This window comes from Lolium perenne, chromosome 6, assembly GCF_019359855.2.
Source record: "Lolium perenne isolate Kyuss_39 chromosome 6, Kyuss_2.0, whole genome shotgun sequence".
Lineage (NCBI taxonomy): Eukaryota > Viridiplantae > Streptophyta > Magnoliopsida > Poales > Poaceae > Lolium > Lolium perenne.
In genome coordinates this window covers 62,125,668-62,197,756 of record NC_067249.2, presented here as the reverse complement: position 1 = coordinate 62,197,756, position 72,089 = coordinate 62,125,668, and the positions used below count along the sequence as shown (strand labels likewise).

Genomic DNA, 72,089 nt, shown 5'->3' with positions numbered 1-72,089 from the left:
ATAATGAGGAGCAAGGGGAGGGGGCTGGCCACTCAAGCCTCCACCTTGGCCGCACCCCTTGAGGCCGGCGCCCAAGCCCCCCTCTCCCCAAACCCTAGCCTCTCCTCCTCCACATACAACTCCCGCATACGCTTAGGCGAAGCCCTGCCGGAGTTCTCCATCGACACCGCCACCACGCCGTCGTGCTGCCGGGATTCTGAGGAGGATCTACTACTTCCGCTGCCCGCTGGAACGGGGAGAAGGACGTCGTCTTCATCAACACCGAACGTGTGACCGAGTACGGAGGTGCTGCCCGATCGTGGCACCGTGATCAAGATCTTCTACGCGCTTTTGCAAGCGGCAAGTGATCGTCTACCGCAGCAATAAGAGCCTACTCTTATAGGCTTTGGAAATCTTCAAGGGTTAGTCTTGATCATCCCCTCGTTGCTCCCGTCTTCTAGATTGCATCTTGGCTTGGATTGCATGTTCGCGGTAGGTATTTTTTTGTTTTCTATGCAACGAATCCCTACAGTGGTATCAGAGCCGTGTCTATGCATAGATGGTTGCACGAGTAGAACACAATGGTTTTGTGGGCATTGATGCTCTTGTTGTCTTTAGTTTGAGTACTTTGCATCTTTGTGGCATAGTGAGATGAAGCGACTCGGACTAACTTTACATGACCGCGTTCATGAGACTTGTTCCTCGTTCGACATGCAACTTGTATTGCATAAGAGGCTTTGCGGGTGTCTGTCTCTCCTACTATAGTGAAGATTCAATTTACTCTTCTATCGACAACATTAGTATCACCGTTGTGGTTCATGTTCGTAGGTAGATTAGATCTTACTCGAAAACCCTAAACCACGTAAAATATGCAAACCAAATTAGAGACGTCTAACTTGTTTTTGCAGGGTTTGGTGATGTGATATGGCCATAATGTGATGGTGAATATGTATGAGATGATCATTATTGTATTGTGGCAACCGGCAGGAGCCTTATGGTTGTCTTTAAATTTCATGTTGAGTAGTATTTCAAAGTAGTTGTAATAGTTGCTACATGAGGTGAACAACCATGAAGACGGCGCCATGAACCTTGACGCTACGCCGACGATGATGGATATCATGCCCGTTGATGATGGAGATCATGTCCGTGCTTTGGAGATGAAGATCAAAGGCGCAAAGACAAAAGGGCCATATCATATCACATATGAATTGCATGTGATGTTAATCCTTTATGCATCTTATTTTGCTTAGAACGCGACGGTAGCATTATAAGATGATCCCTCACATTAATATCAAGATAATAAAGTGTTCTCCCCTCGTATGCACCGTTGTACAGTTAAATGCGTTTGAAGCATCTCGTGATGATCGGATGTGATAGACTCAACGTTCACATACAACGGGTGTAAGCCATGTTGCACACGCGGAATACTTGGGTTTGCTTGACGAGCCTAGCATGTACAGACATGGCCTCGGGACAACGGAAACCGAAAGGTTGAACACGAGTCATATGGATGATATGATCAACATGTTGATGTTCACCATTGAAGCTACATCATCTCACGTGATGATCGGCTTTGGTGTAGTGAATTTGGATCGTGTACCACTTAACAACTATGAGGGATGTTGTATTAAGTGGGAGTTCATTAGTAATTAGATTAAAACATGAACTAATTATCATAAACATAGTCTGAATAGTATTTTGAATTAATTTTGTAGTATTGGCATCCGTTTTCTACCATGCGCTAGTCTTGTTATTGAGATAGAAATACTGTTAAAATCTGACAAGAAACTTTATGGATTGGTACCGTATTGTTAAAGAATCAAGAATTGATTAAGTCCTATTGCAAACTTTTAGTAAACCTCACATTGTTGATTCAAAGAGCTATGGTTTCAATTAGTACCTAAAGTTATCTTGTCTCCGTGAAACTTTAAGTTCAAATCTGTTTGAAAAGTAAGGAGCTGAAAATTTAGTTTTCAGAAATAATCAAGGTATGAGATATATGTGATATCTAAGACCTTATTGCAAGATGATAGAAAATAAATTTGGTGAGACTACATAAACTCATAAGTTTTATGGGAATGTATGAAGGTTGAAGACGCCAGGCGTCACAATCCTCCAACTATTGGGGCACTAATAATATTCGCGTATCCATGAAGTTATCGTCCTTAGTATGCACCGTTGCTAAAACTCGTCGTTTCGAAGCATCACGTGATGATCGGGTGTGATAGATTCTACGTGTGCATACAACGGGTGCAAGCCGGATTTGCACATGCGAATACCAAGGTTAAAACTTTACGAGCCTAGCATGTACAGACATGGTCTCGGAAATTCGTCATGATATGATGGATAAAAATTATGAGTGAAATTGTTCATCATATTACAAAGTTACTAATAGTGAAATCTGAAACACTTGTCAGACGATGATCAAACTTAAAGTAAGAACCTCAAGGTTATTGGTATTTGACCAACAAATCTAGAAGTTAATAATGTTAAAGTGTTTCTCTTAATAATGAGGAAAGCTAAAAGAGAAACTGCAAAAGATATTTTGGCAAAAAGAAAAGAAAAGACTAGAAAGTCTAGCTCAGGTGTATATAAATAATATACATGTTATGGTTGTATTCCTAGTTAAGTCACACTATGAAATTCTTGGGTATTAGTACTATATTGGATGGGATCCAGGACATCACGAGGAGTTCCGGAATGGTCCGGAGAATAAGATTCATATATAGGAAGTCATATTCCAAGTTTGGAAATGATCCGGTGCATTTATGGCAGGTTCTAGAAAAGTCCGGAAGAATGGCACTATGGAAGGTGGAGTCCCGGAGGGACTCCACTAGCATGGCCGGCCAGCCCTAAGGGGAAGGAATCCCAGGTGGATTCCACCCATGGTGGCCGGCCACCCCCCTCAAGGAAGGGGTGGGACTCCCACCTTGAGTAGGAGTCCCACCTTGGGTAGGTTTCCCACCTTATGCCAAGTTTGTGTGTTGGGGTCTTATTCGAAGACTTGGACTACAACTCTTGGGGGTTCCACCTATATAATGAGGAGCAAGGGGAGGGGGCCGGCCACTCAAGCCTCCACCTTGGCCGCACCCCTTGAGGCCGGCGCCCAAGCCCCCCTCTCCCCAAACCCTAGCCTCTCCTCCTCCACATACAACTCCCGCATACGCTTAGGCGAAGCCCTGCCGGAGTTCTCCATCGACACCGCCACCACGCCGTCGTGCTACCGGGATTCCAAGGAGGATCTACTACTTCCGCTGCCCGCTGGAACGGGGAGAAGGACATCGTCTTCATCAACACCGAACGTGTGACCGAGTACGGAGGTGCTGCCCAATCGTGGCACCGTGATCAAGATCTTCTATGCGCTTTTGCAAGCGGCAAGTGATCGTCTACCGCAGCAATAAGAGCCTACTCTTATAGGCTTTGGAAATCTTCAAGGGTTAGTCTTGATCATCCCCTCGTTGCTCCCGTCTTCTAGATTGCATCTTGGCTTGGATTGCGTGTTCGCGGTAGGAAAATTTTTGTTTTCTATGCAACGAATCCCTACATGAATGGCATGCACCCTTTCATAAATCCCTCTTTGGTTCCATTTAAGCAGAAGAAAAGACCATGAAATGGTGGACCTGGATGTGGATTCTCCATAGAAGGTGGATGGATAACTGTTTGCACAATCACCCAACTACCTGGATTTGTATCGATGACTGCTTGTGCTCAATCTCTCAGTCTGAAGTATTGCTCTCTGTGATCACCTAGTACATCATTGAGCGCATGATTTTTAGCCCTGTATGCCATCATCTTTGGAACGTCGACACCATAGTGCAACTTTGCTTTGTTAATCAATGTCTGAATGCCTGTATTAGGATCAGATCTGAACAAACTCTTATACCTTCTGGCAAGCCATTTTGCACTAACCCTAGAACTATCGGTTGTCGTCGCACATGTATGCTCAAGATTCGTCTTCCTAATGACAAAGGTCTTCTCTCCTTTTATCTCTGATGCAGTAATATAGAAATGACATGATGGCTTATTTATGCAATCAGCGATTACTCTAACATCAGAGTTTCGATGATAGTTGAAATTTCTACTTTGTGCTATATGCAAGTTGACCAATGCATCTCTAAACTGCTCCACATTTGTAAAACACCTACATGTGATCTGCTAGTTGCTCATTTGCTTGCAGCCTTCTCCCATCATACCATACCCTAGGTGGCCTTCTCTTTGCTCTACTCTTTCTTCCTTTAGGTAGAATCATCGACAATGACTGAAACCCGTCATCATCATCTTCAGGCAGAAAACCAGAGCATTTGTCCTCATCATCAGATGGTATGAAGTCTCGCACTTGTTCGACGATAACACTTGAATGTGACCTTTCAGTGGGGCCTTTTCTCTTAACAGGTAGCTTCATTTTCTTCAACGGCACCTCAGTACATGGTTCAGCACCTGCTTCATCTGCAGTTACAAGCAAATCTTAAATATATGTATCACCTTGGCAGTGTGACATTGGATCCTATTTTTGCTTTCTCATCTCCTCCAAGATCTCATCACCTTCAGCCTTTTCCTTCATCCTGATTTCAACAGAATCAGCAAAGTCTCCCATGTCAAATGCTGCATCATATGTGCCCACATCTGCATCCTCATCACTATCTGACAGCTCAACATCTTCATCGATGTCATAGAACTGAGGATGATTATCTGAACCCTGCCCAACAGGATTATTACTACCAACTTGGATATTAAACAATTGACCATCTTCATCCACAGCATACACAGGTAGCTCACTAAAATCCAACACAATTGGAGATGAATAAGTAATAATGTTAGAGCAATTATCACCTGATGTGATGCCTTGTTTGGTCTTTTTTAATTTCTTATCAACACCATGTAGTCCCCTCTTAGCAGTCAAGTTTAACACCTTTGTTGAATCATAAATGCAGTAGCAGCTCATATATTTTAGCATTGTTCTCAACCAATTCCATTTCACTTTGAATTCTGCAGTACATAGAATCCCCAAATCCATAGCCACGGGGCTCAAGCATTGAAACTAGATTCATGTAAGTCAGGTCATCACGGCAAATTTGGTTCTCTAGCATATCCTGACCATCCTCAAATTGTATCCTCACATCCCAAATTTCAGTATCTAGGCAAAGCAAATAGAAATGTCCAAATGAGTAAAATTGGACCTACTGGCTTCAGAGGCAGATACATAACAACAGCTACATGGAGTAGAGCAACTTACCCATCTCCTCCACCGGTGTGGCTGCTTGTCCAGGTCGAGGTCGTCGCCGGGTCGTGCTCCCACATCTGGGCCAGGAAATCCTCCAACGAAACTCGGGCCGGCCACAGGTCATCCAACCCGTCGTCGTACACTCCGCCTTCTCCAGCACTCCTCCCGCCTGCGCCGCCAGCAACACCGCCAGCAGCGCCACCGCTCCCGCCGCCATCGCCCTCCTCCATCTCCGACCGGTCAAAAAAAGAAAAGGGGGGAAATACTAACCTGAGCCCTAACGGCCAGAGATGGAGCCAAATCGTGCCCTAACGGCTGGCCGACGGACGGTTGCTCTACAAGTGGACCCACATGCTTAATTCACGTTTAACTCCAGAGTTGCTCAATTTGTTACAACCTGCCCCAGAAGTAGCACTTACTTGATAAAATTATCAAAGTTGGTACCTACTCGCAACCGTTGCCCCAAAACTGGTATGTATATGTAATTTACTCATTAGATCAAGATGAAACCAAGTAAATTTGACCTTTGCAACAACACAATGTAAGATCTAGCTCAAACATGCAGGGTGCACACAACCACCTAACTATAAGGGAAAACAAACACAACGACAGCAGCAACAAGCAGGGACGGAGCCAGAAACTTAGCTCAAGGGGGGCAAGATTAGTCTACCTAGTGTATGAGGGGGGCTAAGATATGCTAAATTACACTAAACAAGGATCTCAAAGGCTAATATACCAAAGAAAATCACGAGCATAGGGGGCGCAGCCCCTGCTCGTCCCCCCTTGTCTCCGTCCCTGGCAACAAGCACAAACGACTACCACCATATCTGAAAACACACCGAATATGAAAAAAAGGTTCTCCTGTTCCAAGAAGGAAACAACACACAAGCGCTCTCACCACCCCACGCTGTGAGAGGTAACCCGTCCTGTTGCCACCTTCCACTGGACTGGGCTCAACTTGTCAGCCTCACTCGGTAGTTCGGAGGAGACATGGAGCAGAGAAGGAGAGGAACAAGAGCATCAGTGGCGACTATGATTCCCATGTGTAGCCCTCTCTTGGTGACATGAGTATTTATATAGTAGTGTGCAATCATATTATGCTTAATTTGGTAGGATCCACAATGTCAAATTGTTTTCGTAATGGTTGCAAAGAATTCAAACACACATTGCAATAAATAAGATAGTGTACATATGCAGACGCGGGTGTATCCCCTTTCAATTGGGCACAACCTATATTTTTGTTATCGTTATTCTAGTTACCATCTTATGCTCTGTATCATATGTCAAGTGCATGATAAGAGATGTTCATGTAGGTAACTCTCAATACTATACCTCAAATTTTCAAACAGATGGTGCAGTGGAATGCATGGCCTTACAATTTTCTTAGGTATTTTGACAACCCAAGAGGCCATGAAAAAGCAAAGTTTTAAATAACCAGCATTAGCCTTTTTGGATACCTACTGCTACGGCTATACGGCTATGTCATTTATAGGCTAAATAAGAAAAAACCGGTAATAGCCGGCATAGCCCTATTTAGCCCCTAATTAGCCGCTAAATCTCCCGTATTTTGAATTCTCTTCTCTTTTCTTTTATAAATTTGCGTTCAATATGATTAGACAAAATTAGTGAGTTAAATAATTGAATACTTGTTTTCCATGAATAATTGAATAAGTTGTATCACGAATCGTGTTTGAGTCATAGTTTTTCTCTTTTTTTTTTTGGTAAGATATAACTAAAATATTCCAATGTTTTGAAAAAATGCTAAATGGAATAGCCCACTATAGTCCGATTATAGCCTTTCATAGCATCCAAAAATGTCGCGGCTAAAAAAATTAGCTGGCTATTTTAAACTATGTGAAGGAGTCTTGTTTTTCAACAAGTACCGCCCAAAACAATCCAACTTAACGAAACATTCACACACACACGCACACACACACAGAGCAAAACATCAAACCTAGAGTTTGATTATCAAAACTGAACAAATAAAATAATAGATGACTTGTCATAAAAAAATTGCCCCTAATTTCTATCGTTTTATCAATAATATATTCTTTTTAAGAAAAGAACTATCAAAGTTGCATCTGGAGACTATGGCATGATTCTTTGAACTACCCAGGAAAGAAACGAATTTTCTTTTTGATAGAAGGAAGAGATTTTAGATATGCAAAGGTGTTTCATGATGATATGTTTCTGTAAGGGTACATTGCCCCTATGTGTGATTTTGGTAATTAATGACAACCCCTATGGACTAATGTTTTCATTGAGTTTATATGAAGGAATATTCCATAGGTACTACTTGCTCTCCATGTGTTGGATTCAAGTATGGATGCCATGAAGATAAAGGTATACCTTGTGTATTGGCATCAAGATCATCGGTATGAAGATATATATGTGATATGATCAAGAAGAAGAAATGAAGATGAAGTTCTTATGTGGAACTCAATATTAGCCATGCTCTATCTTATGTGAGTATGAGAAGATACAAGGTTGAGTTGGGCAAGTTCAAGATGAGTATCTTGAGTGGATCACATGCTAGAAGCTTGTCGTCCATTTGGTGATAATGGACATGTGAAGATGTGCATCAATGGAGCTTTTCCATCATAGTGTATGGGGGAGCATTTGTGAGTCTTCACGAAGCAACATTGGTCAAGTGAGGCATTCCGGCTTGAGTGAAGCTTGAAGAGTTATCATCAAGATCAAGCGGGATGCGCAAGGCAAAGGTATGACCTTGCTAGGTTTTCCTTTTACCGGTCTCAAGGTGGATGTTGGGAGACCGGATTATAGGATAGATAGCCGCACTACTAAGAGGGGCTTTCGGTTGAGTAACTTGATCACATCGTCTTAGAGAGCTGTGGTGACCCGGCATACCACTGCATGGTGTAGTATGCAAGTCTGATACAACACCAATGAAACACCGTTTCACTAGTATTATATCGCTCAGAGTGGTACAACAGAAACATATGCGGGTCCAAGGCATGTCTATAGAATTACAACATTGACTCTGTTACATAAGATCAGCACTACCTCCTACTTTACAATGAGGTAAATCTGCAAATAAACTCCAGAAGAACGACTCGTAATCTAGTCTTATCACGAACTCTATTTGTAGAGTATTTGACTAGCTATAGGGGCTATGAATAGATTCTAGCTAAATAGGAGCTAGGTTTAGGAAGCTAGTTTCCTTCTATGGCTAAACTATGTTTTCTTCTTGTTGGATGTGGTTTTGGACTCCTCTGACAGGTTCCTGTCTCTTGAAGTAGCTGTTGACTCCTCGACCTTCGAGTTGTACTGTAGATCCTCCTTTGATGCCTCCATATCTAAGCAGGGGATTTAAGAGTGGGATGAGTACGAGCGTACTCAACAAGTTCATTATAGGAAAGAGGTGTTTAATGCACTAGCTACAGCATTAGACCAGAAAGTCTAATACCAATGCAGGTTTTCATAATCATTTCTTCAAGAGGTTGCTTTTATTCAGAAGAACTATGTCCGTCAGCCTTCACCGGTTTACTAGAACTTCATGGAGCTCCTTTCCGGCCGTGTTCGCAGTTCCATATCCCGGAACAGGGAGTGACAGGTCACGGTTCTTTACACTCTGCAGAGGTGTGTTGCTTTACCCATAAGAGATCTTAACCTTGGTGCCAACCGGGCATATTCCCCGTCCACACTTCCTATGGTGTGAGGCCCGGTATAAGGTCTAGCCAATCATGTTCCTCCGCTACCTCGCACACCCACCCTTTGTTGCATACCCCGACCCTGGGTCCTCGTCGGTCCTCTTATACCAATTAAGGATGGACCCCGACCACGACAACAGTTTGGGACTCGTTAACCAAACTCCTTCGCCGGTAGCTGCAACCCATCATAGACCACTTACCGTGGGGAATTAGAATGGGATCCCCACCCCACCGCTTGCCCAACCTGGGTCAAGTGTCTACGGTAAGCGCATCCGTTGATGTACGAGAGGTGGAAACACTTTTGACTACTCCGTCCCACTCCGGATCTTATGGTTAACACGGATGTTACGGCACAAGAATCACTGGCGACATTTGTTGTTTAATCCTAGATGGATATAAACCCGTGCAATGGAACCTCCACCATATCAACACAATCCATGGTTCCATTGCCCACCACATAGTCATATTCATAGTTATGAAAGTAGTGGTTTTGATTTTTATGCAATAGTGATAACCATAATACTTTGCAAGTAATTTGATAGAAATACTCAAATGACATGAGCAAGTGATGAACTTGCCTTTCTTGGCTGCAAGATTATGCAGACAAGGTCTTCGATGCGTAATAACTCCAAATTCTGAAATAGCATTATCGTCCGGTAAGGACGATGTTTAAAAGATTGGCAAAGATGCAATAATGCATAAGTATGAGATGCAATCGTTCTAAGCGTGTCCTAACCCCGATGATTTAGGATTAGTGAGTGGTAATGATTAGTTCAGGGTGTGTTGCACTTTTAGAGTGATTCACAAACAAGGTTCTTCTTCAGGTGTGATTACTTGGTATTATAAACAGGTAGATAATGAAGCATAGTAATCAATTGAGCACACAAAGAATAATAATTGGCATAATGTTAACAAGTAAAGAACAGTGGTCAGTTTTAGTACCATATGGCATGGTTAATGATTGGTTATCATGTACTTTAAAAGAATAACTTTTGAAGAACATATTCTTTAATAAAGAATAAGTATGATAGTTAAGGTTGTGGAGATCTATGGTTTATTATGGTTCCAAGTAGTTTCTGGAGTAAGTATGGGATGGATCACAACCTAGTTGGATTCATCAACACCAAGGGCTTGTAAGGTTGAGATGAGCCTAGGTATCCTAAGCAATTTATTATACATGGTTGTTGGCAAGGTTAGTTTAGCTTGCTAGTGATAGCTGGCTAGGGTTTATAGGTCCTTATAAGCAGGGTTGGTGATGATTCTATATTTCCTTCAAAAGAATAACTTTTGAAGAACATACTTCTTAAATAATAAGAAGTATTACAATTAAGGTTGAGGTTGTCTTGTATTAGCCATTGGATCTCTAAGTAGAGAATGGTTGGTTCCTAAATAGGATGGTTCATAAGTATCTCACACTGGTGGAGTTTAGTGGAGTATGGTAGGTAATGCAAGACATTAGGTATGATTGCTATTTAGTATTCATCACAATAATGTGATGTTAAGCATGGATAATTAAGGATGGTGGTCTTGGAAATAGGATCTAGGGTTTACCCTTGGTTAATTCTACTTTGATTATTTAGGTTGGATAAGTACTAGATTTGATTAAGGTGAACACATGGAATACTAATCTACTAGTGATAGAGTTCTACATTTGATGTGGTTATAGCAAATATTTAGTTCCTACTATGGTTATATGACTATTATTGAAGTAATATGATCACATGTGAACTTGGGTTTAGGTTTGGAAGCTATTTAGGGTTCACAAGTAATAATGGAACTAGGGTTCCTAATGATATTACGGTTTTAGGGATCACATGAAATGATGAGGTTATAACTTTATTTATAATGGATCTAGGGTTGTCCTAATTATCCTATAATTCTTGGATTAATAACTTCATTATTAAAGTTGAAGTTATTAATAACTTTGGAATGAAAATAATATTGAATTTGGCATTTTATTATTTTTAAACAATTTATAATTAACGTAATTATTAATTAGGGTTTAAATTTCCACTAATAAAGATTTAACAAAATAACAAATAAAGAAAAATAGCTTTAATGTTTTCTTTATTTTTCTTACTGGTTTTTATTTGTTTTAGAAGGTTTTACTATTTATTGAATTTTAATTAAATTTAGAATTAAAGGAAAGGCTTATTTAATAAGTATTAAATAATGAATTTCTAGTTAAAAATATAATTTTCATTTTATATTTTTATTGGATAGATTTTTCTTTTATAAGAATTTTGGTATCTTATTTGTATTTTTCTGAGCTTTTATGAATTTTCTACATTATTTCAAAGTTTCAGCAATTATAGACTTTGATATAAAACTGAAATGGACTAAACGTACCCAGACAGATACCACCCACAGTCTATGACTGATGGGGTCTGTCCACCTCACCTGCCACGGGGCATTTGACTGGGTCAAAATTGCCACCGTGGCGAGGAGGTTGCTGGCCGGCGGCCAGACGGAATCGTCGCCGGCGAACGCGGTCTCCCGCGGGGTCATGCGCGGGCTCGTTAGAATCAGGGCGACGAGACGAACATGATAGTAGCGGCGCCGCTCCCTAATGGTCGCCGGAACGGCGGCGGCATCTATGTCCGACGGCAGCGCACGATGGCCGACGGTGAGAGCGAGCTACGGCGCGAGCTAGGATGCAATATGGGACTCTCGAGAAGCGCATGCTCACCTAGATGCTCAAGGAAGGCTTGCTGGCGGCGATTGTCGACGGTGGCGACGCCGTGGTCCATTTTTCTGTGGAACACCGGCGGAAGGGAATGGTCGATTGCGCCATATCCCGAGCTCCCCTTGACGCTAAATTCTACCAGAGGAACGAGGACGACGAGGCGCTCCTCCTGAGCTCAACGGCGGCCCCAGGGGTGGCCGGAATCGGTGTGGCGGTGTGGTCTCCGGCGAGCTAGGGTTTGCGAAATTGGGGAAGAAAGGAAGAACACGAGCGATGGAGGCTTCGGCCATGTATTTATAAGGTCCAGGGCGGTCGTCGACGGTCGTGCGGTCCACACGGCGGCCGGGACGTGGCTCAATTCGTCGCCGTGTCGACCTCCCGCGCGTCCAGAGACGGAGACGAAGACGACGACGTCTTCTCGTCTATATCCACACGAAGGGGTATGTGGGCGTGTTGGGCTGCGAAGTGCCGCTGGGCCATGGGCTGCTGCTGGGCTGAGATGTGGGCTTCTCCACGGGCTGCACGGCCAGGTAAGCCTGGTAAGTCTTTTTCTCCTCTTTTCTTTTTCTGTTTGATTTTCTGTTTTGTATTTACTATTTGAATTCGTATTTGAATTCAGTAATGTTTGTTAATAATCGGTAAATATGTTAATTCACCCAAGATTTAGAATACTAACAATTGTTTCACTATTTTATTTGGAATTCATAATAGATATTAAACTACTTGCATATTTGTGAACTTATTCAAAATTAACATTTGGACATAAACTTATATTTTTACTTTAATTCACTTTTTATTATGTAATCAATTCTGTTTAGAATTATGACAGTTGATACTTTCATCTCCAGATATTTCAGAGATGGTTATAATGTATTGGCTTCCCTTTTTAGGATTTAATACTTGCATATTGTTTCATGTGAGCAATATTTTATTAGGGTTTTGCAGGTTGGATGATAACCCATATTCATTAGCATTTGTGTTATGGTCTATTAACACTTTGAATTATCTAGAGTAGATATTACTCTCCTCAAGGTTGGGTCTTAATTTATAGGGATAAGTGGTTGATAACCACCCATGAGTTTAGTTATAGGACTTAGCATTAGGTGGCTCTTTGCTTTATAAATGGAGCATAGGATTTGATTAATGAACCATTAGGGTTCAAATGATTATTACCTAATGACACATGGGTTGAATCTCAATATGGCCTAGGTTGTTAGTTGTGATCACCCAAGTGATGCACAAACTAATATTGGGATATAGGTTAGGGTTTTACTTGTGATCATCAAATAATTCACAAGTTAGTTTGAGACATGGGAATAGATTATATATGGCATTTAATTCCACATTACTTTGGCAGGGTTGCTCTTCCTCACTTCTCATAGGATGATTCAATCCAAGATCATTTGGATTGCTATAGGGTTGAACCATACAAGGTTTGTTGCTATTCAGTTGTTTCTCCAATTAATATATTGGAAATGGTTTTAGAACTTATACTTGTGATCCCCATGGGATGCACAAACTAGGGTTGAGATATAATGCTAGGTTGTAGAGATGAGATGACACCATGTTGTATTAGCTAGGTTTACTTCCCCAGTTCATGATAAAATGGTTACTTGATTATTATTTCATGTGCTCCTTAAGTTACTAAGGATATGAGAATTAGTTTTATCTTATACACATAGATTTCTATTATATCCTTGATCTATTGTTAAAGCAACTAAAGTTGTTTTAGTTCTTTTTATAGTTAACTTTGGTCATGTTAATGGATGGTTTCTCACCATATTAAGTATGGGGTTTTACTCTAAGGTTCTCTTTTGTTTATTAGGTGAAGAATAAATGGAATGTAGATGTGGGGGAATTATACTTATGATCACCAAGTGGTTCACAAGTTAAGGTTGGGATATAAGCCTAGGGTTTATGGTGTACTCACAAGATCTCTTTAGGTATGAAAGATTAAGTCTCTACCTAGAGGGTTTAGTTGAATTAATCTCTACTATACTTCACCTATTCATGGATATAGTCTTGTTCCATTTGATATTAGGTTATCTCACCATTCCCAGAGGAAATGGTTTACAACCTAATACTTTGGTTCAATGGTTGTCCTGGATTCTTAGATAGGTAAAGCTAGGTTTAATATGAATGGTCTCTCTCATTTGGGAAGGCTTGAATAATACTCTAGGTTCCTCTTGAAGATATTGTTGTGATCATATGGATATTTATATCCAAGATTTAGCTCTGAGTTTGTCATTGCTTCTCTAATAAATAAAATAGGACTCTCTCACCTCTCTAGGTTTGATGTATAATAACTTGGAATAGAGAGAAATATCTATTTCTGGATTTGATCTCCTTGTCTTACTTCCAAGAATGAAATAACATGAATACCATGGGTTCAGGGTAGGATCATGGATTTGTTTAAGACATGGAAAAGATAAGTCTAGAATGTTTTCTCCATTTTATTGTTACTTGATTTGCAATTCAATGGATGTTCATATGTTATGTCAAGGAATATCATGGTGTGATCTTTAATAAGATCAAATAGTTGATCATTGATTAATAAGTTCTTTTGTTGATTATTAGTTCCATTTGATCTAACCCCTTAGATCAAATCATCCCTACCCAAAACAAGGTTTTAATAAAGTCACTTTGAGGTTTATAGCGCTTGACTTGATGAGCTACTTCAGTTCCACCAAGGTCAAGTGAAACTTCAGTTACTGTGACTGTTTTACTTTAAAGCGGGAAAATTCCCCAGATTTTCTATGCATGAATGCAATGCACACATCTGTTTCCTCTATTTTTGTAACCCCATTACCTGGGATATTACAAGAGCTCAATCCTTTGCATACTTTGCATATCCTTATTGCTTCTTGGTGTTTCTCTATGTGAGGTTCTTGAGCTTGTTGCTAGCTTTACAACAAGCCCAAGTTCATCGAAAACGGAGTTCGCATGCATCTTCTATGGCGTTTTCGAGGTTGGGTAATTTTACCGGTTATTCATGATATAAGGTTCTACCTTTTATATTCATGATAAAATTCCCTTCTATAGATTCTTGAGTTTGCACTTTTTATAGGATAGAATTTGTCGTTATCTTCCAAACGAAATTAGTTTCATGTCAATCGGAGTTCGGGAGCAATAGTTATTAAAGAAAAAGGAAAAAGAGAAAATATAAAAGAAAAAAAGAAAAAGAGGAGGAGGGGCCGCCGGTTGGCCGCCCGGCCTGCCAGGCCATGCACCGGCCCAGCCGGCCAGGTCCGGGCGCCAACCGGCCCAGGCGCCGACCTAGTCCGGCTCCCTCCCCGGCCCAACCGGGAGCTCCACCGGCCGCCTCTCTGCCGAAGGCCCACGCGGCCTGCGCCCCCGACCGCCCCGCGCGCTGTGTGTGTGCGTCGCCCCGTCCGGTCGGTGGGCCGGCCCGACCGAACGCCTGACCGGCCTCCCCAGCCCAGGCTCCGGTCGGCCGGCCTGCTGGCCGGCTGGGCTGTGTTTTCTGCCCGATTTCCTTGCCTTTTTCTCTGTCTTTTCCCCCAACGGGTATATTTGCTTCCTAGCTATAAATAGACCTTTCTTCCACCTTGAGCACACCACTTCTTCCCTTTCTCTCACCTCCATTGTTGCATTTGAAGAAGTTGCTCTCTCTCTTGTCCCCCCCCCCCAATGATTCTTGCTCATTCTTGAGGGATCTAAGAGAGGAGATCTAGATCTACACTTCCACCAAACCATTTCTTCTCTAAGTGAGGGAATCTCTTGGGATCTAGATCTTGGAGTCTTTGGTTGACTTTCCCCCTTGTTCTTCCTCTCCAATCTTATCCTAGCATTCGTTGCTTTGGTGGGATTTGAGTGTGAAGGACTTGAACACCTCCGGTGTTCTTGCTTTGCATCATTGCATAGTGTTGAGCTCTCCACCACGATTTGCTCGAGTGAGAGACCGTGATCTTGTTACTCTTGGAGGGTGACCTCCTAGTTGGCTTGGTTGGTATCCCGGTGATCTCTTCGTGGAAGATTGTGAAGGGGCCCGGGCTTCTCCTTCGTGGAGCTTGTGAAGTGGTTGTGGAGCTTGCCATCTCCGGAGCAGAGGAAAAGCTAACCATAAGGAAAGGGCCATTATCCTTCGTGGGTGTGGTTCGGAGAATAGGGTGAGCCTTCGTGGCGCGGGGAATCCTTCGTGGGACCTCCACTCCTCCAAACGTGACGTACCTTCTTGCAAAGGAAGGGAACACGGGAATACATCCTCGTCTCCGCGTGCCTCGGTTATTTCTATACCGGAGCACTCTTTCCTTGTGATAGCCATCGTGCTTGAAGTACATATATCTTGCTATCACTTGTGCTACATATATCTTGTGCCTATCTTGCTTAGCTCTAGTTGCTATTGTTACACTTAGTTGAGATTAGCATATTTAGGGTTTGTGCTTGTAAACTAAATGATAGTTTAATTCCGCATTATTACAAGACAAATCCGCAAGAGTTTCTAATTGCCTATTCACCCCCCCCCCCCCCTCTAGGCGACATCTCGATCTTTCAATTGGTATCAGAGCAAGGTCTCTCCTTGTTTAAGGCTTCACTGCCTTGAGAGTAAAGATGTCGGCTAGTATAGTGCACAATGACACACTTGTCTTTAATGGCACAAATTATCTTTTGTGGTGAAATTGCTTGCTTTGTAATCTTCGGACCTTGTGTCCACATATAGAGCAATTTCTAGATGTCGGTTTTTCTCCTCCGATGGATTCTCAAAATCTATCTTTAGAGGATGAGAAAAACTTACATCTTGAAGCTCAAGTATCTAATGAGCTTTTATTCTCCTTGATACCCGATTTTCGTAGATTCTTGATATATATAAAGCGAAAATCGTCTCATGAGATGTGGATCAAGCTTAAGGAAATGTTTGGTGGATCCACTTCTCAATTGGTCGGTGGTGACTCCGAGGAGCTCTCTTCCCCTTCACATCATGAAGAGCTCCAAGTTGCTTTCACCTCCGGTCGTGATGAGTTATCATCTTCTTCCACTTCACCAACGTGTAGCAAGACACGAGGTAATGATATGGTGAGTGGTGAGGAAAATTGCAATGTTGATATTGTGCTCAATAGTGATGATTCTTCATCTCTATCCCATTGTAATGCTTCCTCTTTGGACTTAAACACATCTAGCATTGAAAATAACCTACATGCTTGTGTTGATAGTCCTTGCATATCATGTGTAAATTGCTTACATAGATCTCATGATGATATGCTTACCTTGTCTTGCTCCCATAATCAAAATACTTATATTTCCTCTAGTTGTTTGTTGACTAACAATGTAGAGGAAACCGAACACTCTATGGATCAAGACATGTTTTCAAATGAGGATTCAAGAATATCTTCATCTTCATCCTCCGGTATGCACATGTGCCTTATGGCAAATGGATCAAAGGTATCTCCTACTTTGACTCCTAACACTTCCTCTAATGACGAGAGTGATGATGATGATAATGATGAAGAATGTAATACCTTGGTGCATAATATGGCAACGATATATGCTTCTCTTCATGGTAATAAAGAAGCTCGTGCTAATCTCGAACACTCTATGGATACCTTGAATAAATATAGGGAAACCATAGTGGAGTTGGAGTCCCATGTTGAAAATGGGGAAATGAGATTCACTCTTCTCAAGCATGAGCTAAAAGATGAGAAGCATACTAATTTTATGCTTACACAAAAAATTGAATCCTATGAGTTTGAAAATGAAAAATCTATTGTTGATGCTTGTGCTACTAACTCTAATTCTTGTGAAGCATCTACCTTAGAGGAGAATGTTGAGCTAAGGGCTCAACTTGAGTTGCTAACTAGCAATTATAGAGAATTGTAAGAAAGTCATAAAAAGCTCTCAAGCTCTCATGATGATCTTCTAATTTCCTATGATGGGCTAAAATTAGCTCATGAGGCAAGTATCACTAAGGTAACATCTTGTGAGCCTCATATGGATGTTAGCACAATCTCTACTACAAATGCTATATTGCCATGTGCTAGTCCTTGTAATCCATCTAGTCAAACTAGTGATACACCTTGTGTTGGATTACTCATTTTGCCTTGTTGCTCTAACAATGAAGCTTCTACTTCCTATAGTACTTGTATTTCTACTAACCATGTAGAGGAAATAAAAGAGCTCGAGGCCCAAGTCCTTTCTTTGAAGAAAGACTTGGAAAGGCGTCATGAAGGGAAATCCGCACTTGACAGGATGTTGAGTGTGCAACAATCCCCCAATGACAAGAGTGGACTTGGATTCAACTCCAACAACAAGAACAAGTCCAAGAGAAAGAGCAACAAGAAGAAGGGCCAAGATAAAGTCGATGATCCGGCCAAGTTGGTTTGCTTCAAGTGCAAGGTTGAAGGGCATCATGTTAGATCATGCCCATTGAAGAAGAAGAAGCACTTGAGCGAGAAACAACAAGGGAAACGGCCACAAGGTCAAGGTCATGCTCGACCTCAAGTTGAAGATAGGCCACTTCCCAAGAAGAATCAAGATATTGTTCCCCAAGAGAAGAAATCAATAAAGAAGAGAAAGGGGAACACTTGCTACTTATGTCATGAGAAGGGGCACTTTGCCTCTTCTTGCTTAGATGGTACCTTATCTAACCCTATAATTGTTGATAATGATTATTCTCTAGGGAAGGATAAGGATGGCAATGTGTTTGCCAAGTTTGTTGGAACTGAAAGTGGTTTCAAGAAAAGAACCATTTGGGTTGCCAAGCCTATTGTGACTAACCTCTTAGGACCCAACTTGGTTGGGGACCAACAATCTCAAACTTGATCAATAGGTACAAGTGGAGGGCATTGGAGACTTGGCTACTTCATGAAGAATTAAGGGATCTTCATATATTATATTTTTACCAAGCCAAGTCGTATGGATTATCATCTATATCTTATATCCAATGTTCCTCTTTGCGGTAACTTATACTTCAACTCTTCATGTTTATTGTAAGTTACTTGCCCCTTTGCATGTTTGGTTTTGTACCAAATATGTGTATGTATGTGTTGTGCCTTACTTGCCTATCTTGTGTATTCAAGTATGTTTGTTTGACTCATCATATACTTGTGTATTGTTTTGAGCCTAATGGATCTTGATGATATCTTATTTGGCTCTCTTTGAAGTGATTAATGGAACATCCCATTTTGGGGGAGTGATATGCTTTGTGCATCTCTCTTTCTTTAAAATGTGTGTACATGGGTACCACCACTTAGTATTGATATTGCAAGATTATCTAGTCACTATGTGGTGTGTCATACTCATGAGAAATTCAAATTCTAAATATCCATTAATCATCTCTAGTCGAATTTTAGTTGACTCTTGTTTAGAAGAAATGTTTTATCACATTATGGGGGAGTAATATGTTTTGTACATATCACAAGCCTATAAAATGTGAACATATGAGGTTATGCCACTTAGAGTTGATGCTCTTAATTATCTTGTTCCTAGGTGGCATGTTTGCTCAAACAAGCTCCATTCCTAATAAAAATATTTTATTACTCATCTTGTGGGCTCTCGTTTGAATAAGAAATTCTTGGTGCGGTTTTTCCTCAAATACATATCTCTATATCTTATTTGGGACACCGTTTGCTTCAAGTTATTCTAATCATTGCCGTGCGTGATTTTGTGACTAGTTGAAGTTATCAAGAATCTTCATCCGTGCATAGTGCTTAATTCTATATACTTATTCTATGCCTTTTATTGTGAAGTTGATCCTTACTATCATTGTCAATACTCCACCGGAAATTATTTCCAATATACTCATTGTCTTTGACAATTGATAACCTTGTATGTGGTTGAATTTTTGGATCATCTTCACCTTGGATTGTTTCTTACTTCCTCATTTTATTTCCAAGAAATCTTTGTTGCTCCCATATGTCTTCCTTGTCCCTTTGAAAAATCTTTTGATAAATCCCCTTGATTCATATCAAGTGTTTGTTTTGGAAAATATACCTTTTCCTTATGGTACATTGTTCCATTGTGAAAAGTGTAGTGGGTTTGGTTTATTTGTTCGAACCTTGCTCCTTTGGGAGTTTTGCTATCTCATTCCTTCTTTTATGCGTTATTTGGTAAATGAGATAAATCTTTGAGCATGTTTGTTTTATTTCATCCTTTATGCTCAATGGTTTCTTCTTAGTTCATTTGTTGAACTTTGTTGAACAAATCTTTTGAGATTTGCTTCTTAGATATAATTTGGACAACAAATTTGTTTTGTGGCACCTCTATGCCTTATTTAATTCTTTTGGTGTTTTGTCCAAAGTATATCTTTCTTGGATCTTTAAAAAGTTTTGGTGCATGCTTATATGTAATTTGTTTATACTTGTAGCATGCTTGCTTTCTTGTGATCCATTATGTAGGATATACTCCATCAAATCCTAAATGGCTAAGATGTGCATGAAATTCAAATTTCATCTAAATATGCACATGTTTATATGGAGTGTGTCCTATATATTGTGGTTAGTCTAACCATGTTGGACCCAATAAGTTTGGGGACCAAGATGTACTTGAATGATGTTTTAGGTACATTGGAGATGCAATGGAGGCTTGTCTCATCTATAAGGAAGGTGTTGTCACCATATGAGAATTGGAGTCAAGCTAGGATGATCGATGAACTCTTATCTGCTACATCAAGCCATTGCTATCTCGGTAACAAGTATCTTATTCATGCATTCTCATATAGCATCCAACCTCTTGTAGGTTGTATCTTGGCATGAAATTATTTATTTCAAAATATTGCGGTTCCTGAAAAACCCTTTTAAAAGTAAAACTTCTTATTGAACATTTGAGTAATTTGAGAAGATGCATATGATAGGTTATATATATATATCATATTTTATGATTCACCTATCACAAATATGCCCTCTAGCAATTTATTGCATATCAATTCCTCAAAGAGCTCTTGTGTGCAATATTGATGAATTTGTGAAATAAATCCGTATTTGTGATACTTGTTGCCTTTCTCAAAACACTCCAACTAGCTCTACTTCCCTTATTGTTAGTTGTAATGTTTTTGAGATCTAACTTGGTTGAAGCTCATTCATATACCATAAGTGAAAATTAGAGCCATAGGCTATATATGCTTCCTAAGCAAACATCTTTGGTATATTTTATGACTTCATTTTGGATATCTAGTCTTATTTATTTTGTTAACCTCTTGTGTGTGCATGTTTCTTTATGGATCATTTTGTCCACTTTAGAAACTTATATACATAAGAGCGTTAATCCATCACCTTGATATCCTTGTTCTGTGCCAACTATCTTCTTATCCTTTTGATTTTAGTGTTATTGGTAAAGAAGATTTATGAGTGCTTGGTTTATTTGTTTTTCTTCATGCACTCATATCTCGTAATTGTTGGACTCAAATTGTTCTTGATAAGCATATTCTCTTTATCTTTGTTGTGTTCTAAATGATATATAGGGAGTGAGGATTCCATGTTTGTGCATATTGTATTCAAATGCAAACATTATAAATTGTGCACGAACCTTGGGGAGCTTTCTTATTTTTAGAGCATTATATCTCTCTTATCATGATATCTTTGTTTGTCCAATTGGATCTTTGATTGCTTGCTTTACTTGTTGAAGCTCATTTCACCATGTTATCTTTATGCCTTTGATCCTCAATATAGTTTGACTTCCTTCAAGTATTCATCATTGGATATGTGCACTTGATTCCACTCAAATTATGAGAAGTGCACACTTTGGGGACACATTATATTGGCCTTCTAAATTTTTCACCCATTTTGACAATCGATGCCAATGGGGGAGAAGTTTAGAGGGTTTAAGGGAATGATTTTATACTTAAGCTTGGTTTGTGCTTAAGTGTTTTGCCGCTCATGCATTCCATATTTATATGCCTTGCATGGTTGTATATATATAGTGGAAACTATCCCAAAGGTTAATCTTGACAATATATGCAATGAATTCATGTTCATCACACGTGCATACATTGTGGGGGAGTTTTCTCTATATATATTGGTTCTACTCACATCTCTTGCATTTGTTGTAGTTGTGTGAGTAGAGCCGGTTTTGATATGGGCTAGTAGCTTTGTGTTACTTGACCATATCAAATACAATCTCTTGTATACAACTTATTCTCGGATAAGTTGCGTACTTGTTTCTAATATTCATTATATAAACCTTCTTATTGTGGTTGTCATCAATTACCAAAATGGGGGAGATTGTAAGGGTACATTGCCCCTATGTGTGGTTTTGGTAATTAATGACAACCCCTATGGACTAATGTTTTCATTGAGTTTATATCCATAGGTACTACTTGCTCTCCATGTGTTGGATTCAAGTATGGATGCCATGAAGATAAAGGTATACCTTGTGTATTGGCATCAAGATCATCGGTATGAAGATATATATGTGATATGATCAAGAAGAAAAAATGAAGATGAAGTTCTTATGTGGAACTCAATATTAGCCATGCTCTATATTATGTGAGTATGAGAAGATACAAGGTTGAGTTGGGCAAGTTCAACATGAGTATCTTGAGTGGATCACATGCTTGAAGCTTGTCGTCCATTTGGTGATAATGGACATGTGAAGATGTGCATCAATGGAGATTTCCCATCATAGTGTATGGGGGAGCATTTGTGAGTCTTCACGAAGCAACATTGGTCAAGTGAGGCATTCCGGCTTAGTGAAGCTTGAAGAGTTATCATCAAGATCAAGCGGGATGCGCAAGGCAAAGGTATGGCCTTGCTAGGTTTTCCTTTTACCGGTCTCAAGGTGGATGTTGGGAGACCGGATTATAGGATAGATAGCCGCACTATTAAGAGGGGCTTTCGGTTGAGTAACTTGATCACATCGTCTTAGAGAGCTCAATCCTTTGCATACTTTGCATATCCTTATTTCTTCTTGGTGTTTCTCTATGTGAGGTTCTTGAGCTTGTTGCTAGCTTTACAACAAGCCCAAGTTCATCGAAAACGGAGTTCGCATGCATCTTCTATGGCGTTTTCCAGGTTGGGTAATTTTACCGGTTATTCATGATATAAGGTTCTACCTTTTATATTCATGATAAAATTCCCTTCTACAGATTCTTGAGTTTGCACTTTTTATAGGATAGCATTTGTCGTTATCTTCCAAACGAAATTAGTTTCATGTCAATCGGAGTTCGGGAGCAATAGTTATTAAAGAAAAAGGAAAAAGAGAAAATATAAAAGAAAAAAAAGAAAAAGAGGAGGAGGGGCCGCCGGTTGGCCGCCCGGCCTGCCAGGCCATGCGCCGGCCCAGCCGGCCAGGTCCGGGCGCCAACCGGACCGGGCGCCAACCGGCCCGAGCGCCGGCCTAGTCCGGCTCCCTCCCGGCCCAACCGGAGCTCCACCGGGCCGCCTCTCGCCGAAGGCCCACGCGGCCTGCGCCCCCGACCGCCCCGCGCGCCTGTGTGTGTGCGTCGCCCCGTCCGGTCGGTGGGCCGGCCCGATCGGACGCCTGACCGGCCTCCCCAGCCCAGGCTCCGGTCGGCCGGCCGGCTGGCCGGCTGGGCTGTGTTTTCTGCCCGATTTCCTTGCCTTTTTCTCTGTCTTTTCCCCCAACGGGTATATTTGCTTCCTAGCTATAAATAGACCTTTCTTCCACCTTGAGCACACCACTACTTCCCTTTCTCTCACCTCCATTGTTGCATTTGAAGAAGTTGCCCTCTCTCTTGTTCCCCCCCCCCCCCACATGATTCTTGCTCATTCTTGAGGGATCTAAGAAAGGAGATCTAGATCTACACTTCCACCAAACCATTTCTTCTCTAAGTGAGGGAATCTCTTGGGATCTAGATCTTGGAGTCTTTGGTTGACCTTCCCCCTTGTTCTTCCTCTCCAATCTCATCCTAGCTAGCATTCGTTGCTTTGGTGGGATTTGAGTGTGAAGGACTTGAACACCTCCGGTGTTCTTGCTTTGCATCATTGCATAGTGTTGAGCTCTCCACCACGATTTATTCGAGTGAGAGACCGTGAGCTTGTTACTCTTGGAGGGTGACCTCCTAGTTGGCTTGGTTGGTGTCCCGGTGATCTCTTCGTGGAAGATTGTGAAGGGGCCCGGGCTTCTCCTTCGTGGAGCTTGTGAAGTGGTTGTGGAGCTTGCCATCTCCGGAGCGGAGGAAAAGCTAACCATAAGGAAAGGGCCATTATCCTTCGTGGGTGTGGTTCGGAGAATAGGGTGAGCCTTCGTGGCGCGGGGAATCCTTCGTGGGACCTCCACTCCTCCAAACGTGACGTACCTTCTTGCAAAGGAAGGGAACACGGGAATACATCCTCGTCTCCGCGTGCCTCGGTTATTTCTATACCGGAGCTCTCTTTCCTTGTGATAGCCATCGTGCTCGAAGTACATATATCTTGCTATCACTTGTGCTACATATATCTTGTGCCTATCTTGCTTAGCTCTAGTTGCTATTGTTACACTTAGTTGAGCTTAGCATATTTAGGGTTTGTGCTTGTAAACTAAACGATAGTTTAATTCCGCATTATTACAAGACAAATCCGCAAGAGTTTCTAATTGCCTATTCACCCCCTCTCTAGGCGACATCTCGATCTTTCAGTTTCTTGTGACAATCTGTCCCGAGCAACATAAATCCTTTCACAGGTCATTGGAATAGCCATTTTTGGTTCATACTACTGCTAGATTCTTACAAAGAGTTTTTTTCATGGTGAATCTTCTGTTTTATGGTGACTACCCTTAGAGTCAACCAGCATGCAGTTGCTGCTTATTTCTCATGACTGGTGTTCTCTGTTTCCCGAATGTTTGATTTGCAGATCTGTTCTTACTCCTTTTTTTTCCTTGATCAATGTCTATCCGTCCCTGAATTGCTCTAACCATACAATAAAAATGCACATATATCTGAAACCAAACGATGCAGTCATTTCACATCTATCTTGCTTTTATGCACTCACACTTTTGTTGCAAACAACGAAAGAAAATCATGGCCCAACGCAGTTGTTGGATGAAATTGGACGGCCTGGATACAGAGCAGCCTCTCATGATTCACTAGCAGTGCAGAAACTAATTCCATTTCTGAACTTGTGTTCTTGCCTCAGCTACAGCTGTTTCTTAGTAGAAAGCAAAGAAACACCGCCTCAGTTTCAGTGAATTGTTGCGGTGGAGACAGTTCAGCAACAAAAGGCATACAAATCTCAGTAGCATATCTGCAAAAGGATGCCACAAATTCTTTCAGCATATCTGCAAAAAATGGCTGGGAATGTGCAAACATGGATAGTGGGAGAATCTCGCACTTTACATAAAATTATCGTAATTTACATCGTGGTTGTACAAACAAGACTACACAACATCACAGTTCACTGGGCCGATAGTCTCCTAGAGACTTCAGTTATTTGCCGGGGACGAAGTTAGTGGCGAATGCCCATGCGTTGTTGTTGACCGGGTCAGCAATGTGGTCAGCAAGGTTCTCTAGTGGGCCCTTGCCGGTGACGATGGCTTGAACAAAGAAGCCAAACATCGAGAACATGGCGAGGCGACCGTTCTTGAGTTCCTTGACCTTTAGCTCGGAAAATGCCTCGGGGTCGTCGGCCAAGCCGAGAGGATCAAAGCTGCCACCTGGGTAGAGCGGGTCAATGATCTCACCAAGTGGGCCGCCAGCAACGCGGTATCCCTCAACGGCACCCATGAGTACAACCTGACAGGCCCATATAGCTAGGATGCTTTGTGCATGGACGAGGCTAGGGTTGCCTAGGTAGTCGAGGCCACCCTCACTGAAGATCTGGGAGCCAGCCTTGAACCAAACAGCCTCGCCAAACTTGATGCCATTGCGGGCGAGCAGCTCAGGGAAGACACAACCCAGTGCCCCGAGCATGGCCCAGCGACTGTGGATCACCTCCAACTCCCGGTTCTTCGCGAAAGTCTCGGGGTCGGCAGAAAGTCCAGCGGTGTCCCAGCCATAGTCACCTGGAAACTCACCAGTCAGGTAGCTCGGGGGCTCACCTGAGAGCGGACCAAGGTAGAGCACGCGGTCGGCACCGTACCATGGGCTTCCAGAGGAGACCTGCTTAGCCTTCGCTGAAGTCTTGCGCATCGTAATGCGGGACTCGCCGAAAAGTGTGGAAGATGGTAGATTCTTCACTACCTTTCCAGCATAAGTCGAGGAGGAGAGGGACATGGTGGTGGTCGCCATTGGAGTGGTAAGACCTGTGTCTCCTGTTTGTTCTCGAAGAGAGGTGTAAATGTGGAGATGGATTGAGATGATACGAGGGAGCGGTATTTAAGGGAGCGGAGCCGGTGACAGATGGGATTGATTTGTTGCATATTGTAAGAGCTGAAGATAAACATAGATAGGGAGAAAAATCTTGAGCAACGATGCAATTGGTGCTGGCGATATCTCTTCGTCTGGGAACACTTGGCGCAGTCAGAGCCAGGAATTGAGTTGTGGGCTTTGTGGCTAGGACTGGCTATGAGCCTATGACTAGGATCTGCTTGGAGACGGCTGATTGGATCATGTGGTGACTTATATCTTATAATGCACTGTTGGCGCGCAACAAAATAGTGAACAAATTCTTCTCTACTGGAAGCAGTTCATGCAAGTTTGCTGCCAGAAATTGTCCATGCTCATAAACAATAATACGGTGAAAATGCGGACATAGAAGTGTACTTGCACATCAAGCATGTTTTGTAAGATCAGAACTGAAAATTTTAGCCGTGATAATGCCGCAGTTCATTCTAGAGAAGAGAAGCTAATTAATGCACGTAGATCTGTGGTGAACTCATTCTAGGCTGTCCTTGCTTCAAAGTTGGATATTCTCTACTCTGCATTCACTTCATCCATAGATAAAAATAAAATCACACCTGACGGCTTTGGAAGGCCAAAGCCAATCTTGTATCGATTCGCATGACACGATATGTAATATGAATGGATTATGGATAAATATGCATATATATTTCTACATAATTTACTCTGGGCTCAGTGGCTATATGATGTATCTTTACCATCTCCATTAAATATTTGAAGACTACAATGGAGATAAAGAAGAAGATTCTAGCTTCAAAGTAGCTATATATTTTGCACATGGAAGTTATTCAAAATACTGTAATAGTACTACATAAAAACAAACAGAATACAGTCTTGAGTCATGACCAGCCATGTAATCTGCCTGCTTTTTCAGTCAACACAAAATTTAATGCTTCAGTTAGTCTCATGGGGATATTCTTCCTGACAGCTTCCAGCTTGTGTCGAGGGAGGGAGTCTCTGAATGTCTGAAGACATTTACTTATATCCAAATTTTGTTAGTCAACAACCTAATTTTGACTTGCTTATGTTATTTTGCCTCAGGTTTATTGAAGCAAGCGTGCGATTCAAAATCAAGAGAAGTGTCGACACCAAGTAGGTGGAGCAAGTGCCACATCATGTACGCCTGCTCCGGGCATCTAGGCACACGGGACAAGATGCTTGCCGCTGTAGAGGAAAAGCTCCACTGCCGGTGTTTGGAGTTCCTCAGAAATGGAACGACCCAGGTTCTGGGTGTGAACTGCTATGACACTCTTGGGTTGGTACTTTTGATCCGTCTTCCAACGGCTGAATCAACCTCTCAGGTTTTGATTGCAATGCAAGATGCAAGTGAATACAGAGCAGCCTCTCACGAATCACTAGCAGTGCAGAAACTAATTCCATTTCTGAACTTGTGTTGTTGCCTCAGGAACAGCTGTTTCTTAGTACAAAGCAAAGAAACACCGCCTCAGTTTAAGTGAATTGCTTTGAAGTGGAGAAAGTTCAGCAACAAAAGGCATATAGATCTCAGTAGCATATTTGCAAAAGGATGCCACAAATCTTTCAGTAGCAAATCTGCAAAAAATGGCTGGGAGTGTGCAAAAATGGATGGTGGGAGAATCTCGTGCTTTACATAAAATTCTCGTAATTTACAACGTGATTGTACAAACAAGACAACACAACATCACAGCTCACTGTGCCGATAGTCTCCTACACACACCTCAGTTACTTGCCGGGGACGAAGTTAGTGGCGAATGCCCATGCGTTGTTGTTGACCGGGTCAGCAATGTGGTCAGCAAGGTTCTCTAGTGGGCCCTTGCCGGTGACGATGGCTTGAACAAAGAAGCCAAACATCGAGAACATGGCGAGGCGACCGTTCTTGAGTTCCTTGACCTTTAGCTCGGCAAATGCCTCGGGGTCGTCGGCCAAGCCAAGAGGATCGAAGCTTCCACCTGGGTAGAGCGGGTCAATGATCTCACCAAGTGGGCCACCGGCAACGCGGTACCCCTCAACGGCACCCATGAGCACGACTTGGCATGCCCAAATAGCGAGGATGCTTTGTGCGTGGACGAGGCTAGGGTTGCCGAGGTAGTCGAGGCCACCCTCACTGAAGATCTGGGAGCCGGCCTTGAACCAGACAGCCTCGCCAAACTTGACGCCATTGCGGGCGAGCAGCTCAGGGAAGACACAACCCAGTGCCCCGAGCATGGCCCAGCGACTGTGGATCACCTCCAACTCCCGGTTCTTCGCGAAAGTCTCGGGGTCGGCAGAAAGTCCAGCGGTGTCCCAGCCATAGTCACCTGGGAACTCACCAGTCAGGTAGCTTGGGGGCTCACCTGAGAGTGGACCAAGGTAGAGCACGCGGTCGGCACCGTACCATGGGCTTCCAGAGGAGACCTGCTTAGCCTTCGCTGAAGTCTTGCGCATCGTAATGCGGGACTCGCCGAAAAGTGTGGAAGATGGTAGATTCTTCACTACCTTTCCAGCATAAGTCGAGGAGGAGAGGGACATGGTGGTGGTCGCCATTGGAGTGCTAAGACCTGTGTCTCCTGTTTGTTCTCGAAGAGAGGTGTAAATGTGGAGATGGATTGAGATGATACGAGGGAGCGGTATTTAAGGGAGCGGAGCCGGTGACACATGGGATTGATTTGTTGCATATTGTAAGATCGAGCTGAAGATAAACATAGATAGGGAGAAAAATCTTAAGGTTCGATGCCATTGGTGCTGCAGATATCTCTTCGTCTGGGAACACTTGGCGCAGTGAGAGCCAGGAAATGAGATAGTTGTGGGCTCTGTGGCTGGGAGGGGCCGTTACTAGGATCTGCTCCTGCTCTTGAGACGTCTGATTGGGTCACGTGATGAGTAACTAGGATAATGCTGGATTTAGATGCAACAAAAGAGTGCAAAACTTCTCCGCTGGAATCAGTCGATGCAAATTTGCTTAGAATTTGTCTATGCTTAGACACTTTAATGCGGTGATAATGCAGACACAAAGTACTTGCACATGAAACATGTTTTCTGGTATCAGAACTGAATTTTTTTGGATGTGCACTTTCAATAAATAAATATCTTTAAGTAGTTTTACACAATATTTTTCTAGCTTAGTTGCTACATGCTGAATGTTTATTCCTTCCGTTAAACATTTCAAGGCTATAATGGAGATTTTAAAAAAAAGATTTTAGCTTCAAGGTCACTATATATGTTGCACCAGGAAGTTTTTCAAAATTCTGTACACCTAGATAAAAGCAAACACAATGCAGTCTCAACCAGCCATGTAATCTGCCTGCTTTTTCAACCAAAACAAAAAAAAACTCTTTGTTGTTATGCGTACCCTCTGGTTCAGTTAGTTTCATGGGGATATTCTTGGTGACATCTTCTAGCTTGTGTTGAGAGGGATAGTCTCAGAAGACATTTACTTATCCAGATTTGGTTAACCCACCAACTAATCTCGAGTTGCTTATGTTCTTTTGACAAGGCGCGTGATTCGACATTTGAGTGTGGTGTCGACCAGTCGACATGAGAAGCTCCTTTATGTTGAATAGCCCAGCTACTGTTAGTTTTCTTTCAGTTTCGTCAGGTTGGACAGTTAGTCTATTAGTGTTTTCAGCTAAGCTCCTTAGGATCGACATGGAGCACGCCCCAGTCATGGGATAGCACGATTCAGTCAGAGACATGGCAAAAGCCACAACACGTTTTTGTTTCGATTCTGAAAAAAGAAGAAGGAAAGAACAGAAAATGCAGCTGGTTGAACGCTGCACGAAAGAAAACCTCTCGTGTACTTCAACTCTGGTGGGTCGAGTTCAGGCCTACAATTTACAATATCTGCTGGAGATCGACGCCAGCTAGGCTGCGTGCTCCATGCTGTCAAGCCGCGCGAGGAGGTGGAGCAGGTGACACGGAGTGGCCGGCTGCTCGCCGGCATCCAGGCGCACGGTGCCGAGGTGCGCGCTGCTGTAGTGGACGAGCTCCGACGCGGGTGTTGGAGTTTCACAGAAGTGGAACCACTCAGGTTCTTGGTGCTTTTGATCCGTCAACCAACGGCTCGATCAACCTCTCAGGTTTTGATTACAACGTTAGATGCAAGTATACAGATCAGCCTCTCACGAATCACCCGAAGTGCAGAAACTAATTTCAGTTATGACTTCTGTTGCTGCCTCAGCTTCAGCTGTTTCTTACCGTAGAAAGCAAGAGACACCGCCTCGCTTTCAGTGAGCTTTGAAGTGGAGAAAGTTCAGTAACAAAAGCATTTAAATCGCAAGGATGCCACATATTCTTTCAGTAGCATATATCTGTAAAAAAATGGCTGCAAGTATGCAAGACATGGATGGCGGGAAAATCTCACACTCAACATAAAATTCTAGTAATTTACATCGTGGTGGTACAAACAAGACTACACAACATCACAGTAGTTCAGTGTGAGGATAGTCTTCAAGACACCCGCAGTTACTTGCCGGGGACGAAGTTGGTGGCGAATGCCCATGCATTGTTGTTGACGGGGTCGGCGATGTGGTCAGCAAGATTCTCTAGTGGGCCCTTTCCTGTGACAATGGCTTGAACAAAGAAACCGAACATCGAGAACATGGCAAGGCGGCCGTTCTTGAGTTCCTTCACCTTTAGCTCGGCGAACGCTTCAGGATCATCAGCCAGGCCGAGAGGGTCGAAGCTGCCGCCCGGGTAGAGGGGGTCAATAATCTCACCAAGTGGGCCGCCGGCAACGCGGTACCCCTCGACGGCACCCATGAGCACGACCTGGCATGCCCAAATAGCAAGGATGCTTTGTGCGTGGACAAGGCTTGGGTTGCCGAGGTAGTCAAGGCCACCCTCACTGAAGATTTGGGAGCCGGCCTTGAACCAGATGGCCTCACCGAACTTGATGCCATTGCGAGCAAGCAGCTCGGGGAAGACACAACCGAGTGCCCCGAGCATGGCCCAACGACTGTGGATCACCTCCAACTCTCGGTTTTTCGCAAAAGTCTCGGGGTCTGCGGACAGTCCGGCAGTGTCCCAGCCATAGTCACCGGGGAACTCACCGGTTAGGTAGCTTGGGGGCTCACCAGAGAGTGGACCGAGGTAGAGCACGCGGTCGGCACCGTACCATGGGCTACCGGAGGAGGCCTGCTTAGCCTTCGCTGCAGTCTTACGCATCGTCATGCGGGCCTCGCCAAAAAGTGCCGATGATGGCACATTCTTCACTACCTTTCCTGTGAAGGTCGAAGAGGAGAGAGACATGGTGGTGGCCGCCATTGGAGTGGTAAGACCGGTGTCTCCTGTTTGTGTTCTCAAAGAGAGAAGTGAATGTGGAGATGGTTTGAGAGGATATTAGTGGTGATATTTAAGGGAGAGGAGCCGGTGACACATGGGATTGATTTGTCGTATATTGTAAGAGTTGACAAGATAAAGATAGATAGGGAGTAAAATCTTGAGCTACGATGCCATTGGTGCTGCCGATCTCATCGTCTAGGAACACTTGGCGCAGGCAGATCCAGGAATTGAGGTGTGAGCTTTGTGGCTAGGACTTGCTGTGACTAGGATCTTGGAGACGGCTGATTGGATCACATGATGAGTAAGATTGTAAACAGATCGGATCATATCGAATTTTTCTCATACCATATCCTTTACAACATGTTTTCTGGGATTCGCATCGGAGCGGATGTTGGCCTGTTACGGATATATCGGACTGCGGATCAAATCGAAAGCAGAGCGAACTCGGGCCGGAAACAAAAATAGACGGATAAATACCCTCATGGGCAAACAATTATAGTTCTTGCAAAACTTAAGAGGGATATAAGCTTTCATCCTTTTTTGAGTCACTTAGTTAAAAGAATAGAGAGATAACTTAGGCTAAAACTTAAGCATTGATGAGATGGTATAAATATAAGCTAACTAATTGAACCATCGGTCTACCATGGTAAAAAATTAGAGCTCGACATGTTCGCGAACTGAACTCCGTAACTCAATGACTCTCTGAGATTAACATTGGCTTTTGACTAGATAATTGGTTTATCCGGTTTAAGACGTTTGTATAATCCTAATTAATTTTTGGATAATTCATATCCGCGTGCTATTTGATGTACCATATCCTATACTGTATCCGGGGTGCCATTTCGGAATCGGATATCCTTATTCGCTGGATTATTTAAAATCGGATACGTATACATTGATAAGAATTCAGAGCTGGATCCGGCGCGGAAATTATCCTATCCACTTACCCCCGTATCCCATCCACTTACCCCCAAACGGTTGGCGTGCAACGAAGAAAGAGTGAAAAAATTCTTCTCTGCTGGAAGTAGTCCATGTAAATTTGCTGACAGAAAGTATCCATGGTTACAAACAATAATGCGGTGAAACTGTGGACAGGAAAGTACTTGCACGATGCACATCAAGCATGTTTTCTAAGATCACAACTGCAAATTTTAGCCGTGACAATGCAGCATTTCATTCTAGAGGAGAAAAGCTAAGTGCTGCAAGTAGATCTGTGGCAACTCATTCTAAGCTGACTTCGCTTCAAAGTTGGATTTTATCTACTCTACATTCACTTCATCCACAGATAAAAAAGAATCACACCTGGCGGCTTTGGAAGGCCAATGCCAATCTTGTGCTGATACGCATGGATCGGTCGGTAATATGAATGAATTATGGATAGATACGCATATCTATTTCTACATAATATTTTCTGGGCTCTGTGGCTACATGTTTTATGTTTATTTTCTTGATTAAACATTTGAAGGCTGCAATGGAGATAAAGAAGATTCTAGCTTGAAAGTCGCTATATATTTAGTACATGGAAGTTATTCAATATAATGTACTAGTACTACATAAAAACAAACAGAATACAGTCTTGAGTCATGACCAGCCATGTAATCTGCCTACTTTTTCAGTCAACACGAAATTGAATGCTCTGTCGTTATGCTCATGGGAATATTCTTGCTGAGCTTCCAGCTTGTGTTGAGGGAGGGAGTCTCTGAAAATCTAAAGACATTCACTTATATCCAGAGTTTGTTAGTCTACCAACTAATTTTGACTTACTTATGTTCTTTTGCCACAGGACTACACTGGACCAGGCGTGTGATTCGACATTAATAGTATCAACATCGAGGAGATGGATCTCTCAAAAAAAAAAAAAAAACATCAAGGAGATGGAGCAGGTGCCACGGTGTGGATGGCTGCTCGCCGGCATCCAAGCGCACGGGCCAAGATACACGCTACTGTAGAGGACAAGCTCCAACGCCGGTGCTTGGAGTTCCTCAGAAATGAGAACGACTCAGGTTCTTGGTGTGGACAGTTCTGTCACTCTAGGGTTGGTGTTTTTAATCTGTCAGCGTCAGCCAATGGCTCGATCGACCTCTCAGGTTTTGATTGCGACGCAAGACACATGTGAATAAAGATCAGCCTCTCACAAATCACTATCAGTGCAACAACAAATCCCATTTCTGAACTTCCGTTACTGCCTCAGCTTCAGCTGTTTCTTAGTTGAAAGGAAGAGGCACCACGCCACCACCTCAGTTTCAGCTGTTTCTTAGTTGAAAGGAAGAGGCACCACCTCAGTTTCAGTGAATTACTTTGCGGTGGAGAAAGTTCAGCAAATCAAAGGCATATAAATCGCAGAATGCCACGTTCATTCGGTAGTATATCCGCAACAAATGATTAACTTGATGCAAGGCATCGTAGTGGGAAAATCGCACAATGTGTTTGCACAAACTTCTCGTAATTTACATTGTGGTTGTACAAACAAGACTACCGGGCATCACGGTTAACCGTGAGGATAGTCTCCAAGGCACTTCATTTACTTGCCAGGGACGAAGTTGGTGGCAAAAGCCCATGCGTTGTTGTTGACAGGGTCGGAGATGTGGTCAGCAAGGTTCTCTAATGGGCCCTTGCCGGTGACGATGGCTTGAACAAAGAAACCGAACATTGAGAACATGGCGAGCCGACCGTTCTTGAGTTCCTTCACCTTTAGCTCGGCAAACGCTTCGGGATCATCGGCTAGGCCGAGAGGGTCAAAGCTTCCACCCGGATAGAGCGGGTCAATGATCTCACCAAGTGGGCCGCCAGCAACGCGGTACCCCTCGACAGCACCCATGAGCACGACTTGGCATGCCCAAATAGCGAGGATGCTTTGTGCGTGGACGAGGCTAGGGTTGCCGAGGTAGTCGAGGCCACCCTCACTGAAGATCTGGGAGCCGGCCTTGAACCAGACAGCCTCGCCAAACTTGACGCCATTGCGGGCGAGCAGCTCAGGGAAGACACAACCCAGTGCCCCGAGCATGGCCCAGCGACTGTGGATCACCTCCAACTCCCGGTTCTTCGCGAAAGTCTCGGGGTCAGCGGAAAGTCCGGCGGTGTCCCAACCATAGTCACCGGGAAACTCACCTGTTAGGTAACTTGGGGGCTCACCAGATAGCGGACCGAGGTAGAGCACGCGGTCGGCACCATACCATGGGCTACCAGAGGAGACCTGCTTTGCCTTCGCCGCAGTCTTGCGCATCGTAATGCGGGCCTCGCCGAAAAGTGTGGATGATGGGAGATTCTTGACTACCTTTCCAGAGAAGGTCGAGGAGGAGAGGGACATGGTGGTGGTCGCCATTGGAGTGCTAAGACTTGAGTGCAGGCACTGCTTGCGTCTCCTCTATGCTTTCTCCAAGAGTGGTGTGAATGTGGAGATGCTCTAAGAGGATACGAGGAGGTGATATTTAAAGGAGTGGATTGACACATGGGATCGATTTGTTGCATGAGCAGGGAAGATAATGATAGTTTTTTTTTAAAAAAAAAAAGAGAAGATAAAAATTGTTAGGGAGAAAAATCTTGAGTCTCGATGCCATTGGTTCGTGCTGCAGGCTGCAGATATCTGAACACTTGGCGCAGTCGGAGCCACAAAATGAGATAGTTGTGGGCTTTGTGGCTAGGAATATGGCTATGACTAGGATCTGCTTGGAGTCGACTCATTGGATCACGTGATGAGTGAGATGTTCTGATAATGCACGGTTCGCATGCAAGAAAAGAGTGCAAAATTTCTTCTTTGCTGGATCCATATACAAGTTTGCTGACCAAGTAAAAAAAAAGTATACAAGTTTGATGACAGAAATTGTCCGGGTCTATACAAACATTAATGCGGTGATAATGCTGGCAGAAAAGTACTTGCACTTGCACATCATGCATGTTTTCTGAGATCAGAGTTGAAGAAAATCTAACCGTGACAAATTTCTGGAGTTAAGCAGTGCTGAAAATGTATGTGGTGAACTCATCTTTATCGAGAAAAAAAAAGTGGTGAACTAAGCTAATTAACCTTGCTTTGAAGTGTGATATTCTCTCTTGTACTTTTGAATCCAAAGATGAAAGAACAAACACCTGATGGCTCTGAAAGACCTATGCCAATCTTGTGTTGATTCGCATGGCTACATGTACGTACTATTAATGCATAAATATGCATATCTAATTTTACACAATATTTTTCTGACTCATGGCTACATGTTCTATTTTTATTCTTTTGATTAAACATATTGTAGCTAAAATGGTAAAGAAGTAGATTGTAGTTTCAAAGAAGAAACTCTAAACGGAGGCCGAACTCCAGGTAGCCCTTTATTTTCAAAAAGTTCAAAAACCATATTTTAAATTTTCAAAAAATTCTGAAAAAAGCTTGGATAATCCAGGATGTAAACTTACTCTGTATTTTAGGCTACACAACATTTGCAGAAGTGTCGATTTAAATATACTGAACGGTGCATATTTCAAAACTATAAAACTTGACATGTTTTTAACTTTTCATGCAGCCCTGAATATAAAGAATTTAAAATTGGGATTTTGCATGCTTATAGGATGCGCCATTGACTACAACTAATTATTTTTTGAATTATCTAGGTCTTATAAATATAGCTTTTATATTTTTGAAGATAAAGGATTCCCTGGAGCTATGCCTCCATTTGTCCACTCTTGTTGCAAATTCACTGTATATACACATGGATGTTTTTCAAAATAATGTATTCTTACATAAAATCAAACACAATAATGCAGTCTTGACTAACCATGTAGTTTGCTTGCTTTTTTTACCAACACGAAATTAAAATGTTCTGTCCTCATGTCCTCGTGGGATATTTTTTCACCAGATGCAAGTGAGATCCCATCAAAATCTCTCTTAAAGTTTATTTTGAGATTTATAGTTCAAAATTCGACAGAAATTTTAAACTAGAACTCATAAAAAGAATTATAAGTGAGACTTTGGTGAAACCCACTTGACACCTTAAGCCTGTGTTGTGGGCGGCGGAGCAGGTGCGAGCTGCTGTAGAGGACGCGCTCCACCGCCGGTGTTAGGGGTTCCTCAGAAATGGAACGGCTCCGTTTCGTGGTGTGGAGTACCAGAGTGTGGACAGCTCTGTTACTCTCAGGTTGCTGAACCAACGACTCGATAAACCTCTCTAGTTTTGATTACAGCATAAGACCCAAGTGAATATAGATCAGCCTCTCAGTTACAAGACAGAAACTATTTCCTTTTCTGAATTAGTTCTGTTGCTGACTCTTTCTAAGTACTCTCTCTCTCTCTCTCTCTTTTACTAAATATAAGGCGTTTTTCTTAGTACTCTCTAACAAAGTATAAGACATTTTAACAGTTTAATTTGAACTCCAAAAATATCTTGTATTTAAAGATAGAGGTAATAGAAAGAAAGAGACACCGCCTCAGTTTTAGTGAATTGCTTTGCGGTGGTGAAAGTTCTGCAATAAAAGGCATATAGTTTGCAAGCATACCACATATTTATTCAGTAGCATATCTGCAACAAATGACTAAAGTGATGCAAGGCATGAGTGGCATAGTCAATATGCATATCTAATTCTACACAATATGCTTCTGGGCTTAGTGGCAACATGTTGTATATTTATCATCTTGATTAAACATTTAAAGGCTATACAATGGAGATAAAGAAGAAGATTCTAGGATCAAGTCGCTATAAATGTTGCATGTGGAAGTTTTTCATAATGCTGTAGCCCTACATATAAACCAAAAAAATGCAGTCTTGAGTCTTCACCAGCCATGTGATCTGCCTGACATTTCAACTAACACAAATTTATGCTCTGTTGTTATGTCTGCCCTCTGCTTCAGTTAGTCTCATGGGGATATTCTTGCTGATAGCTTCTAGATTGTATTGAGGGAGGGAGCCTCTGGAAGTCTGAAGACATTTACATACATCCAGAGTTTGTTAGTCTACAACCTAATCTTGACTTGCTTATGTTCTTTTGCCTCAGGTCTACTAAACCAGGCGTGTGATTCAACATCAAGAGTGGTGTCCGACATCGAGGTGGTGGACCAGGTGCCACAGTGTGGGTGACTGCATGCCGGCATCCAGGCGCACAGTGCCTGAGGTGTGCGCTGCTGCAGAAGACGAGCTCTGACGCCGGTGTTTGGAGTTCCTCCGAAGTGAAACTTCTCAAGTTCTTGTTGTGGACTTCTCTGTGCCTCTGTCACTCAGTTTCGGTGAATTACTTGCCGTGGAGAAAGTACAGCAGAAAATGGCATAGAAACGCAAGGATGCCACATATTCTTTCAGCAGCATAACTGCACAAAATGGCTGGATTGATGCTAGACATGGATCGTGGGAAAATCTCACACTTTACATAAAATTCTCTTAATTTACATTGTGGTTGTACAAACAAGACTACACAACATCACAGTTCACTGTGAGGATAGTCTCCAGGACACCTCAGTTACTTGCCTGGGGCGAAGTTGGTGGCGAATGCCCATGCGTTGTTGTTGACGGGGTCAGCGATGTGGTCAGCGAGGTTTTCTAGTGGGCCTTTGCCAGTGATGATGGCTTGAACAAAGAAACCAAACATCGAGAACATGGCGAGGCGACCGTTTTTTAGTTCCTTCACCTTTAGTTCGGCAAATGCCTCAGGGTCGTCAGCCAGACCGAGAGGATCGAAGCTGCCACCTGGGTAGACCGGGTCAATGATCTCACCAAGTGGGCCACCGGCAACACGGTACCCCTCAACAGCACCCATGAGCACGACCTGGCATGCCCATATAGCGAGGATGCTTTGTGCATGGACGAGGCTAGGGTTACCCAGGTAGTCGAGGCCACCCTCACTGAAAATCTGGGAGCCTGCCTTGAACCAGACAGCCTCACCGAACTTGATGCCATTGCGGGCTAGAAGCTCAGGGAAGACACAACCTAGTGCCCCAAGCATAGCCCAGCGACTGTGGATCACCTCCAGCTCCCGGTTCTTTGCGAAAGTCTCGGGGTCAGCGGACAGTCCGGCGGTGTCCCAGCCATAGTCACCGGGGAACTCTCCAGTTAGATAGCTCGGGGGCTCACCGGAGAGCGGGCCGAGGTAGAGCACGCGGTCGGCGCCATACCATGGGCTACCAGAGGAGACCTGCTTAGCCTTTGCTGCAGTCTTGCGCATTGTAATGCGGGCCTCGCCGAAAAGTGTGGACGATGGCAGATTCTTCACTAACTTTCCAGCAAAGGTAGAGGAGGAGAGAGACATGGTAGTTGTCGCCATTGTAGTGGTAAGACCGGTGTCTCCTGTTTGTGTTCTTCAAGAGAGGTGTGAATGTGAAGATGGCTTGAGGGGATACGGGGAAGTAGTATTTAAAAGCGGGGATCAGCGGAATCGGTGACACATAGGATTGATTTGTTGTGACAGCTGACAAGATAAAGATAGATAGGGAGAAAAATCTTGAGGATTGATGCCATTGGTGCTGCAGATATCTCTCCGTCTCGGAACACTTGGCGCAGTCAGGGGCCAGGTAATGAGATACTTGTGGGCTTTGTGGTTAGGATTGGCTGTGACTAGGATCTGCTCCTGCTTGGAGATGTCTGATTGGGTCACGTGATGAGTGACTAGGATATTGCAAGATTGCATGCGACAAAAGAGTGCAAAAGTTTTCTTCTCTGCTGGAAGTAGTCCATGCATGCAAGTTTGCTGACAGAATTTGTCCACGCTTGCAAACATTATTGCGGTAATAATGCCGACAGTAAAGTACTTGCACATCAAGCATGTTTTCTTATATCAGAACTGAAAAATATGGCCATGCATTAATAATGGATAAATCTAGTTTTACACATTATTTGTGTGGGCTCAATGGCTGCATGCTCTTTTTTCAGGAAACGAGGATTACCCGGCCTCTGCATATGTATTATTCATTGTTCAAAATTAACGCGAAAGCAGACATCGACATTGAACAAGTCAGACCCAAATAAAGGAAAAAACCCAAGGCTGTATGCCTCTCGCGACAGTAACTTCACTGGGTTACCACTAACTCTATGGTAAAAGACCGAAACAAACAAAAAGTACACCAGACCTTCACCAAGCCTTTGAGAAGGGACCGCCACACCTGCGCCGATGATGACGAGTCCAACCATAAGTTGGTCAAGGAATTTTCATCCCCAAAGTCAAGCTTCAAAACACCACATTCAACAAGGGCACGACGCAAGCATGGGTCGGCATTGCCTGAATAGTGGAAGTCACTGACATCCCATGCCGTCACGCTTCCAGTTACTGTCGCACCACCTTCGATCGAGCAGCAACAGACATGACATGATGCCTCTGGGGGTACATCGTGCGTAGCACCTGCCTGCAATAGGCATTACTTGGCGCATCCGCATGAGACGCCGTTCTTAGCACCTGCTGGCCAGATATGACTTGGCACGGGGGTCTTGTCCCTATGTTATCCTTACTTCACGGATTGGGGTATGGTTGCACGATAAATACATGAAATACCCCATAATCTCTGTCCCCAGCCGTCGGCAATTATTCTCTAAAACTTCATGTTCCACGATTTTATCTAGAACAGCCTTTGTAATTAGACTCATTGCTCTAAACTACTCGCATGTGATATTATTCCTAGGCTTTCAAAGTAAACATGACCAACGGAAGCAATCAGGCTTATCGGTGTTAGGCATTAGCTAATTGCATGCCATTCAATATTAGCATGGTAATTAACTAGCATGCAGGAAAACAAATAATGAAGCTAATAAATATGTATCATATGTGGCATGTAGGACTATCATGGACAAGGAAACGTGACTTGCCTACTATCCCGCAATCGTTATGGTCTTCCGACCGAGGGTCGTCTTCACCTTGAAACTCCTCCTCGTACACGTGTCCGTAGTTATAGTGTCCTTTCTGCAAAAGGTTCAAACACAAATAATGTCAAGCTCACAAAATGCAAGATAGTAGGAATAAAATTTAAATAAATCTGAAACTTGAACTCAAAAGGAGATGAAAAAGAAGTGAATTCTGGTTTAGGTAGAAGAAAGGGGGAAATAGGGATTTATGCTATTGGGTTGAGATGTGTAAAATGCTTTAGATTTAGTGGTCGGGAATTTGATTGGTGGTCTGGTGTTTAATTGGATTGGGCTAAAAGGAAAAGGAAATGCTAGCTGGGCTAGCAAGGCTCAACACAGATCTTCTCGTTGATCAAGTTCAGACGAACAGTGAGTTTAGTTCAAGTTCAGAAGAAACAGAGCACTTTGGCTGCTACGAATTACGTCGCCGGCGAGACTCGCCAGCGGTAAGCAAGTGTATGAGCGTGATCAGGAAATCATGGGGGGTCCATTTTTCATAACAAAAGCAGGCCATGGCAGGGTCTTGGCTGCTCATTGGGCATTGGTATACCTGTAGCTCATGAAGAAGAAGATGGCTGCTCCTAGAAAGCAACAGGAATCAAAACAGCTGCATTGGGGTGATTATAAACATTAGGGAGAGAGTTCAGATGGAAGAAACTAAGTAAGTGAAACTCTGAAATGTGAATTTATAAGATGGGGGAAGACACGGTTCAGCTAGACGTTAGTCACCTGAGGCGGTTCCAGCGGATGCGAATGAACCTGCCGATGCGAATCTTCCAGCGTAGCATCGTCGTGGCGCCGTCGGGCAACTCGGCAGCATGTGCGCGTGCTTGAGCAGAGATGAGATAGTGCGGCACTGAGTGAGAAGCGAGGCGGTTCGCGCGAGCGTGCGGGGTGGCGCGAGGCTACAGCGACGCGTGGCTCTGCAGTCCTCTTTTGCACGTCGGCGGCGTGGCGTCCGAGAAGTGTGGCGGCGGCGACGGCGGCGACGGCGGCGGAGCTCTGGACTACAGCGGCGGCGACTTGATCGAGGGGTATTCACTGGCTCGTTCATGGGCTGCTGGGCCACGCAAAAAGAAGACATAAAAAAGGAGAACGGCCTAAAGAGAGAAATGGGCTGCAAGAGTGATAAAACAAGGTTCGTTCAAAAAAAAAAGTGATAGAACATGGAAGAAAAACTTTCAATTTGCAAAGGGCATTGCTGAGTGTTCCCGGGGATCAAATGATAAACCCCGATATCCAGGGTCCAGGGTCCACTGAGCAACATGTGTCGCAGTAATCCTTAATTTCGCTTTTGCTATCACTAGTATGAATGCCCGTACGTTGTCGTGGGTACTCAAATTTTATTTCTCAGTGAACATATATAATTTACAACTCACTAACAAATTTAAAACAAATCAGCTACATCATAACGTACATAAATTTCCCTATGGTATGTGAAGTAAAAGATATCTTATTAATCATCATTTCAACACAAAAAGATATCTTATGAAACATCATTTCAATATCAGCACCACTTCGCAAAGTGAAAAAAAAAGACAATACCCCAACATATTATGTAGATATGCACTATATAATAATCAACAATAAAATGTTTTCACGACCTTTATATTTTATATAAATGCCGACCCACGGGTAAAAAATTCTAAAAAAGATACAAAACTTAACCATGGATTCTGAAAAGTGTTTCTTCAGGTTGTGTTGTATGGTTTGGCATGGAGTTGGAAAAGCGGTGGTTGTATTCAAATAGTTAAATGTGCATGCATTGTCACGGGCATCAAAAATTATCTAGAAAAACAATAAAATTATTGCTATATATGGCGATCTCAATGGAACTTGATTTTTAAGTATATCATACTGAACATTTGCTTTTCTTCTTGGCTACGATCACTATCATCCTTCTCTCTTTCTGCATTGTTTCTCTTGATGTCGATATTTTTATGTGGATCAAGTTTCATTTTCTCCCCTCCAAAACAATTACACAAGAATATATGCTAGTTTGATTTCTATAAATAAAATCACGTAGTACATTTTTGAACAGAAAAATACCTATCAGATCACATGCAAGAAGTTAAATATTTGTGCAACAAAACACCAGATCTTGTTCGCATATTTTTTAAAACCTCGTAGGCAAATCGGAACAAGACACATTTGCTTATGTCTTTTCGCAAATTGGTATCTCTAACTATATACAATTGAGCAAGATCAAAAGGCAAAAATCTGTGTCATGCAATTGAGGGTTTTACACTTATGTTATGTGATTGACAAAATTGTGTGTTTTCTTAGTCCAAAATTTGTGTACAAAACACTTTTTGTCACAAGCTCAACTACACAATCGTACAAATACAGTGGATTTTTTTAAGGCAGCCACAACACTTCAAACACCTACTACTTCCTGGAGTAGGCAATGTAAAAGAAATCCAATCTCAAATCTACAAACTGAGGTCCATATATGAAAATCCACATGTATAATTCATAACCCACTATGAAAATTCAAAACAAAATCAAGAATATCATAATGTACTACATCATGATAATACCGGACGCAATAACAATGTATCCCTCGCACAATTACGATGGCAATGGCCACAGACGGCGATGGTAGTCACATCGTCACTTGTTATCCTCATCCTCCAAGAACTCCTCAAAGATCCCAGTAAGACATCACAAAATAGGAGTGTCTTCTATTGCTAAGCACTTTTATTTGTCTTAAACTGCTGCTCTAGAGTCTAGACCGGCTCGTTGTCGATTCCAAGGATGATCCATCAATGGTGTTGAAGTCTGCCATTGTTGGAGAGTATCATCATATCCATACAAAAATAAGCATGCCATTGATAATCACTAACAAACCACTTTGGAAATCTGACCAAAATGAAGTTATTGAATGAAAATGTTATGTACATCATGTGCTATCAAAACCTGATTGATATTCAACGGCAGTAAAACAGAACATTACACTTCGTGCAGAAACACCCAAGTTAACACCAGGAAAGTTTCCTTTACTCAAAGCCCCAGAAATGCTAGCAATTCTTCTGCACCCCCAACACAGAACAACATTATATAACACTTGTCACTGCAATGACAATTTGCCATTCATTAGCTAGCATACGTAGACAAGTAGATTATTAGTGACAAGCTGCGCAATATGATATATAAGCATGATTCAGTTGGCAAGTGGGCAACCACTCAGCAAATATGACATCACTTTCGATCTGCCAAACTAAACTAAAATGAACAATGTAAAGGAGGACATTTGAGCAAACCTACGTCCGTAAGAACATGCAGCGGTATAAGCACACCAAGTTTACACCTCCAACTATTTGTAACAAACATTTTTATGTTGTATACTACTCGATACAAAATACAATAACATATCTTATTGATGCTCCGGTCAGTACTTCTTTTGTCATATTGTAGCGGACCACAAACACATTATTATCTATAAAAAAGGTTCATTTGAATTGTTAAATCAACAATGAGGATTTTCATTTAAATCGGTTTATAGAAGTCATTGGAACGGAAAATATCTTTGTAGGCACAAACACAAACATTTGGTGGTCGGAAATCCTCCTCTTAATTTCTCTAGACTGGAACCCTAACTCTAGGTTCAGATCTGGAAGAGTATATACAGATTGCTAAAAAAGCTACTACTTCTATACGTCATCAAATGGTACCTTTTCTGTTCGATATCTAAGTTGTATATGCGTCAGTACATGCGTTTGTGTATTGTGTTCAGCCAGTGTACAGGCAGGCATTGGTCTAGCATCCGCGACTTGCAGATGTTAAGTTCAGCAATTAGCATGATGCAAACGTAAAAGAACCTATCTTCCAAGCTAATCTATGACAAATAAATTTCCAATGTCGATTCATCAAATTCTACAAGGACGTGAACCCATCCTGTAACACATTTTTCTTGTGGTTCTTTTACTTCAACATTCTTTTGCCATCCAAACCTCTCGTACAAGGCAGCAAATAGGAGAGAACAAATATGCTTAGGCATACCTCTGTTATTCTCGTCTGACACTTCCCTTGTGCTGAAATACTGTCATTAATGGTATGCAAGTATATACCAAAACAATCATGCATCAAATGACCAACGGATGTTTTGGGATTAACGCTAGGGCTGATGGGCTTTGTTTAGCGAACAATGATTGTAACAGGGAATTATTAGGTGTGCCATGTGTCAAGCAACGGACGCGTGCTCACGTATACACCCGGTCACAGAATCCACTCGCATAGTTCATATAATCCATGTGCATCTTTTTTTTAAGTAATATTGATGTATGGTTCAGTAAGCTATATTCACATATCTTTCTTCTTTTCTTTTTACTAGAGCTTCTTACTTTATGGTTCGTGGGAAATGAGAAATTGTCAAGATTTTGGTATCTTTGTGTACGCTCTTAGGCAAATCAGGTGGATTTGGGGATTCAACAGTCCTTTAAGAAAAAACACCTTGAGCCAGAACGGTGAAACCTGATGGTCCATGAATTGTTATGTGTAAATCTAGGCCAAATATATGTATGATTGTGCTATACATAATCGGTGTGTATCAATGCAACAAGTTTTTCCAACTGCATGTGAACTCATTAAGTGATATGGGTTGCGGTGCCCTGAAATATGTTAGTTGCTTGCTCCACTATAGTTTGTTTCGCTCTCTCCATGTACAGTTATCGTTTGAAATAACATTGGCCTTATACAAATTCTAATTCCATAAAACTTTCTTAATAATTTATGGAGTTGGATAAGACTCTTGCATATACTGCGTGCTACATTTCGTGTTCTGATCTCTGCTTGAATGCATGAATACATAATTATTTATGGTATAATAGTAACATCTGAAATATCAAGTAGCCATGTCCATGTATCACTGGCTTGGAAAGTACAGGTTGTTATGTGCATAGCTTTAGATACTAGTGTAGGCTAGATTTGTGATACGTCTCCAACGTATCTATAATTTTTGATGTTTCATGCTTGTTTTATGTATCATTGTCACATGTTTTATATGCATTATATATCATTATTATACATTTTCTGGGACTAACCTATTAACAAGATGCCGCAGTGCCAGTTCCAGTTTTCTGCTGTTTTTGGTTCCAGAAAAGCTGTTCGGGCAATATTCTCGGAATTCGACGAAACAAAAGCCAAACCTCCTATTTTTCCGAGAGACACACGGAGCCAGAAGGGCAAGCCCGGGGGAGGCTGATACGTCTCCGACGTATCGATAATTTCTTATGTTCCATGCCACATTATTGATGATACCTACATGTTTTATGCACATTTTATGTCATATTTATGCATTTTCCGGCACTAACCTATTAACGAGATGCCGAAGAGCCAGTTGTTGTTTTCTGCTGTTTTTGGTTTCAGAAATCCTAGTAAGGAAATATTCTCGGAATTGGACGAAATCAACGCCCAGGGGCCTATTTTCACACGAAGCTTCCAGAAGACCGAAGAGAAGACGAAGTGGGGCCACGAGGCGGTGCCACGCTAGGGCGGCGCGGGCTGGCCGCGCCGACCTAGTGTGTGGGCCCCTCGTGACTCTCCCGACTCTGCCCTTCCGCCTACAAATAGCCTTCATCGCGAAACCCCCAGTACCGAGAGCCACGATACGGAAAACCTTCCAGAGACGCCGCCGCCGCCAATCCCATCTCGGGGGATTCAGGAGATCGCCTCCGGCACCCTGCCGGAGAGGGGAATCATCTCCCGGAGGACTCTTCACCGCCATGGTCGCCTCTGGAGTGATGAGTGAGTAGTTCACCCCTGGACTATGGGTCCATAGCAGTAGCTAGATGGTCGTCTTCTCCTTATGTGCTTCATTGTCGGATCTTGTGAGCTGCCTAACATGATCAAGATCATCTATCTGTAATGCTATATGTTGTGTTTGTTGGGATCCGATGGATAGAGAATACTATGTTATGTTGATTAGCAATTTATATCTATGTGTTGTTTATGATCTTGCATGCTCTCCGTTGTTAGTAGAGGCTCTGGCCAAGTTTTTGCTAGTAACTCCAAGAGGGAGTATTTATGCTCGATAGTGGGTTCATGCCTCCATTAAATCTGGGACAGTGACAGAAAGTTCTAAGGTTGTGGATGTGTTGTTGCCACTAGGGATAAAACATCGATGCTATGTCCGAGGATGTAGTTATTGATTACATTACGCACCATACTTAATGCAATTGTCTGTTGTTTGCAACTTAATACTGGAAGGGGTTCGAATGATAACCTGAAGGTGGAATTTTTAGGCATAGATGCATGCTGGATAGCGGTCTATGTACTTTGTCGTAATGCCCAATTAAATCTCACTATACTCATCATATCATGTATGTGCATGGTCATGCCCTCTCTATTTGTCAATTGCCCAACTGTAATTTGTTCACCCAACATGCTATTTATCTTATGGGAGAGACACCTCTAGTGAACTGTGGACCCCGGTCCATTCTTTTAATCGAATACAATCTACTGCAATACTTGTTTTACTGTTCTCTGCAAACAATCATCATCCACACTATACATCTAATCCTTTGTTACAGCAAGCCGGTGAGATTGACAACCTCACTGTTACGTTGGGACAAAGTACTTTGGTTGTGTTGTGCAGGTTCCACGTTGGCGTCGGAATCCCTGGTGTTGCGCCGCACTAAATCTCGCCGCCATCAACCTTCAACGTGCTTCTTGGCTCCTACTGGTTCGATAAACCTTGGTTTCTTACTGAGGGAAAACTTACTGCTGTACGCATCACACCTTCCTCTTGGGGTTCCCAACGGTCGCGTGCTGTAGCGTATCAAGACTGTTTTCTGGCGCCGTTGCCGGGGAGATCAAGACACGCTACCATCAATCTCTTTACTTTGTTTTTGTCTTGTTTTATTTTATTTACTACTTTGTTTGCTGCATTATATCAAAATACAAAAAAGTTAGTTGCTAGCTTTACTTTATTTACTGTCTTGTTTGCATTCTCCATATTAAAAACACAAAAAAAAATAGTTACTTGCATTTTACTTTTGTTACCATGTCTAGCTCTGCTCCTGTTACTTCTTCACCTGAAGAATTAGTCTTCACTTTTAAACAAGGAGATGAGGAGAGTTTTAAAGATGCTTGGTCCAGAATTTTTACTTCTTATCGTAAAGCTGAATCTCAAATGACTCTAAGTTTGCTCCTTAGTAACTTTTATTTTGGTCTTATGATTCGCTATAGATATGCCTTGGATGCTGTAGTGGGAGGAGATTTCCTTCATTGCAATGGGGATCAAGTTTTTAATGCCATAAAGAAGTTGGTTGCATCACATGATTCAGCTAATAACTTTGATTCAGTCCTTATTAGCATTTATAATAGATTAAACACTCTTGAGACAAGTGCATCTCGCTTGAATGAAAATTATAGATATGTTCGTAACCGTCTTGATCAAGTTTTAGTGAACTCTGAACCTTCATTATGGGACCCTACTATTAAAATTGTTATCGGTGATCAAACTCTTCATGCCAATTGTGATATTATGTCTGAATTTTGCCTTATGCCTAAGAGTATTCATGAATCTTTGAAACTTTGGGGATTCATTGAAGGGGGAGAAGGAATAACTCTTATTGATAACTCTGATATAATTCCCAAGGGAATAGCTGCGGGTGTGCATACAACCATTCTTGGAAGAACAATATCCATTGATTATCTTGTTATTGAATGTGTAGGAACAGGACAAATCACACTCGGAAGATCCCTGCTGAAACTATTGGGAGCAGTCATAGATGTGGGAGAAGGCACCCTAAAATTCACCTCTACACCGGGGGGTGGACATATATTCCCCAAATCAAAGAGTAAGAAAAAGAACAAGAAAGGTAAGGGGAAAGCCCAAGGTAATGCTGATGCATCATCTCTTGATAACACTTGATACACACTTTTCTGCGCCTAGCTGAAAGGCGTTAAAGAAAAGCGCTTATGGGAGACAACCCATGTTTTTACTACAGTACTTTTATTTTATATTTGAGTCTTGGAAGTTGTTACTACTGTAGCAACCTCTCCTTATCTTAGTTTTGTGCTTTGTTGTGCCAAGTAAAGTCGTTGATAGTAAGGTTCATACTAGATTTGGATTACTGCGCAGAAACAGATTTCTTTGCTGTCACGAATCTGGGCCTAATTCTCTGTAGGTACTCAGATAATTATGCCAATTTACGTGAGTGATCCTCAGATATGTACGCAACTTTCATTCAATTTGAGCAAGTCTGGTTCCTCAATAAAATTCGTCTTTACGAACTGTTCTGTTTTGACAGATTCTGCCTTTTATTTCGCATTGCCTGTTTTGATATGCTTGATGGATTTTTCTATTCCATTAACTTTCAGTAGCTTTGTGCAATGTCCAGAAGTGTTAAGAATGATTATGTCACCTCTGAACATGTAAAATTTGATTGTGCACTAACTCTCTAATGAGTTGTTTTGAGTTTGGTGTGGAGGAAGTTTTCAAGGATCAAGAGAGGAGGATGATACAATATGATCAAGGAGAGTGAAAGCTCTAAGCTTGGGGATGCCCCGGTGGTTCACCCCTTCATATTTTAAGAAGACTCAAGCGTCTAAGCTTGGGGATGCCCAAGGCATCCCCTTCTTCATCGACAACATTATCAGGTTCCTCCCCTGAAACTATATTTTTATTCCATCACATCTTATGTGCTTTGCTTGGAGCATCGGTTTGTTTTTGTTTTTGTTTTGTTTGAATAAAATGGATCCTAGCATTCATTGTGTGGGAGAGAGACACGCTCTACTGTTGCATATGGACAAATATGTCCTTAGGCTTTACTCATAGTATTCATGGCGAAGGTTGAATCTTCTTCGTTAAATTGTTATATGGTTGGAAACGGGAAATGCTACATGTAGTAATTGGTAAAATGTCTTGGATAATTTGATACTTGGCAATTGTTGTGCTCATGTTTAAGCTCTTGCATCATATACTTTGCACTTATTAATGAAGAAATACATAGAGCTTGCTAAAATTTGGTTTGGATAATTGGTCTCTCTAAGGTCTAGATAATTTCTAGTAAGGATTGAACAACAAGGAAGACGGTGTAGAGTCTTATAATGTTTACAATACGTCTTTTATGTGAGTTTTGCTGCACCGGTTCATCCTTGTGTTTGTTTCAAATAACTTTGCTAGCCTAAAACCTTGTATCGAGAGGGAATACTTCTCATGCATCCAAAATCCTTGAGCCAACCACTATGCCATTTGTGTCCATCATACCTACCCACTACATGGTATTTCTTCGCCATTCCAAAGTAAATTGCTTGACTGCTACCTTTAAAATTTCTATCCTCTACCTTTACAATATATAGCTCATGGGACAAATAGCCTAAAAACTATTGTGGTATTGAATATGTACTTATGCACTTTATCTCTTATTGAGTTGCTTGTTGTGCGATAACCATGTTCCTGGGGACGCCATCAACTACTCTTTGTTGAATATCATGTGAGTTGCTATGCATGTCCGTCTTGTCTGAAGTAAGGGCGATTTACCACTTATTTAATGGTTAGAGCATGCATACTGTTAGAGAAGAACATTGGGCCGCTAACTAAACCCATGATCCATGGTGGAAGTTTCAGTTTTGGACAAATATCCTCAATCTCATATGAGAACATTAATTGTTGCTACATGCTTATGCATTAAAGAGGAGTCCATTATCGGTTGTCTATGTTGTCCCGGTATGGATGCCTAAGTTAAGAATAATCAAAAGCGAGAAATCCAATGCGAGCTTTCTCCTTAGACCTTTGTACAGGCGGCATAGAGGTACCCCTTTGTGACACTTGGTTAAAACATGTGCATTGCGATGACAATCCCGGTAATCCAAGCTAATTAGGACAAGGTGCGGGCACTATTAGTATACTATGCATGAGACTTGCAACTTGTAAGATATAATTTACATAATACATATGCTTTATTACTACCGTTGACAAAATTGTTTCTTGTTTTTAAAACCAAAGCTCTAGCACAAATATAGCAATCAATGCTTCCCTCTGCGAAGGGCCTTTCTTTTACTTTTATGTTGAGTCAGTTCACCTATTTCTCTCCATCTCAAGAAGCAAACACTTGTGTGAACTGTGCATTGATTCCTACATACTTGCATATTGCACTTGTTATATTACTTTACATTGACAATATCCATGAGATATACATGTTACAAGTTGAAAGCAACCGCTGAAACTTAATCTTCCTTTGTGTTGCTTCAATGCCTTTACTTTGAATTTATTGCTTTATGAGTTAACTTTTATGCAAGACTTATTGATGCTTGTCTTGAAAGTACTATTCATGAAAAGTCTTTGCTTTATGATTCATTTGTTTACTCATGTCATTTACCATTGTTTTGATCGCTGCATTCATTACATATGCTTACAATAGTATGATCGAGGTTATGATGGCACGTCACTCCAGAAATTATCTTTGTTATCGTTTACCTGCTCGGGACGAGCAGAAACTGAGCTTGGGGATGCTGATACGTCTCCGACGTATCGATAATTTCTTATGTTCCATGCCACATTATTGATGATACCTACATGTTTTATGCACACTTTATGTCATATTTATGCATTTTCCGGCACTAACCTATTAACGAGATGCCGAAGAGTCGATTCTTTGTTTCTTGTTTTTGGTTTCAGAAATCCTAGTAAGGAAATATTCTCGGAATTGGACAAAATCAATGCCCAGGGGCCTATTTTCACACGAAGCTTCCAGAAGACCGAAGAGAAGACGAAGTGGGGCCACGAGGCGGCGCCACGCTAGGGCGGCGCGGCCCAGCCCCTGGCCGCGCCGACTTAGTGTGTGGGCCCCTCGTGACTCTCCCGACTCTGCCCTTCCGCCTACAAATAGCCTTCGTCGCGAAACCCCCAGTACCGAGAGCCACGATACGGAAAACCTTCCAGAGACGCCGCCGCCGCCAATCCCATCTCTGGGGATTCAGGAGATCGCCTCCGGCACCCTACCGGAGAGGGGAATCATCTCCCGGAGGACTCTTCACCGCCATGGTCGCCTCCGGAGTGATGAGTGAGTAGTTCACCCCTGGACTATGGGTCCATAGCAGTAGCTAGATGGTCGTCTTCTCCTTATCTGCTTCATTGTCGGATCTTGTGAGCTGCCTAACATGATCAAGATCATCTATCTGTAATGCTATATGCTGTGTTTGTTGGGATCCGATGGATGGAGAATACTATGTTATGTTGATTATCAATTTATATCTATGTGTTGTTTATGATCTTGCATGCTCTCCGTTGTTAGTAGAGGCTCTGGCCAAGTTTTGCTAGTAACTCCAAGAGGGAGTATTTATGCTCGATAGTGGGTTCATGCCTCCATTAAATCTGAGACAGTGACAGAAAGTTCTAAGGTTGTGGATGTGTTGTTGCCACTAGGGATAAAACATCGATGCTATGTCCGAGGATGTAGTTATTGATTACATTACGCACCATACTTAATGCAATTGTCTGTTGTTTGCAACTTAATACTGGAAGGGGTTCGGATGATAACCTGAAGGTGGACTTTTTAGGCATAGATGCATGCTGGATAGCGGTCTATGTACTTTGTCGTAATGCCCAATTAAATCTCACTATACTCATCATATCATGTATGTGCATGGTCATGCCCTCTCTATTTGTCAATTGCCCAACTGTAATTTGTTCACCCAACATGCTATTTATCTTATGGGAGAGACACCTCTAGTGAACTGTGGACCCCGGTTCATTCTTTTAATCGAATACAATCTACTGCAATACTTGTTTTACTGTTCTCTGCAAACAATCATCATCCACACTATACATCTAATCCTTTGTTACAGCAAGCCGGTGAGATTGACAACCTCACTGTTACGTTGGGACAAAGTACGTTGGTTGTGTTGTGCAGGTTCCACGTTGGCGCCGGAATCCCTGGTGTTGCGCCGCACTACATCTCGCCGCTATCAACCTTCAACGTGCTTCTTGGCTCCTACTGGTTCGATAAACCTTGGTTTCTTACTGAGGGAAAACTTACTGCTGTACGCATCACACCTTCCTCTTGGGGTTCCCAACGGTCGCGTGCTGTACGCGTATCAGAGGCCCACGGCCTCCTCACCATAGGGCGGCGCGGCCGGGCCCACAGGCGTGCCGGCGTGTGGGGAGCCCACCTCGGGATTCCACCGACATCGCCTCTTTGCCTATTTATTCCCCCACGACGCAAAAATCCGAGATATATCGATCATACTCCATAAAGACTCCCGGAGCGCCGCCACCATCGCGAAACCTAGTTTCGGGGGTCATAAGTTACTGTTTCGGCACCCTGCCGGGACGGGGATCGACCCCCGGAGCCTTCTCCATCGACGCCACCGCCTCCATCATGCTTCGTGAGTAGTTCCCCCATGGACTACGGGTTCTAGCAGTAGCTAGTTGGTACTCTCTCTCTCATGTACTTCAATACAATGATCTCATGAGCTGCGTTACATGATTGAGATCCATCTGATGTAATCGGTGTTGTGTTTGTTGGGATCCGATGAATTGTTACATTATGATCAGTCTATCTATAAATTTTGTGAAGTTATTGTTGCTGCAATCTTCTTGTGTTTAATGCTTGTCACTAGTGCACGAGTGGCATGATATTAGATTTAAGCTCTATAATTATTTCTTACATTGTATCTACAAGTTGTTTGCACATGTCTATTTTCGGAACCCGAGGCCCTAGAGTGACATCAACTGGGATAACTGGAGGGGATGGCTTAGATGTGAGGATCACATGTTTTCACTGAGTGTTAATGCTTTGCTCCGGTACTCTATTAAAAGGAGTACCTTAATTACCAGTAGTTTCCCTAGAGCCCCGGCTGCCACCGGCTGGTAGGACAAAATATGTTATGCAAGTTTCTCATTGCGAGCACGTATGACTATATATGGAAAACATGCCTACATGATTAATAAACTGGCTGTTATGTCTTAATGCTATAATAATTATGTCAGTTGCCCAACTGTAATTTGTTCACCCAACACTTGTTATTGGAGAGTTACCACTAGTGTAGATAGCTGGGAACCCCGGTCCATCTTTCATCATCAAATACTCACTCGGTCCTATATGCCATTAGAAGTAGTATCAACTATTTTCTGGTGCCATTGCCTCTGTGTTATTCTTTATCACCGCTGTATTCTTGTTACTATTGCTCTCATATTACTGTTACTTTCACATCACCCCTATTACTAGTGATTTTTCAGGTGCAGCTGAATTGACAACTCAGTTGTTAAGGCTTATAAGTATTCTTTGTCTTCCCTTGTGTCGAAACAATAAATATGGGTTTTACTTCCCCCGAAGACTGTTGCGATCCCCTATACTTGTGGGTTATCAAGACTATTTTCTGGCGCCGTTGCCGGGGAGCATAGCTCTACTCATAAGTTCACCTGGGGAGTACACTCTACCTCTCTCTGCTTTTATTTTATTTTGTTTTACTTAGTTTACTTTGTCTAGTTTATTTGTGCTTAGTTTATTTCTGTCTAGTATTATTTTGCTTAGTTTACTTTTGTCTAGTTTGTTTTTGTCTTGTTTTATTTTTCTTATATACCCGAAAATCCATAAAAATTTAAAAAACCGAAAAATTAAAAATTGTTGTTATGGAAGAACCCACAACCTGTATGGAGCTTATAGAATTATATATGAATTATAGAGAATCAAGAAAGGGTAAAGTTATGAGTGCCGTGTGATACGTCTCCAACGTATCGATAATTTCTTATGTTCCATGCTACTTTTATGATGATACACACATGTTTTATACATACTTTATGTCATATTTATGCATTTTCCGGCACTAACCTATTAACGAGATGCCGAAGAGCCGATTCTTTGTTTCTGCTGTTTTTGGTTTCAGAAATCCTAGTAAGGAAATATTCTCGGAATTGGACGAAATTAACGCCCAGGATCTTATTTTTCCATGAAGCTTCCAGAAGTCCGAAAGGGAAACGAAGTGGGGCGACGAGGCGGCCACACAACAGGGCGGCGCGGCCCAGGTGCTGGCCGCGTGACCCTACTGTGTGGGCCCCTCGTGGCGCCCCCTGACCTACCTCTTCGCCTACATAAGCCTTCGTCGAGAATAGTTCGAGAACCGAGAGCCACGATACGAAAAACCTTCCAGAGACGCCGCCGCCGCCAATCCCATCTCGGGGGATTCAGGAGATCGCCTCCAGCACCCTGCCGGAGAGGGGAATCATCTCCCGGAGGACTCTTCGCCGCCATGGTCGCCTCCGGAGTGATGTGTGAGTAGTTCACCCCTGGACTATGGGTCCATAGCAGTAGCTACATGGTTGTCTTCTCCTAATTGTGCTATCATTGTTAGATCTTGTGAGCTGCTTAACATGATCAAGATCATCTATTTGTAATGCTACATGTTGCGTTTGTTGGGATCCGATGAATAATGAATACTATGCTATGTTGATTATCAATCTATTATCTATGTGTTGTTTATGATCTTGCATGCTCTCCGTTATTAGTAGAGGCTCTGGCCAAGTCGTTACTTGTAACTCCAAGAGGGAGTATTTATGCTCGATAGTGGATTCATGCCTCCATTAAATCCGGGACAGTGACAGAAAGTTCTAAGGTTGTGGATGTGATGTTGCCACTAGGGATAAAACATCAATGCTATGTCTAAGGATGTATTTGTTGATTACATTACGCACCATACTTCATGCAATTGTCTGTTGCTTGCAACTTAATACTGGAGGGGGTTCGGATGATAACCTGAAGGTGGACTTTTTTAGCATAGATGCATGCTGGATAGCGGTCTATGTACTTTGTCGTAATGCCCAATTAAATCTCACAATACTCATCATAACATGTATGTGCATGGTCATGCCCTCTTTATTTGTCAATTGCCCAACTGTAATTTGTTCACCCAACATGTTATTTATCTTATGGGAGAGACACCACTAGTGAACTGTGGACCCCGGTCCATTCTTTACATCGAATACAATCTACTGTAATTCTCGTTCTACTGTTTTCTGCAAACATCATCATCCACACTATACATCTAATCCTTTGTTACAGCAAGCCGGTGAGATTGACAACCTCACTGTCACGTTGGGGCAAAGTAATTTGGTTGTGTTGTGCAGGTTCCACGTTGGCGCCGGAATCCCTGGTGTTGCTCCGCACTACACTCCGCCGCCATCAACCTTCAACGTGCTTCTTGGCTCCTACTAGTTCGATAAACCTTGGTTTCTTACTGAGGGAAAACTTGCCGCTGTACGCATCACACCTTCCTCTTGGGGTTCCCAACGGACGCGTGCTGTACGCGTATCACCGTGTTAGAAAAATTGAATACAATTGCTAAAATCTTGCTTAAACGTCATGATATAAACTGTTGCTCTAAACAGGATACTAAACATCTTAAATTCCAATATGGCTTTAGTGAGGAAGTTTTCATTGTGAACTATCGTTGGAATAACTATATTCATCTTGGGTTCGAAGAAGTAGAACAATTCGTTTTATTTATGGGAGCCTCTGAGATAGAATCCTTCATGGCTAAAAATTATGAAAATTGTATTACTTGTAAGGACCTTAAAGATTATGTCTCTTCTATCCTTGATTATTGCATAGAACATTACAACAATAATCCTTATATCATTGATTATAAAGAGAGACTCATTCATGCACAAGAATGCAGTCACAATTTGCAGGAACCTGTGAAAGAAAAAATTGATGAACCTGAAAGCTCATTGGATGAAAAAGAGGAGGAGAGTGATGAACAAAAGGAGGAAGAATGGATTAGCTACCCATGCCAACCTTCTAATGAGAGTAACTCTTTATCTCTTACACTATTTAATTATCCTCCATGCTTACCAAAGGAGGATGAATGTTATGTTCCTGTGGATTCTCTTGAAATATTTTCTATGAGTAAAATTTGTGAGAATAATTATGCTACTGTTATCTATGATAATACATGCTATTTTGATAAATCTTATGATAATGCTTTGTTTGTGCCTGATATCGAAATGCATGGTACTAAAGAGTTTTGCTTAGCAAATGTTTATGATAAAGCTCTAGATGATGGTCCTATGTTACTTGATAATATTAATTGTACTACTAATGAAAATGGGATTGGAGAGGTCTTGACTTTATCTAGGAGTCCCATATCTCTTGAGAATGATCAATCATCGTGTTGTAGATTTTTAAAAAGTGGGTTTGAAAGTTTTGATCCCATTATTTTTGAGCTTGATAAAAATTATGTGTTTGTAGATCATGAAAAGCATGCTGTATGTGATAGTTATATTGTTGAGTTTGTTCATGATGATACTGGAAATTATTATGAGAGAGGAAAATATGGTTATAGAAATTTTCATGGTACTAAAATACCTCTCTACATGTTGAAAATTTTGAAGTTACTCGTGTTTTATTTTCCTATGCTTGTCACTTTGTTCTTCATGAATTTATTTGTGTACAAGATTCCTATGCATAAGAAGTGGGTTAGACTTAAATATGTTTCGAATTTGCTTCTTGATGCTCATTTTGCTTCATTTTTCTATTTTCATGTGAGCATCATTAAAATCTTCTGCGCCTAGCTGAAAGGCGTTAAAAAAAGCGCTTATGGGAGACAACCCATTGTTTTATTTCTGTAATTTTTCTTTTATTTGATTCAAGGAGCTTGCTTACTTCTGTAACTACTCCTTTGTATCTTTATTTTATTGCATTGTTGTGCTAAGTAAAGTCTCTAATAGAAAGTTGATACTAGATTTGGATCTCTGCGCAGAAACAGATTTTTAGCTGTCACGGTTTTGAGTTTTTCTCTTTGTATAAAAACATAAAAATCTTGAAAAAATTAATGAGTAATCCTTAGATATGTACGCAACTTTCATTAGTTTCACGTTTTCCGATTTGAGCAACGGAAGTACCTCGAAAAAATTCGTCTTTACTGGCTGTTCTGTTTTGGCAGATTCTGTCTCTGTTTTTTGCATTGTCTCTTGTGGACTTTAAGTAAAACTTTCTAGACGTGGAGAGCTGTAGCTAATGTTTTATTGAGTTCTTGCAATGTGTCACTACAGGACTAAAATGGATTAAAGTTTTTTGAGAACTAACCCCTCTAATGAAGTTTATGAGAAGTTTGGTGTGGCAGAAGTTTTCAAGGGTCAAGAGAGAAGGGTGATATATATAATGTGATCAAGAAGAGTTAAGAGCCTAAGCTTGGGGATGCCCCTGTGGGTCACCCAAGCATATTTCAAGAAGACTCAAGCGTCTAAGCTTGGGGATGCCCAAGGCATCCCCTTCTTCATCAACAACTTATCAGGTCATCTCCAGTGAAACTATATTTTAATTCTTCCACATCTTATGTGCTTTACTTGGAGCGTCTGTGTGTTTTTATTTTTGTTTGTTTGTTTTTGTTTCCTGAATAAAATTTGATCCTAGCATTCTTGTGTGGGAGAGAGACAAACTCTGCTTTTTCATTTGAACACTTGTGTTCTTAATTTATTATTCATGTTTATGACGAAAGTTGAAAGCCTCAGCATTGATTGTTATTTGGTTGGTTTAGAAAATGTTGCATGTGGTAGTGGTATAATGAAATCTTTACTATTATATTGCAGTCCATACGTCATAAAAAATGTTTGATGTCAAAGATTCAACACATCCAGGCCGTACAATCAATGATCCATGACCAAAAAATCACGTGTTGTTTGCAACAGTTATAATAGCGAAAAGGGGCACGCTGAGCGTCCCCCGGGGGATCAAATCCCCGATCCCCCGGGTCCATAGCCGTGCGATCTCATCAACAGTTCACTAACAACCATTAGCGTCAGATATTTTTGTGCGCTCTTTCCCCGACCTCGTTGATGGCGTGTAACTCACACGTTCGTTGGGAACCCCAAGAGGAAGGTATGATGCGCACAGCAGCAAGTTTTCCCTCAGAAAGAAACCAAGGTTTATCGAACCAGGAGGAGCCAAGAAGCACATTGAAGGTTGATGGCGGCGAGATGTAGTGCGGCGCAACACCAGAGATTCCGGCGCCAACGTGGAACCTGCACAACACAACCAAAGTACTTTGCCCCAACGAAACAGTGAGGTTGTCAATCTCACCGGCTTGCTGTAACAAAGGATTAACCGTATTGTGTGGAAGATGATTATTTGCAGAAAACAGTAGAACAGTATTGCAGTAGTTTGTATTTCAGTATAGAGAATTGGACCGGGGTCCACAGTTCACTAGAGGTGTCTCTCCCAAAAGATAAACATCATGTTGGGTGAACAAATTACAGTTGGGCAATTGACAAATAAAGAGGGCATGACCATGCACATACATATTATGATGAGTATAGTGAGATTTAATTGGGCATTACGACAAAGTACATAGACCGCTATCCAGCATGCATCTATGCCTAAAAAGTCCACCTTCAGGTTATCATCCGAACCCCCTCCAGTATTAAGTTGCTAACAACAGACAATTGCATTAAGTATTGCGCGTAATGTAATTAGTGACTACATCCTTGAACATAGCACCAATGTTTTATCCCTAGTGGCAACAGCACATCCATAACCTTAGAGGTTCTTGTCACCCCTCCAGATTCACGGAGACATGAACCCACTATCGAGCATAAATACTCCCTCTTGGAGTTACTAGCATCAACTTGGCCAGAGCATCTACTAATAACGGAGAGCATGCAAGATCATAAACAACACATAGACATAACTTTGATAATCAACATAACAAGTATTCTCTATTCATCGGATCCCAACAAACGCAACATATAGAATTACAGATAGATGATCTTGATCATGTTAGGCAGCTCACAAGATCCGACAATGAAGCACAATGGGGAGAAGACAACCATCTAGCTACTGCTATGGACCCATAGTCCAGGGGTAGACTACTCACACATCACTCCGGAGGCGACCATGGCGGCGTAGAGTCCTCCGGGAGATGAATCCCCTCTCCGGCAGGGTGCCGGAGGCGATCTCCTGAATCCCCCGAGATGGGATCGGCGGCGACGGCGTCTCAGTAAGGTTTTCCGTATCGTGGCTCTCGGTACTGGGGGTTTCGCGACGGAGGCTTTAAGTAGGCGGAAGGGCAGGTCAGGAGGCGGCACGAGGGGCCCACACCATAGGGCCGCGCGGCCAAGGGGGGGCCGCGCCGCCCTAGGGTGTGGCCACCTCGTGGCCCCACTTCGTCTCCTCTTCGGACTTCTGGAAGCTTCGTGGCAAAATAGGACCCTGGGCGTTGATTTCGTCCAATTCCGAGAATATTTCGTTACTAGGATTTCTGAAACCAAAAACAGCAGACTTGACAGCGGCACTTCGGCATCTTGTTAATAGGTTAGTTCCAGAAAATGCACGAATATGACATAAAGTGTGCATAAAACATGTAGATAACATCAATAATGTGGCATGGAACATAAGAAATTATCGATACGTTGGAGACGTATCAGCATCACCAAGCTTAGTTCTGCTCGTCCCGAGCAGGTAAAACGATAACAAAGATAATTTCTGGAGTGACATGCCATCATAACCTTGATCATACTATTTGTAAAGCATATGTAGTGAATGCAGCGATCAAAACAATGTATATGACATGAGTAAACAAGTGAATCATATAGCAAAGACTTTTCATGAATAGCACTTCAAGACAAGCATCAATAAGTCTTGCATAAGAGTTAACTCATAAAGCAATAATTCATAGTAAAAGCATTGAAGCAACACAAAGGAAGATTAAGTTTCAGCGGTTGCTTTCAACTTATAACATGTATATCTCATGGATAATTGTCAACATAGAGTAATATAATAAGTGCAATAAGCAAGTATGTAGGAATCAATGCACAGTTCACACAAGTGTTTGCTTCTTGAGGTGGAGAGAAATAGGTGAACTGACTCAGCAATGAAAGTAAAAGAATGGTCCTCCATAGAGGAAAAGCATCGATTGCTATATTTGTGCTAGAGCTTTGATTTTGAAAACATGATACAATTTTGTCAACGGTAGTAATAAAGCATATGTATCATGTAAATTATATCTTACAAGTTGCAAGCCTCATGCATAGTATACTAATAGTGCCTGCACCTTGTCCTAATTAGCTTGGACTACCGGATCATCACAATGCACATGTTTTAACCAAGTGTCACAAAGGGGTACCTCTATGCCGCCTGTACAAAGGTCTAAGGAGAAAGCTCGCATTGGATTTCTCGCTATTGATTATTCTCAACTTAGACATCCATACCGGGACAACATAGACAACAGATAATGGACTCCTCTTTTATGCATAAGCATGTAACAACAATTAATAATTTTCTCATATGAGATTGAGGATATATGTCCAAAACTGAAACTTCCACCATGGATCACGGCTTTAGTTAGCGACCCAATGTTCTTCTCTAACAATATGCATGCTTAACCATAAGGTGGTAGATCGCTCTTACTTCAGACAAGACGAACATGCATAGCAACTCACATGAAATTCAACAAAGAGTAGTTGATGGCGTCCCCAGTGAACATGGTTATCGCACAACAAGCAACTTAATAAGAGATAAAGTGCATAATTACATATTCAATACCACAATAGTTTTTAAGCTATTTGTCCCATGAGCTATATATTGCAAAGGTGAATGATGGAATTTTAAAGGTAGCACTCAAGCAATTTACTTTGGAATGGCAGAAAATACCATGTAGTAGGTAGGTATGATGGACACAAATGGCATAGTGGTTGGCTCAAGGATTTTGGATGCATGAGAAGTATTCCCTCTCGATACAAGATTTAGGCTAGCAAGGTTTATTTGAAACAAACACAAGGATGAACCGGTGCAGCAAAACTCACATAAAAGACATATTGTAAACATTATAAGACTCTACACCGTCTTCCTTGTTGTTCAAACTCAATACTAGAAATTATCTAGACCTTAGAGAGACCAAATATGCAAACCAAATTTTAGCATGCTCTATGTATTTCTTCATTAATGGGTGCAAAGTATATGATGCAAGAGCTTAAACATGAGCACAACAATTGCCAAGTATCACATTACCCAAGACATTATAGCAATAACTACATGTATCATTTTCCAATTCCAACCATATAACAATTTAACGAAGAAGAAACTTCACCATGAATACTATGAGTAGAAACTAAGGACATACTTGTCCATATGCTACAGCGGAGCGTGTCTCTCTCCCATAAAGTGAATGCTAGGATCCATTTTATTCAAACAAAACAAAAAAAAAAACAAAAACAAACCGACGCTCCAAGCAAAGCACATAAGATGTGATGGAATAAAAATATAGTTTCAGGGGAGGAACCTGATAATGTTGTCGATGAAGAAGGGGATGCCCTTAGACGCTTGAGTCTTCTTAAAATATGCAGGGGTGAACCACCGGGGCATCCCCAAGCTTAGAGCTTTCACTCTCCTTGATCATGTTGCATCATACTCCTCTCTTGATCCTTGAAAACTTCCTCCATACCAAACTTAGAACAACTCATTAGAGGGTTAGTGACAATAAAAATTAACATGTTCAGAGGTGACACAATCATTCTTAACACTTCTGGACATTGCATAAAGCTACTGGACATTAATGGATCAAAGAAATTCATCCAATATAGCAAAAGAGGCAATGCGAAATAAAAAACAGAATCTGTCAAAACAGAACAGTTCGTATTGACGAATTTTATCGAGGCACCAGACTTGCTCAAATGAAAATGCTCAAATTGAATGAAAGTTGCGTACATATCTTAGGATCACTCACGTAAATTGGAATAATTTTCTGAGTTACCTACAGAGAAAACAGCCCAGATTCGTGACAGCAAAGAAATCTGTTTCTGCGCAGTAATCCAAATCTAGTATGAACTTTTCTATCAACGACTTTACTTGGCACAACAAAACACTAAACTAAGATAAGGAGAGGTTGCTACAGTAGTAAACAACTTCCAAGACACAAAATAAAAACAAAGTACTGTAGGTAAAAACATGGGTTGTCTCCCATAAGCGCTTTTCTTTAACGCCTTTCACCTAGGCGCAGAAAGTGTGTATCAAGTATTATCAAGAGACGAAGTGTCAACATCATAATTTGTTCTCATAATAGAATCAAAAGGTAACTTCATTCTTTTTCTAGGGAAGTGTTCCATACCTTTCTTGAGAGGAAATTGATATTTTATATTACCTTCCTTCATATCAATGATAGCACCAACGGTTCGAAGAAAAGGTCTTCCCAATATAATGGGACAAGATGCATTGCATTCAATATCCAAGACAACAAAATCAACGGGGACAAGGTTATTGTTAACGGTAATGCAAACATTATCAACTTTCCTCAAAGGTTTCTTTGTAGAATGATCAGCAAGATTAACATCCAAATAACAATTTTTCAACGGTGGCAAGTCAAGCATATTATAAATTTTCTTAGGCATAACAGAAATACTTGCACCAAGATCACATAAAGCATTACAATCAAAATCTTTAATCTTCATCTTAATGATGGGCTTCCAACCATCCTCTAGCTTTTTAGGAATAGAGGCTTCGCGCTCTAGTTTCTCTTCTCTAGCTTTTATGAGAGCATTTGTAATATGTTGCGTGAAAGCCAAATTTATAGCACTAGCATTAGGACTTTTAGCAAGTTTTTGCAAGAACTTTATAACTTCAGAGATGTGGCAATCATGAAAATTCAAACCATTATAATCTAAAGCAATGGGATCATCATCCCCAATGTTGGAAAAAATTTCAGCAGCTTTATCACAGGCAGTTTCAGCAGTTTTAGCAGTTTCAGGCAGTTTCTCGCGCTTTGCATTAGAAGTGGAAACATTGCTAACACTAATTCTTTTATTATTAATAGTAGGAGGTGCAGCAACATGTGTAGCATTAGCATTACTAGTGGTGGTAATAGTCCAAATTTTAGCTACATTCTTCTCTTTAGCTAGTTTTTCATTTTCTTCTCTATCCCACCTAGCACGCAGTTCAGCCATTAATCTTATATTCTCATTAATTCTAACTTGGATGGCATTTGCTGTAGTAATAATTTTATTTTCAATATCCCTATTAGGCATAACTTTCGATTTCAAAAGATCTACATCAGCAGCAAGACTATCGACTTTAGAAGCAAGTATATCAATTTTCCCAAGCTTTTCTTCAACAGATTTGTTAAAAGCAGTTTGTGTACTAATAAATTCTTTAAGCATGGCTTCAAGTCCAGGGGGTGTGTTCCTATTATTATTATAAGAATTCCCATAAGAATTACCATAGCCGTTGCCATTATTATAAGGATATGGCCTATAGTTGTTACTAGAATTGTTCCGGTAAGCATTGTTGTTGAAATTATTATTTTTAATGAAGTTTACATCAACATGTTCTTCTTGAGCAACCAATGAAGCTAACGGAACATTATTAGGATCAACATTAGTCCTATCATTCACAAGCATAGACATAATAGCATCAATCTTATCACTCAAGGAAGAGGTTTCTTCGATAGAATTTACCTTCTTACCTTGTGGAGCTCTTTCCGTGTGCCATTCAGAGTAGTTGATCATCATATTATCAAGAAGCTTTGTTGCTTCACCAAGAGTGATGGACATAAAGGTACCTCCAGCAGCTGAATCCAATAAATTCCGCGAAGAAAAATTTAGTCCTGCATAGAAGGTTTGGATGATCATCCAAGTAGTCAGTCCATGGGTTGGGCAATTTTTAACCAGAGATTTCATTCTTTCCCATGCTTGTGCAACATGTTCAGTATCTAACTGTTTAAAATTCATTATGCTACTCCTCAAAGATATAATTTTAGCAGGGGGATAATATCTACCAATAAAAGCATCCTTGCATTTAGTCCATGAATCAATACTATTCTTAGGCAGAGATAGCAACCAATCTTTAGCTCTTCCTCTTAACGAGAAAGGGAATAATTTTAATTTTATAATGTCACCATCTACATCTTTATATTTTTGCATTTCACATAGTTCAACAAAATTATTGAGATGGGCAGCAGCATCATCAGAACTAACACCAGAAAATTGCTCTCGCATAACAAGATTCAGTAAAGCAGGTTTAATTTCAAAGAATTCTGCTGTAGTAGCAGGTGGAGCAATAGGTGTGCATAAGAAATCATTATTATTTGTGGTTGTGAAGTCACACAACTTAGTATTTTCAGGGGTAGCCATTTTAGCAACAGTAAATAAAGCAAACTAGATAAAGTAAATGCAAGTAACTAATTTTTTTGTGTTTTTGATATAGCAAACAAGATAGAAAATAAAGTAAAACTAGCAACTAATTTTTTTGTATTTTGATTTAGTGCAGCAAACAAAGTAGTAAATAAAACTAAGCAAGACAAAAACAAAGTAAAGAGATTGGGAAGTGGAGACTCCCCTTGCAGCGTGTCTTGATCTCCCCGGCAACGGCGCCAGAAAAAGAGCTTGATGGCGTGTAACTCACACGTTCGTTGGGAACCCCAAGAGGAAGGTATGATGCGCACAGCAGCAAGTTTTCCCTCAGAAAGAAACCAAGGTTTATCGAACCAGGAGGAGCCAAGAAGCACGTTGAAGGTTGATGGCGGCGGGATGTAGTGCGGCGCAACACCAGAGATTCCGGCGCCAACGTGGAACCTGCACAACACAACCAAAGTACTTTGCCCCAACGAAACAGTGATGTTGTCAATCTCACCGGCTTGCTGTAACAACGGATTAACCGTATTGTGTGGAAGATGATTGTTTGCAGAAAACAGTAGAACAGTATTGCAGTAGATTGTATTTCAGTATAGAGAATTGGACCGGGGTCCACAGTTCACTAGAGGTGTCTCTCCCATAAGATAAACAGCATGTTGGGTGAACAAATTACAGTTGGGCAATTGACAAATAAAGAGGGCATGATCATGCACATACATATTATGATGAGTATAGTGAGATTTAATTGGGCATTACGACAAAGTACATAGACCGCTATCCAGCATGCATCTATGCCTAAAAAGTCCACCTTCAGGTTATCATCCGAACCCCCTCCAGTATTAAGTTGCTAACAACAGACAATTGCATTAAGTATTGCGCGTAATGTAATTAGTGACTACATCCTTGAACATAGCACCAATGTTTTATCCCTAGTGGAACAGCACATCCATAACCTTAGAGGTTCTTGTCACCCCTCCAGATTCACGGAGACATGAACCCACTATCGAGCATAAATACTCCCTCTTGGAGTTACTAGCATCAACTTGGCCAGAGCATCTACTAATAACAGAGAGCATGCAAGATCATAAACAACACATAGACATAACTTTGATAATCAACATAACAAGTATTCTCTATTCATCGGATCCCAACAAACGCAACATATAGAATTACAGATAGATGATCTTGATCATGTTAGGCAGCTCACAAGATCCGACAATGAAGCACAATGGGGAGAAGACAACCATCTAGCTACTGCTATGGACCCATAGTCCAGTGGTAGACTACTCACACATCACTCCGGAGGCGACCATGGCGGCGTAGAGTCCTCCGGGAGATGAATCCCCTCTCCGGCAGGGTGCCGGAGGCGATCTCCTGAATCCCCCGAGATGGGATCGGCGGCGGCGGCGTCTCAGTAAGGTTTTTCGTATCGTGGCTCTCGGTACTGGGGGTTTCGCGACAGAGGCTTTAAGTAGGCGGAAGGGCAGGTCAGGAGGCGGCACGAGGGGCCCACACCATAGGGCCGCGCGGCCAAGGGGGGGCCGCGCCGCCCTAGGGTGTGGCCACCTCGTGGCCCCACTTCGTCTCCTCTTCGGACTTCTGGAAGCTTCGTGGCAAAATAGGACCCTGGGCGTTGATTTCGTTCAATTCCGAGAATATTTCGTTACTAGGATTTCTGAAACCAAAAACAGCAGAAAACAGCAACTGGCACTTCGGCATCTTGTTAATAGGTTAGTTCCAGAAAATGCACGAATATGACATAAAGTGTGCATAAAACATGTAGATAACATCAATAATGTGGCATGTAACATAAGAAATTATCGATACGTTGGAGACGTATCACTCGTCTCTCTCCCCAACCTCAACTTCGCTTCACATGGGCAATTCAGAAGGGAAAATAAGTACACGGTGCTTGTCACGCGTACAAAACGCGTCCGTTGGGAACCCCAAGTGGAAGGTGTGATGCGTACAACAGTAAGTTTCCCTCAGTAAAAAACCAAGGTTTATCAAACCAGTAGGAGCCAAGAAGCACGTTGAAGGTTGATGGTGTCGGAGTGTAGTGCGGCGCAACACCAGGGATTCCTGCGCCAACGTGGAACCTGCACAACATAACCAAAATACTTTGCCCCAACGTAACAGTGAGGTTGTCAATCTCACCGGCTTGCTGTAACAAAGGATTAGATGTATAGTGTGGAAAATGATATTTGCAAAGAACAGTAAGAACGAGTATTGCAGTAGATTGTATTCGATGTAAAGAATGGACCGGGATCCACAGTTCACTAGTGGTGTCTCTCCAATAAGGAATAGCATGTTGGGTGAACAAATTACAGTTGGACAATTGACAAATAAAGAGGGCATAACGATGCACATACATATTATGATGAGTAGTGTGAGATTTAATTGGGCATTACGACAAAGTACATAGACCGCTATCCAGCATGCATCTATGCCTAAAAAGTCCACCTTCAGGTTATCATCGAACCCCCTCCAGTATTAAGTTACAAACAACAGACAATTGCATTAAGTATGGTGCGTAATGTAATCAACACAAATATCCTTAGATATAGCATTGATGTTTTATCCCTAGTGGCAACAACACATCCACAACCTTAGAACTTTCTATCACTGTCCCAGATTTAATGGAGGCATGAACCCACTATCAAGCATAAATACTCCCTTTTGGAGTTACAAGTAACGACTTGGCCAGAGCCTCTACTAATAATTGAGAGCATGCAAGATCATAAACAACACATAGATAGATTGATAATCAACATAACATAGCATTCCATATTCATCGGATCCCAACAAACGCAACATGTAACATTACAAATAGATGATCTTGATGATGTTAGGCAGCTCACAAGATCGAACAATGATAGCACAATTAGGAGAAGACAACCATCTAGCTACTGCTATGGACCCATAGTCCAGGGGTGAACTACTCACTCATCACTCTGGAGGCGACCATGGCGGTGAAGAGTCCTCCGGAAGATGTTTCCCTTCTCCGGCAGGGTGCCGGAGGCGATCTCCTGAATCCCCCGAGATGGGATTGGCGGCAGCAGCGTCTCTGGAAGGTTTTCCGTATCGTGGCTCTCGGTACTGGAGTTATTATCGACGAAGGCTTCTTATAGGCGAAGAGGTAGGTTTAGGGGCAACGCGAGGGGCCCACACAACAGGGCCGCGCGGCCAGGGGCTGGGCCGCGCCGCCCAGGCGTGTCGCCGCCTCGTCGCCCCACTTCGTTTCCCTTTCGGACTTCTGGAAGCTTCGTGGAAAAATAAGATCCTGGGCGTTAATTTCGTCTAATTCCGAGAATATTTCCTTACTAGGATTTCTGAAACCAAAAAACAGACTTGACAAGAATCGGCTCTTCGGCATCTCGTTAATAGGTTAGTGCCGGAAAATGCATAAAAATGACATAAAGTATATATAAAACATGTGTGTATCATCATAAAACAAGCATGAAACATAAGAAATTATCGATACGTTGGAGACGTATCACACGGCTCTGCACATTAACCACCCAGCTCAGCGATCGGCGGAGCTCCGCCGTCAGGCGCGACCTCCACTGAGGGAGGCGAAGCTCGCAGTACTTGTCCCCTTGCATCAATGGCGGTGATGCTTGCTGTAGCACGCAACCAACCTGTAGCGACGATGGCGGCGGCGACTTGAAGCAGCGCTGGCGGCGGCTCCCGAAAGTTCAGCGACACCGGCGACAGATTGTAGCATCACCGGTGGCCTTCCTAGCAGAGCCAAGGCCGAACGGCGGAGGCCTTTCGTAGCAGCGACGGTGTGCATGGCTTGCAGCAGCACCGGCAGCCGTGTGTAGCAGTGGCGAAGGAGGTATGTAGCAGCGCCGGCGACAGTCTGTAGCACCGCCGGTGGTGGATGGCTTGCAGCAGCCCGGCGTCCCGTATGTAGCAGAGCCGACGGCGGTTTGTAGCACCGCTGGCGGCCGTATGTACTAGCGTCAGCTGGTCGGCGTCCCGTATGTAGCAGAGCCGACGGCGGTTTTTAGCACCGCCGGTGGCCGTATGTACTAGTGTCAGCTGGTTTGGCTTGCAGCAGCCCGGCGTCCCGTATGTAGCAGCGCTGACGGCGGTTTGTAGCAACGCCCGTGGCCATATGTAGCAGCGCCGGTGGTGGATGCCTTGCAGCAGCCCGGTGGCGGCCGTTCGTAGCAGCGCCGGCGGCCCATGGCAGCAGATGTGAACTGAGACCCGTCCCGGACCAGAGACACATCACGTCGCAAAACTCCATAATTGCTTCTCTTCCAGGAACCCGCCGCTCTCGTTATCTCGACCAACGCTACAGACGCCGACGCGCACCGCACCCAGTGTTGTCTTTTAGCATCAAAATGATGGCAGCAGGGTGGAGGGACGGTTTGGAGCAGCAGTCGACGATGGCGAGCGGTGGCGGACGGCTGATAGCTTCCGTGCCCCTGACGTCACTGCTGCCATGCCTTAGTAGCGGCGCTGTCACACCGGCAGCAGCGAGACGTTGGGTAGAAAAAGGGGGCAGGGAAAGGAGGTCTTGGGCGAGGGTGGTGCGGTGGTGTGGGAAACTACGGCGGCGGCGTTGCAGCATAGAGAACCGTCGGTGGCGCTGGGCGAGCTCCATCTCACTTCGTCCTCTCCAATCTCCATGGATGGGTGCGGGTGAATTTGGGGAAAATGGAGGAGACTACATGTACCGGACGGAAAAGATAAACGAGTGGTGAAGAAGGCGTCGCAGCGTCGGTGGTTCATGGGCCCATCGGGACGCGTGGCGTTCGTTGGAGGCGGAGGATGCGGTGCGTGAGATCCTCCGGAGGATTGCCAGCTTTTTCCTAGCGAAAATGCCACCGCACGGGAGCTGCTAAACGTTTTTAGGGTTTCCTCTCTTCAAACGAGCCGCCGCCATCTCAAAAAAAAAAAAAAAAAAAAAAGCCGCCGCCCCCAGGCCGCCGCCGCTCCACCTCCTGGTGCCTTCGCGAGCTCCCTGCTATCGCGCCCGATTTACCCGCTCGTGTGTGGCATGGGCGATCCAAGGTCAGTGATACCGCTGTAGCGGGCGGGCAGCGGCACCTTCGAGAAGTGCGGCATGGAAGAGGACGAGGAGATGGGGTCGACTGCTCTTACGGCGCCGCCCTATCTTCCCCGTCCGCCGCTGAACGAAGGAACCAGGGAGGAGAGTCTTCCGTGCCGGTCGTTCTGAGCATGGCCGCCCAACTGGCGATGCCACATCCCGAAGCCGAAGCATGACCGCCAGACTGTCGTGCCGCCTCACCAGGTATGCCTCCACGGGCACCTTCTATACTAGCCGTCGCTGCTGCTTGCTGCGTATTTGCCGCGACATAATGTTGCAGCTGTGCCGGGTGGTCCTTTAACTGCTCTGATTTGGGATTTAGGACTTGTGAATATGTTGCTGGTTGACTTTGTGGATAGGGAAGTAGAAAATCAGGGAAGTAGAATATGTCGTTGCTGGTTGACTTTGGTGGCTTGCAGACCAAACTGAATTAGAGAATCAGAGAAAGCTGCTAATTGAAAAAAAATCAAGCATATCAAGTAATACGGCAGCAACAGGCTAGCGTAATATCATAAAATAACATATGTTCACCTCATTGCTCTAGGTTTCTGCTACTATCCCCTAGATTCGATTGTCAAGAGGAACAGTACAACAAGGTACCGGTGCAAGGCCATAAAAAGAATAGAAATAGACTGTGTGCATGCTGTTTACTAGAAGAATTTGGGAAGAGAGTATCCGATCTTTGGGAGGAGTGGCGGGAATGCAGGAAACACGGTCTAACCAATTTTTCAGTTGGTTGGGCCACCTGGTACATGCTGGTCAGTTTGCTCTCTAGCTCAAGATGCGGAGCTCAATTTTGTCCAAATATAGTTCAAGATACACTAGCAACCGGGATACAAGGAACTTGAGATGAACAGGAGAAACACATAATATGAACTTGCAGATATTGGTGAGTTCAATGCACATTGTCGGTTATGTATTTCAAATTTCATTTAACTATTTTACTGAATTTTTATTTCCTCGATTAGGTACTCAAAATAGTAACGAAATGATGTGTATGTAAAATTTTGTCAGCACTGAGAGTAGTCTCAATACATATTTGGAGAGGCCAAGTTGGTCACCTTCGAGCGCTCATATCCGTTATGCTAGCTTCCGGACTGACACCAAGCGAAGTCATGCGGCGAAACATAGGAAATACTATGTTGCATATTCTTGGTTATTTATTTATTTGATAAGCTGGACTAATCTATTTTGACTATAGGACATGCACTGGAATGAAATCATGCGGATATGTGCTGCCATGTCATCTGGTTGTCGAACAAACAAGTATATGCTTTACAAAGAATAGTACGGTATGTGATTCCCCATCTCACTATGTACTTATTGCTGCCTTTAGTTTGACTGCTGTAGTATTATTGGTTGGTATGAGCGGGCAAGGAAATGGAATAAGGTTGATGCATCGCTGTGTTATTTCTTCGTCTATTCAGATTTTATTCCTTTAATGTTAACTGTCTCATAGCTGGATCACACTGGCTATGCATATGTAAATTATAGTCATAGCTTTTTACCGGTGCTCTAGCTTAATAAAGGATAGTGTCCATGGTTCTTGGTACTGTACTGACCAATACATTTTCTAAAACTTCTGGGAGACGGTTATTCATTTGATCTAGCTGTTAAGATGCAGGAAAAGGGCTTAGTACACTGCCATCTTACCTACAGAACTGCTCTCTTTTTTCTACTTTGATCAATAGATCAGTGCCATACCACACCCTTCTGGCTTTTGCAAATACTTATCCTTGTCATATGTATGCTTATCAAAGGTCAAGGCCATTGCTTGTTTGCCTACTTGTGTCATACAATAGTTTAGGATCTCCTTGAAAACTCTGGTGGTTACCGATGTGAACTGTATTGGCCCTATCCTGCATGCGACACAGTTCTGATGTAATTATAAATGATAACATGGAGTTGGTTCTTCTTATGATTGCTTAGACGCATAGAAACATTTGTCTGACCAGCCCCGGACCATGGACTTTCCGTTTGCAACTTTCATAACCGATTTTTTTTTTATGGTAGATGCAAGGCCATACGGAAGTTGTGAATGATATTAAAAAGGGTTGGCAATGCCATGAGTAAGCAAGTATCCTGGCAAATATTAGGGATCAACGAAAAGATAATCAGGGACAAGATCATGCTAGCAACTGGTATTTATTTTGCTGGATATTTAAGTGAATTAAGGTTTTTCCTATGGGCTTCGTGAAATTAAAATTTTAAAGCACATCACTGTAATTTTCTATACGGGGTCGGGTATCATGTTAATTTCTCGGGTATGGGCTTCGAGTGTCTGGTTATGTGCCCACCCTCAATGCTAGAACTCTTTATATATTACCCTTTTTACTGAATCTTTTATTGATGTAATTTTTTTCTCATTTTTAGTATATAAAGAGGTGATGCACAACGGTGAAGGAGAGTTGATAGAGATTATCCAACCAGCCACCTTTCCACTATTGCTAAATGTTGCCGCAACGTAGAATGTTGGTTTTACCATGTAAACAAAAGAAACATCCCACACCTTCGATCTTTTTTTTTTTGTTGAGAAAACGCAAAATATTTGCGTTTCATTTCATTGAAAGGGCATAAGGTTCAAGGGTACACTCCTCCTAAGAAGATATAATGGTTACAACAGGTTACATGAATGCACATCCTTTGTCGTCCGGCTATTGCTGAATGTTATCAATTTTATATTATTGGTTTGCATGGCAGGTTACTGGTCAAGTGATTCTCTTTTTTTTTTCTACTGTCATCTATCTTACATTTTTTTTCTTATGTGACACCTTGAGGCCAGAGAGAGTGAGCAGGTGCAAGCATATCGTATGCATCAGTCTTCCCACATATGTGTGTCAGTAGCAGACCGAAGCCGTTGACATCATAGGTGTTCTTCAGATGATGTGCCTCCATAAAAAAGAGGGGAATCCATCAATAAAAGGATGCTAAGGGATTTCTCTGCATTCTATCAGTTGGGACTGTCAAGGTAATCACTTTGATTTGATCTCTTAGCTTTTGCCAGTATGCTTTCAGTTAAGATGGTTTTATATTTGTACTAAATGTTCCCATAATAAAATAGGCTAACCTCTAAATTTATAGATTGAGCATCGCATGTTGTATGCTGCCATTGCCTTGAATCCTTATAAAGTACGTGAACAGCTGCA

The 72,089-nt window shown here is 42.3% G+C and overlaps 5 protein-coding genes and 2 long non-coding RNA genes across 14 annotated transcripts in view; 1 reads left to right on the top strand and 6 right to left on the bottom strand.

The window, feature by feature from the left end:
• Window positions 1-24,525: 24,525 nt before the first annotated feature.
• Window positions 24,526-40,863, bottom strand: LOC127308152 (uncharacterized). Its single transcript, XR_007856305.2, has 4 exons — window positions 40,547-40,863; window positions 40,368-40,424; window positions 39,782-39,875; window positions 24,526-24,687 (listed from the first exon to the last, which is right to left on the bottom strand). It is a non-coding gene; the product is annotated as an uncharacterized lncRNA (long non-coding RNA).
• Window positions 24,756-25,747, bottom strand: LOC139832179 (chlorophyll a-b binding protein, chloroplastic-like). The gene has a single exon (XM_071821823.1). It carries the CDS (start codon window positions 25,668-25,670, stop codon window positions 24,870-24,872), a length of 801 nt encoding a protein of 266 aa, XP_071677924.1. The 5' UTR covers window positions 25,671-25,747; the 3' UTR covers window positions 24,756-24,869.
• Window positions 27,367-28,330, bottom strand: LOC127308150 (chlorophyll a-b binding protein, chloroplastic). The gene has a single exon (XM_051338922.2). It carries the CDS (start codon window positions 28,281-28,283, stop codon window positions 27,483-27,485), a length of 801 nt encoding a protein of 266 aa, XP_051194882.2. The 5' UTR covers window positions 28,284-28,330; the 3' UTR covers window positions 27,367-27,482.
• LOC139830009 (chlorophyll a-b binding protein, chloroplastic-like) lies at window positions 30,083-31,070 on the bottom strand. The gene has a single exon (XM_051338919.2). It carries the CDS (start codon window positions 30,999-31,001, stop codon window positions 30,201-30,203), a length of 801 nt encoding a protein of 266 aa, XP_051194879.2. The 5' UTR covers window positions 31,002-31,070; the 3' UTR covers window positions 30,083-30,200.
• Window positions 33,423-34,438, bottom strand: LOC127308147 (chlorophyll a-b binding protein, chloroplastic). The gene has a single exon (XM_051338920.2). The coding sequence runs from the start codon at window positions 34,339-34,341 to the stop codon at window positions 33,541-33,543; it is 801 nt and encodes a 266-aa protein (XP_051194880.2). The 5' UTR covers window positions 34,342-34,438; the 3' UTR covers window positions 33,423-33,540.
• Window positions 37,338-38,325, bottom strand: LOC127308149 (chlorophyll a-b binding protein, chloroplastic). The gene has a single exon (XM_051338921.2). The coding sequence runs from the start codon at window positions 38,247-38,249 to the stop codon at window positions 37,449-37,451; it is 801 nt and encodes a 266-aa protein (XP_051194881.1). The 5' UTR covers window positions 38,250-38,325; the 3' UTR covers window positions 37,338-37,448.
• A 27,882-nt stretch (window positions 40,864-68,745) lies between the features above and the next one.
• LOC127308146 (uncharacterized) overlaps window positions 68,746-72,089 on the top strand; it is a 6,811-nt gene continuing 3,467 nt past the window's right edge. For 2 of the 8 annotated variants that reach the window (XR_007856298.2, XR_007856296.2), the window contains exons 1-4: window positions 68,747-69,147; window positions 69,488-69,832; window positions 69,912-70,235; window positions 70,957-71,911. This is a non-coding gene — a long non-coding RNA (uncharacterized lncRNA). Of the gene's footprint in view, window positions 69,148-69,487; window positions 69,833-69,911; window positions 70,236-70,956; window positions 71,912-72,089 lie in introns of all 8 variants that reach the window. The other 6 variants (XR_007856299.2, XR_007856303.2, XR_007856300.2 and 3 more) reach the window with 6 other exon arrangements.

What these genes read in the sequence shown, in the direction of transcription:
- LOC127308149 (XM_051338921.2), bottom strand. Translation starts at nt 38,249, where the DNA reads ATGGCGACAACTACCATGTCTCTCTCCTCCTCTACCTTTGCTGGAAAG.
- LOC139832179 (XM_071821823.1), bottom strand. Translation starts at nt 25,670, where the DNA reads ATGGCGACCACCACCATGTCCCTCTCCTCCTCGACTTATGCTGGAAAG.
- LOC127308150 (XM_051338922.2), bottom strand. Translation starts at nt 28,283, where the DNA reads ATGGCGACCACCACCATGTCCCTCTCCTCCTCGACTTATGCTGGAAAG.
- LOC127308147 (XM_051338920.2), bottom strand. Translation starts at nt 34,341, where the DNA reads ATGGCGACCACCACCATGTCCCTCTCCTCCTCGACCTTCTCTGGAAAG.
- LOC139830009 (XM_051338919.2), bottom strand. Translation starts at nt 31,001, where the DNA reads ATGGCGGCCACCACCATGTCTCTCTCCTCTTCGACCTTCACAGGAAAG.